Genomic DNA, 72089 nt, shown 5'->3' on the forward strand with positions numbered 1-72089 from the left:
GAGAACATGCTAAGAATAGGTACTAATTTAGAAAACTAGGTAATTTACTTTTTAGATTCCTCAGTATTTTGATAATAGGATTCTTTTCTCTAGTGTATCTGATAACTTCCCAAAGGAAAACTTGTCTTTCCACAATAGGACAGACTTATCTGAAGTTGATTAGATCTGGTTCCCCCAAAATGATACCATATATCAAGAAAATAAAGAGCATAAACCTGAATTTTAAAAAATTTTGTTTTAAAAGTAAAACAAAATCCTTCATTTTTAATTAAAAAATTAGTCATAATTTTAAATTCCTGAGTTAATATATATATATATATATTTTTTGTATTTGAGCAGGTACAGAATATCTGACAATCTTGTGACTCTTTTCTGAATAATTATGTGTATTCACATTTAAGGACCTCCCCCCAAAAAACTGTTTCAATGTATTTTTTATTTTATAGCAGGTAAAATATTGCTTAGTACAGATATTCTAACCTCTCTGCAAGTTTGCATTCAAAACAATTTTCCAGAACTAATAGATGAAGTGTTTTGTAAAAATGTGTATTTGGAAACTAGTGAGTCCCTATCACAAGAATTCAAGCAAATGGTACCAAATGAACTCTCCTAGGTACTGCGATGATGGGAAGGCAATTTGAGTTACTGAGATGGATCCCAATCCTGGCAGCACATTAGAGTTATCTGGCAAGCACTTAAAAATAAAAATAAATGCCTCAATTCAGATCTTATGAACCTTAATATGTAGGGAACACGTTTCAGGCATATGTATTATTAATACTCCCCTAAGTGATTCTGATCTATCTGGTCTATAAAGAATATATGAAAACCACAGGATTCAATTTTTTTTAAACCTTTACTCAGGCAAATAAACTATAGAGAATGAGACATATTTGAGTTGCATCCATTACTTAGTTGTAGAATGCTGAATTGTTTCGATTAACACAAAATTTGGTTTCCCCATTCCAACCTCAGGAGAAACCAGCTCTGTATTTTCATTCTTGCCATTAGATTTTCATCTGTACATTCAGTAAAAGTTTATTGAGCACGTTCTAGGGGCGAGGCATTATTCTCTTGAACTCCATGACATCCTAGATTCATTACTTTTTAAATCCTGATTCACACTCCTAGAATCTCCTACATGCATCTCTTTCCAAGCCTATAAAAGGGTTGATTACTTCAAGTAACCCATCTGACCCTCAAATTCTAGTTTCAATGTTATGACATATGTGGGGAGGAAGATAACCTATACACACCAGGTGCCCTGCTTCTCTGAGGACTTGTGGCCTGGAACCTAACAATCACTGCATATGGAACCACAACAAAAGACAGTAGCTGCTCTCAGCCTTGATTCAGTATTGAATCTACTTCACCTTAATGAATCTGCAAAAATCATTTCCAGATTATCTACAGTTAAGGATACTTATGAGAAAAAATTCAGAAGTATGCCAAACACACAGAGATGCTAAATGGAGGGGAGAGCATTGCCGATGGCTTGGTTCAGCTTCCAGAGAAAACAAAAAAAATCTGAGGATGTGGGTAACGTAACATAAAAGATGCCCCTCTGTAAATGTGGTAAGCAACTTGTCATTTAACTATCTCTGTCCCAACATGCTTCATATTAAACCTGCATTTAAAAAGGGATATATTACATTTACTAAGGACTAGCAACATTCTTTTCACATCTGCCATAAGAATCCCACACTGATGGCAAATAGGCTTCAACTCAGTTGTCAACGTAAAATAATAATTGCTACATGAAACAACCTATTGAGAAATATTGTGAAGCCAAGTCCAGAATCAACAGGAAATCCAGTTTTGCGAGATTGTGTATGTCTGCTGTGTGCCAGTGAATGGGAATGGCGACACTCGGGATGTATTAATGCCAACCATACCTGCATTAGCCCATTGTGTTATAATTATCTTCTCATATCTTATTGCTCTGCCAGTATAGGCTTTTGTTGATCAGCAATTATATTGTATGGATCTTTATGTCACCACTTACTTACACAGTGCTTGACCCACAGCAGATACCAAAAATTGTTTCTGAATGATTGTCCTTTACTACTTGGAGGACAGTAATACATAGAAGTGAGGCACTGAGTGATTGTCGTATTTCTGTTCATTGTCCAGGTAAGGCCAAGCCTCTGTGTGTGCATGTTGACTGAAACACTCCTGATCACTCCAGGGTCTTGTTGAAGCTAGCATTCTGAGTAAAGAAACCAAAATAGACCACAATGGAGATCAGCAAATACTTGGAAGTATATTAAATAACTCTCTTCATCATAGGTGCAAACATTTCAGCTTTGGCCTTACTGAGTGATATTGAGAGGATTACCTAACATCACAGAGTGCACCTGATAACCTTAAGATCTCACTTGCCTCCAAACAACTTTCGTCTTTTTAAGCATTTACTTATAATCAAATATTGACTGGCAATCCTGTTATGAAAGGAGAATTTCGAAAGATGTAAATAAGTCTCTGTCATGTTCTGTGTGACTAAGAAACTTTTGGTCCATCTAGGGGAAATAGAACATCCACAAAGAGACAAGAAATGCTATAGAAACGCAAAACAAGGGTCATCCAATAAGTGACTGAACCATAAACCCGGCAGTCACCCTTGATGCCGCTGTCTCCCTTCTCCAACACACGCTCCCATCTAGTCGACAACCAAGACAACGTTACCAGCCAGATCTCTCCAGTCCTTCCATTTGTCTCTATTTCTACTTCTTTTACCCATTTCTCCACTATTTATAGTAACTTCTTTAAGAATCCCCTCCTTCTCAGCTCTAGTCCTTCCAATTCACATTCTCAGTGAGAGTGATGTTCCCCTAATAGACCAATTTATTCTATTATTTTCTTGATAAAAACCCTTGATAGCCATTTACTTAGAATAGGAATAATTTATCTCAAGAAATAGCTGTTGCCATCCAGCCTCTGCCTCCCGGCCTGCCTTAGCCTCTGCGACTCTCCCCTTTGTCCCCTGAGCTTCAACCACTCTGTCTTTGTGGTGATTACAGACACAAGTTCAGAAACATTGTCACTTTCTTCTTTATACTCATCAAAGAAGATGAGACAATTTCTAGTGTATGGTATGTATTTGGGAAAAGTTTAGTAAAATTTAAAATTATTGAGCCAAATATTGGGAGGACTTAAAAATGAGGCCATGGGAATGTTGGGGAGGAAACATTTACTCTGCTCTCGCTGTATCCCAGGCACTACCTCATTTACCCTTTCTGCTACTTTCATAGGGAGATGCCACGGAGCAGAGAAATAAATTGTCTTTCAAAGAAGTTAAAGAATTTATCCAAAATCGCCATATTGTTAAGTGACAAAGCTGAAATTAAAATCCAGATCTCTAGGACTCTCTCTAACATCTCATGCAACATAGGGTATTTAAACCTTATCCTAAAGGAAAAGGGGAAATTTGTAAGACTTTTAGGCATGGAATAATATGATAGAAATATTATAAATTTTAGTTTGGCAACAGTGTACATGAGTTAATTAAGGAGAGAACAGACTGAGTGTCATGAAAGTAGTAAAAACCTGATGCAGGGGCCGGCCCGGTGGCACAAGCGGTTAAGTGCGTGCGCTCCGCTGCAGCGGCCCGGGGTTCGCTGGTTCGGATCCCGGGCGCGCACCGATGCACTGCTTGGTAAGCCATGCTGTGGCGGCGTCCCATATAAAGTGGAGGAAGATGGGCACCGATGTTAGCCCAGGGCCGTCTTCCTCAGCAAAAAAAAGAGGAGGATTGGCGGATGTTAGCTCAGGGCTGATCTCCTCACAAAAAAAAAAACAAAAAAAAAAAAAACAAAAAAAAAAAAAAGAAACCTGATGCAGTGATCAAGAGGGATATAGGCTAGGATAGAACAAGAGAAAAGAAAAGGATGGGATAAATTCTGCCCTGCATTATACTGCAATGTAGATAACGATATATACATAAAGGAATAACCTGGTGGGGGGGGAGTTCCGAGGCACACTTTAAGGTATTAAAAAGTAAATGTACGGTGCTGTTAGCCTAGGTTAGGAAAAGAGCTGCACGAAGAAGCCATTTTTGACTGTGCTGTGATAACTCATTTAGATGACTGTAGTAAGAGGAAATTAAGATTTGGTGTCTCTAACTTCACTAGTTGAAAACAACCTCCCAGCAAATTAAAAGGAAATGCAAGACTGAAAAGTGAAAAATATGATTCCTTTGTCAAGGTGCCTGAAAAGTAACCTTGATGTGCACTGCTAGAGGATCAAAAATAGTGTCAGGTTAAAGGTTCACAAGCTCTGATCTGAGTGTTGGGTACATCTGAAGATCTAGTTATAAGCCAGCCATCTTCTCTTGAATCAAAGCATCTTTTGAACGGGAAGGTGTTCGTTAATAGGCTGCTGGTATAGTATAGATAGTTTTAATAAGAATAATTAAAAAAAAACAACTAAGGACAGAAAAAATACTTTGTGTGATGTCTTTGGGAGGGTAGACTCTAAGTTACAATTTATTATAACAGTGAATTTTAAGGTAAAAATTGTGACTCAATTTTACAGTAGTGAATTCATTCATACAAAATCTTCAACTCTTTAGAAAAATTGGTGCTAATATCAGATAAATGTTTACATAAACACTAGTTTCCTGGGACAGAAAAGATATACATATTTGTATACAAAAGCAGAAAAAGATATGCAATGAAAATTAATTATGGGATTTGTTCAAAGAGCAGAAAATTAGAGATAACCTAAATGTCTAAAATTAAGAATCTACCTAAGTACATCACATTCCCTGGGTGAAATTTTAGGTAAGCAATAAAAACTCTAAGGAAAAATGATATGTATGCTTTTCGGATGTGTTACCCAATATGGTAGTCACCAGTCACATGTGGCTGTTTAAATTTAAATTTATTGCAAAAAAATTCTATTGGACAATTGACCTAGAAGGAAATAAATGGGAAAATAAAAACATTATTTGCATATAATGGGATTGTGCAGTTACTTTTTCTTATTATTTAACTTGCATAACTCCTTCGTTGCTCTTACAATTTATGATTTAAGTACTCAGTTACATAACAGAATTAAAAAAACCATAAATCACATATAAAATGAGGTTTATTTTGGATAGAAGTCTACTTCTATTTTTAGTTGTTTAATGACATTTTGCCTTGTTCTAGTGTCTAGTAAATTTGTGTATCCCTGGTGGCCACAAGTATTGGCACACAGAGGTTACTAACAAACAGCCTAATCGATAGTTTGGTAGTTAAAGAGTGTGGATTGTAAAGCCAAACTGCCTGCTTTTAAAGCCCAATTTGCCACTTCCTGGCGAGGTAACCTTGGACAGGTTTCTCTTGTACTGAATGTTTTGTTTTCCTCATCTGTAAAATGTGCTAATAAACTAACAATATTTACCTGTGCTGTAAGGATCAAGTATGTTGATAAATGTGAAATACTTAGGAGTGTCCAGAGCAGAATAATTGCTCAGGAAAAGTTAAGTGCTATCAGGAAGAGAATGGAAGTTGATTTGTCACTCGTTCTCCTGCAGGTGAAGCAGGTTCTGCACCTTACTCATTGTCGCGCACCCCACGTCTAGCACAGTGCTTGGCACGTAGTCTGTGATCCAATATTTATTTATTGACTCTTTGAATCAAGGAATCTGTGAAATAAAGATTTTTGTGAGTGTGTTAGAAAAGCTTTATAAATGCATTTACTATTATTTATCTTGCTAACTATACGCAGGCTGTATACTAAACAATGAATCTATAATGACCTATTAGTCCATATCCTAGAGGACTTAAGAGTTTGATGAGAAAGATGGCAATAAACACAAAATGAAAATACATAGCAAGGAGCTCTTTGTTAGACGAAGGAATAAGAGGTTGTGAGAGCTCAAAAGAGGAAACTAACTCAGCCCAGCAGAGGGAAGGTTAGAGAAATCTCCCAGAGAAGGAGACTCTGCCTTAGTGTTTAGAGTCAATGCATGGATGGTCTAGCCGTTCAGACGTTGTAAACACTGGAAGAAAAAAAGTCTGAGATTGTGGGAGCTGATATGTTCATATTGAAGGGGGGTGTCTCTGGAACATCCAGATGGAGTTTCTAGGCAGAAGTTAATGAGTTTCTGACACGGGTGGATCTACATTTTGAGAAGCACTTTTAAAGGAGAAAAAAATACATAAGTATGATTACAAAATTAAGTACAAAAGTGAATACTTATTTGGAATTATAAAACAAATAACAACATATTATTAATTGTAAAGATCTGACAAATATCAAATGATTAATGTGACATATGTAATGGGAGCATTTAATTAGCTGAATGTCTCACTTCTATAATACTATTTTGCTTACATTTTTAGTTATATACTATTAGGCCACCTCATCCATGACAACAATTCTGTGATAACATTTTCTATAGAGAGAACAGGAAGATAATTCAGCCTTCCATCCAAGGTAGTTGATTGAAATGTAATTTTTATTATAACGATTTAGAAAAATTTCTTTCAGTTTCACAAGCCCTCATTGAAAACCTGTTTCTATAATTTTCTCTGTAGTTTCTTACTCAGGTTGTGCTTCTTGCCCAGTGAAATGCTTTATGGAAACTCTAGCCTTCTCATTTCACTTGGTATACTTCCCACTCATGGGAGCCAGGACTCCCCTGCTTTGCTCCCTCTTCCTGAGCTTCTAGATCACAGAGGCGTGGGGGTGGGGTAAGGGTGGGAAAAGTGGCTGTAAAGTCTGGGCCTTAGCGGCTTCCAAACAGGGAGTAGAGCAATGTCTAGTATGAGCTTTTTTGGGAGGGTTCAAATATAGGTCCAGAAAATTGATGAGACAGCAGAGAAGGTCTTTATATGAGGAAGGAGGAGGCCAGGTAGAAAGGGTTATAATGGAGGTAATGCTGGCAGCCCATTAACCTCACCAAAGCAACAGGATAAGCATGGAGAGAGAGAAGCGACTCCAAGCTGGGATAACATTCTATGTCTCTACCCCAGGGGATGGCTAATTTTTTCTGTAAAGGGCCAGATAGTAAATATATTTGGCTTTGTGTACCATATGGTCTCTGTTGCAACTACTCAACTCTACCAGCAAGAAAGCAGCCATTGTCAATACATAAATGAATGGATGTGGCTGTGTTCCAATAAAACTTTATTTACAAAAATAGGCAGTCAACAGCAGTTGGCCCATGAGCCATAATTTGCTGACCCCTGCTTTAGCCTATCATTGGAGTTTGAAGACTTGAAAGTCCTCTAGTGTGCTTTGGAGCTAAGAATAGGGAGGACTACTTCTTATGTAGTCTTTATGTATGATTCTGTTTTAAAAGAGATGAAAAGCTCATTGGCAGAATCCAACAGATTCAGCTGTACATACAGTAGACAAATGCAAATTTACAGAGGCAGGAAGTCATACATTTTAAATGAATGTCATAGACAACAAATGCTGTAGAGAAGGACAGAGGTTATTTTACATCGGGTGGTCAGGGAAGACTCCACGGAGGAGATTCGATTTTAATAATCTCTTAAATCACAAATAGAATTTAGTAATTGTAGAAAATGGAAAGTATTTCAAGTGTGCAAAAAATATGAGAAAAGATGTGAAGGTTGGAATCTAAGGTACCAAATACCATTTCTCCAAGGAGCCATGAAAAATTGGCTATTGGATGTAGCCAGTGTTTATGAGGAAATAGTCTTCTAAACTACCGTTATACATGAAATACAGTGTGTTAAACTTTTATCTTCAGGCCAAGTAGAAATACAGAGAATGATTCCCTTTCCCTGATGATCGATTCCACAGACACTGTAATTTACAAAAGCAGAAGAAAGAAGTACAAAACCAAGCTTCCTTGTAATAAATCCACCCAGACTATGTTGCAATTTATCTTTTTTTTTTTTGGCAGTAAGTGGGATCTGCATCTTCAATCCCTTAAGACATCCTGCAAAATGGAGACAATACAGCACAACCCTTGAGGGACTTGCAGTGATAATAAGATAGAAGAAAACAACAAGTTTTGCCTCCTGGATGCCTAGCTAGATTGCAAAATAAAAATCTAGAGCTGCCTTGCTCTGCTATCTGCATTTTCAAGCTGTTCACAAATAGTGGCTGAATGATATAGATTTGTACATTCGGTGCAATTGTGTTGAAACAGGAATAATAGTTAGCTATTCAAATATGTAGTGGCTATGTTCTCTCAAAACATAATTTTCCACTAGAAAATAAAAAAATTAAGAACAGCTTTTTTTGGACAAAAAATAGCAGAGTAAGTGCCAACATGAGCTTTGTTCTACACACACTCAAATTCTATTACATTGTCCACAACTTCACCAGCAAGTCTTATTTTCTTCCCCCATTTATTTTAAGCCCATGAATGCTTAAGTAGGAAATGCGATCTATGTCAAAAGGAAAGAATCTGTGTGGGTCCTATTAGGAGTCCATCTTCTCCCCAAGGGCTAAAATTTTAAATGTGGAATTACTCTGTAGCCCAAATTAATGTGTGAATCAAACTATAATTTCGCTCTCTCCTCCACTCCTCTAACTCTGCCTGCTTAGTCTTAGAGGAAGGAGGACTGGAAAAGAGAGCATTCTACATTTCCATAAAATAACCCATTTCAAATGTTTACTTTTCAACTACAAATGTAAATTTTAGTACCTAATATTACGTGTTACCTTTTTTGATGGTTACTTTTTATTAAATATACATCTGGAAAGAGTACATGTATATTAAACTTTATTCTTATAAAAATTATAACTAAATATTAGTTACACATACTACGTCAGATATTTTGCTATTGTTTTACTTGTCTTAATTCATTTAATTGACATAACAACCAACTAAACCAGATATTATTATATTATGCATTTTATTAAACTGAAGCAAAAGAGTTTCACTAATTCAAACTCAATCCCTCTGACTCCAGAGACTATGTTCCTAAACACTAATTCATTGCCTCTATAATAGTATATACATAAGAGGATGTTTGCTAAAAGCACAGAAAATGTTAATTAAATTGAATATTTAAATAAATTAAAATTTATACTGGAGACTCAGTTCCTTACAGGAAAATAATTTTTAGAAAGTTAAAAAAAAATTTAACAGCAGTCTCCATCTGCTTCTCCAAAGACAACTAGTATTTATCCAATCAATACTTCCTAAATACCAACCATATGTAGATCATCCTGCCTTAGGGAGCTTTGATCTCATGATTGCTGGAGGACAGAGGCTCAGGACACTTAAGTGACTCTATGAATACGCTCCAAGAGGAGCAGGACCTTCCTGAAATTGCATACAAATTTTTGAGTGGATATGAAACGGGCAAACAGTTAGTCATTGATGATTAAGTAGCTAGTAACTAAAGTTTTTTTCCTTTTGGCAATTACTGATTATAGTTTTTAAGTTGTTCCCCCACCCATTGTTAACTGTGATGTTTAAGCAATATGCTGTCTGACTCCCATTAGGTTCCTATAGATAACAACTCCCTGGAGCCTGGGTCACCATGGTAATGGGTGTTTGAGCTGTTTTTCAGGAATTAGAGCCCTTTGTCCACTTCAGGCCAGTTGAGACCACTAGCCCATCAACTGGGCACGAAATGGTGTCCAATAAGTGACCTTTTGACATCAAGAGGCTAAGGTCATGCTAAGGCCACCATTTTGTGAACATGTGTCCTATGCGGAGGCATGAAGTCTGACTATGCTTGCACACATCATAGATTACCTCACCTCTCTTCACCTCCAATCATCTGTCTCCACATTTCAGACCACCTTGCGCCCTACCCCATAAATATCCCTGAGTCCCTATTTCGAGGAAGTGGATTTGAGACTCAGTCTCCTGTTTCCTCACTTGGCTACCTTCTGATTACAACTCTCTCTCTGCTGAAATCTCACCATCTCAGTGTTTGGCTTTCTGGGTGACATGCAAAAACGAACCTGGTTCAGTAACAGATACATGTGCTTTTCTAAGTTGTGGGTTCACGGCTTTTATCACGTTTTCAAAGGATCAGTGACAACCCAAAGTTAATCACCACTCTCCTGGAAGAAATAGATGAAGGAAATCTACTTTTGGACTAGGCCACTAAGGACTCCCAGCCTAAGTGAGAAGAGTGCTCTGCCACACGTACTCCAAAGAACTCATTAAAATCCGTAGTTCACATAAGGATGGAAGATTCAAACTATATTGTTTTTCCAGAGTCCCTGTTGTGTTAATTAGGGTTCTAGAACTTGGGTACTAGTCTAACTAGTCTAACACATGTCTAACTCTTTCTACCTTGAAGATCCAGCTAACTCAGCAACTACATTAGCAGGAATGATGGAGCAACAGGAAAACCACTGGTATCAACAGAGTTAGCACTGATGATGACGATCCCCCTCACATTTTATATAGTGATGGATGGTACTTTGGGTGGTGAACATGATGTGGTGTACACAGAAATCGAAATATAATGATGTACACCTGAAATTTATATAATGTTATAAATTGAGGTAAACCAATGTTACCTCAATGAAAAAATAATAAGAAAGAAAAAGATTGTTTCATGGTCAAAAAATTTCTCAATGAATGTTTAATGTTAGTGAAAAATGGGAGCTTTGATGTCTCATCTTTTAACTCATTAAATGAGTTTCTTTCCTCTCCTCGCCTTCCTAGGTACACTAGATATAGTAGTTTTAGGACACGACAAAGTCAATGTGTTTGACCTTTATTTTTTAAGATATAAATTATTCCATCATTCACCATCATTCTCATGATTATTTAGTGTATAAGTTACAGTGTGGGTCAACGAGTTTTCAGGAAAAAAAAAGGCTGGAGTTTCAGCCTTCATGCTTAAGGAATGGATGAGGAGCAATTGGATGATGTTATTTAAAAACCAGGCTTCCTAGATTCCCATTCCAGGTCTACGTCCTTTAACCTCTCCTCTCATTTCCTTCCTCTTGCTTTTTTCATGTTAAAGTGGACAGAGGATTTCAGGAGTAGTGGTGCTGTGAGGCTTCTCCTAAAGATATGCAAATCTCTTTTGAGGCAAGTCTATTGCTCCCATTGTTTGGAGGGTCTCATTAGCAGGATTAAATTCCCAGTTTAGCAGAGTAATTTGGAGTACTTGAAAAACGTGGAACATTTCACAAGACAAATAGCTGTGTGCACTTTATTTAGTAGTTTGTCAATTCTAATTATATCTATCTTGCAATACTCTAAGTGAAGCCTTTTGAAGAGGGTTGACAATATTAAGAATTGCTTTTCCTAGTAAGGAAAATTATTCCTATTTATGTCAAACTCTAATTTATAGCTATGTTAAAAGTAAAAATCTATATAAACCAATCACTTCTTAAAAGTCTTTACTACCTCACCTTAGTCTGTAAGAAAATGTCCAAATTATTATAATTAGCATATAAGGCTCTAGGTCCCATGCTTTGAAGAGTATCATTCCAGCTTTCCTCTGGCCACATCATTACCCACGGGGTAAGGAGTCTGTGTGGTCAGGGGATGTGCTCTATGAATGTGTGCAGGGTGCCTCTTTGTGGGGTATGTGGTGGAACTTGCCAGCCAGGGTGGCCACAAGCATGAGCGACAGGCCTTTTATGGTACAGAATGGAGCTAGGTATGGCAAAAGAAGAGAGGCAGACCAAGGGCCAGCTCTCCTCTTACTGGACCATTTTGCTGAAGAAGTTCAAGAAGTTTGAGTTTTGTAAATTAGAGCCTGGCTTGTCGGACCACTATGGAGATACATACGTCATGTGCTTAACAGCTTGATTTATAACTTCTGAAATTTTGACATATGGTGTATGGGCATCCATGTGCAGTCTTTGCTTGGGTGTGATTTAAAGGCAGATCTACTTTCTGATCTAACCTTTGACTTTGTCTCTAGCCCCATCTTCTTTCAACACTGCCACCTCCATTGCAATGTGAATTGGAAACATCACTTATTATACATAGTTTTCTGTTTCATATCTTTCTACTCAGGCATTTACTCCTGTGTGTGGTTTTCTTCATCTACTCTGTGCCCCAAGGTCCACTCCACCTTGTCAAACAAGCAGATTCTTCTTTCAAGAGGCAGATCAAACATCATCCTTTGTTAATGTCACTGTTCTGCTCTCACTATTCCAGGTGATCCTTAGGTGATCCTTCCTCTGTGATCCCACTGGTACTATATCTTTGCCTATGAGATGCTATCCCTATTGCTAGTTATTAAAGACAGCGACCTTTTCTGAGACATCTTTATAACATCTCAATCTAGCTCTTGTTCCACATTCTCAGGTCGATGAGTATTTCAACTTTATGTACTAAATACAATTTATAGGCATCAGTAATTGTTAGGACACAGAGAATTAAAATACCAACACCTAATGAGGAGAAGAAGATAGTAATGAATCAAGGGAAGGTTTACTGATAAAGTCTGTGAACTGAGCCCAACACCTAATAATTTCTTGTTATACCTACTTCAGTTTATATTGATGAAGTTTAAACACTGCATATTCTTCTGTAACATTTATAACAATGCAAGAGATAAGCCACAAGACCAACCACAAAATGGTAGTTAAGGTGGAAATACACAATCTAAATGAAATAAAGTAATGTTTATTTCATGGCTACTAAACACAAAGTTTAAAACTTTATTAATATAGAGAGTGTTGTCTACATTGATTCTCAAAGTTGTATATTCTCTTTAGAAAACCTGCAAGTTTATTCCTTCATACTCAGCCATTATAGCATAAGCATGCTTAGAAAGATCAATACAGAGATAAACTACACATCCAACTATCAATGATATTCCTGGAACAAATAATGCTGCAAGTAAATATACATATATATATATATCTCATATATAAGATATATATGTATGGTATATATATATATGGTATATATATGATATATGTATATATCAAATCTGTTTCCCATATAATCAAAGATACAAGCATCTAACACCCAAGCTTTTAACTGACATAACAATGTATGCATTTTTAATCCTTTCTAAATGGTAAACGTACATTGCATAAAGTTTTCAAGTGCATAGAAATAAGGCAACTCAGTGCCAATCACAGAAACAGACTAAAGATATTGCATTACATTTTTATTTTTCCTTTTTCATTTCACTGCAACAAAAGGAAAGTGAGAAAATAGACAATCATACTTTACACAACTATATTTTAAAATTAGGGAGGGTTAAGAGACCTAAAAGGAAAGTCAGTTTGCTACGCTTCACTCAAAGTGGTAAAATGGTGACACCTGTAGGTTGTGATAATATATATATGCCTACAGCAACCACTAAGAAATCTGTACAAGGCAATATTATATTCATTAATCAAAATGAAATTCTAAAAAATGTTCAAGTAATCCACAGGAAGGCAAGGGAAAAAAGCCAGTGCAATGAGATACAGAGAGTCAAACATAAAACATATAGTAAAATGTCACCTTTAATTTGTAACATATCAATGGCTATATGTAAATGGTCTAAAAACACCAAACACAAGGCAGAGATTCATATAATGTATAGAAAACATGACCTCCTCTATGCTGTCTATAGGAACTAACTTCAAACATAAAGACATAGGCATGTTGAAAGTACAAAGATGGAAAAAAGATATATCATTCAAACATTAATCAAAAAAGAAGGTGTGAGGCCGGCCCCGTGGCTTAGCGGTTAAGTGCGCGCGATCCGCTGTTGGCGGCCCGGGTTCCGGGGCCGGGCGCGCACCGACGCACGGCTTCTCTGGCCATGCTGAGGCCGCGTCCCACATACAGCAACTAGAAGCATGTGCAGCTATGACATACAACTATCTACTGGGGCTTTGGGGGGGAAGTAATTAAATAAATAAAATCTTTACAAAAAAAAAGAAGGTGTGGTTATATTAACATTACATAACATAGACTTCAGGCATAGAAAATTACTAGGGACTAAAAGAGACATTACACAGTCATAAAAGAAGCAATATATGAAAAAATATAGCAATCCTGAATGTGTATGCACCAAACAACAGTTTCAAAATAATGAACCAAAAATTTATAGATATAAAAGGAGAAGTAGACAAATCCATATTTATTGATGGATACTTCAAAATTCCACTTTAAGTACTTAGTAGGACAACTAGGCAGAAAAGTAACAATGTTAAAAAAACTACAAAACACGAGAAGCCAGCTGATATTTACGGGACACTCTAATCAACAACAACAAAATCCATATTCATTTGAAGCATACCTGGGAAATTCATCAAAATTGACTAAAAAATCTTAATAAATTGAAAATAATTAAAATCATACAGAGTGCGTTCTCTGACCATAATAGTTTCTGTATAGGAAAGAGTTAACTCTTTCCTTAATCCTTACAGGATTACTTTACCTTAATCCTACAGGATTAAGTTGTTAAATCTCGCACATTTCACAGGAAGGCTTGTTTTCATCACTGGCCTTTGGGTGGCTCTTGAGAATTAAATTCTGAGAATAGTCACATGGTAGTATTTTGCATACTCAGGATCTTGAACAACACTGTGCCAGTTTGCCTAAATAGTTTGTACATTTTGATTTGTGGTGAATGCCTTTTCTCCTTCTGGGAGTATGGATCTTTAGTAACTGTTTCAGTACTAGGTGCTTACATGATCGAAAACCAATAAAATCCTAGACTCCTAGGCTCAGATGAACTTCGCTAGCAGAAAATACTTGCCAAGTGTTGTCACATTTGTTGCTGGATGAAGTAACCATATCGAGTGTGGCTCTACTGGGAGAAGACTTGGAAACTTGTGCCTCATTTCCTCCAGATTTTGTCCCATACACCTTTTCTCTTTGCTGATTTGGATTTCCATTCTTTTGCTGATAAATTGTAACTATTAATATAATGACTTCTGAGTCCTATGAGTTCTTCTAGCGAATCACCAAATTTTGGGGGTGGTCATGGGGACCTTCAAAACAGTGTTAAACTTGAAATCAGTAACAGAACAATAATAAAATCACCAAACGCTAGGAAATTAAGAAACCTACTGCTAAATAATCCATGGGTCAAAGAGAAAACCTCAAAGGAAACTTTTAAAAACTACATAAAACTGAATGAAAATGGAAGCCAACATATCAAATTGTGTAATGCAGATAAAGCAGTACTTAGAGAGAAATTGATAGAATGAAATTCTTATGTTAGAAAAGAGGTGATATCTCAGATCAATAATCTAATCTCCTATCTTAAGAAGCTAGGAAATAAGAAGAGCAAAATAAACTCAAAGCAAACAGATAGAAGGAAATAATAAAGATAAGGGCAGCAATAAATGAAATTAAAATAGAAAAACAATAGAGAAAATCAATGAAAATTCTGACTTTGATTTTAAAAATCAATAAAACTGATAAACCTCTAGTGAGTCTGACAAACATAAAATATATAAGATATAAAGCATTGATATCAGTAATGAAACAGGGAATTTCACAATAGATCTTGCAGCCATTACAAGGATAATAAGGGCAAACCACAACAACTTTACACTCATAAACCCAAGCAGAAGAAATGGACCAATTCCTCAAAACCCACAAACTACCAGAACTCAGCCAAGATGAAAGAGAGAACCTCAATAATCCTATATCTATGAATGAAATTGAATTCGTAATTAAATACCTCCTGAAAAATAAATCTGGATGTCCAAATAGTCACTGGAGTATTTTGTCAAAGATTCAAAAAAGGATTAATAATAATTTTACACAATCTTTTCCAGGAAATGTAAGAACGGGGGATACTTCCAATGAATGCAGTATTAAGCTGATAACAAAACCAGACAGAGATAGCAGAAAAAACAAAATTACAGACCAATATAGCTAATGAACTTAGATGCAATAATCTTTAACAAAATATTAGCAAATCTAATTCCACAGTATATTTTTTAAAATACACCATGACCAAAGGGATTTTTTCCAGCTATGTAAGGCTGGTTCAATATTCAAAAATTGATCAATGTAATCAACCATATAAAATGGTTAAAAAAGAATTGTATGATCAATTAACACAGAAAAAAAGTATTTACCAAAAGTCGGCACCAATTCAGGATAAAAATTCTCAGTAGAGTAGGAATAGTGAGAAACTTCCTTAACCTTATAAAGAACATCTACAAAAACATACATATAGCTACATACTTAAGAGTGAGAGACTGTAAGTCTTTCTAATATCAGATGCAATGCAAGAATATTGTCTCAACACTATTATTCAATATATTGTCAGATGTTCTAGCCACTGTAACAAAGCAAGAAAAGGAAATAAAAGCCATACATATATCTAGAATATGTATAGAATTTTCAAATACCAACATTAAAAAGTTTTAAAAATTGACAAAATATATGTGCAGACATTTCAACCAAGAGGATGTGGAGAAAATATATTCGAGATCATCAGCCGTTAGAGAATTGCAAATTATTGCACAATGAGGGCTCACTACACACATTTCAGAATGGCTAAAACGAAAAATAGGTGATAACACAAAATGCTGCCAAGAATGTGGATAAACTGGATCATTCATACATTGCATGTGAGGGTGAAAAAAACAATCTCAAAAGGATGCATTCTTTATGATTCGATTTATTAAACATGTATGAAATAACATAATATAGAAGTGGAGAATAGATTAGTGATTGTCAGGGGTTAGGTATGAGGGGCAGAGAATTGCTCTGGGTAACCTTGGAGAGTCTTACGCTGATGAGGCAGCAGAGAAGATTCTGGTGGTGCTTGCACAAAGCTACACATATGGTAAAATTGCATAGAGCCACACACACATGCACACATACAAATGAGCACATGCAATACCTGTGGGATAGTATTCATTCCTTTATGCATGGAAAAATATTAAGTCTTAGATGAAATTACTTAAAATTTTTGAGAAGTGAGAATGCCAGAATTTTACCTCAGAATTTTCAGATTCTAAGCCAATATTCCTAACCGCTACAAAGCATTGTCTTTAGGCAAAATTTATTTTCTTTTATACCTGCTTTACTGATCTCTAGGCTTTTCGTTTGTAACCTTTTGTGGAAACTCGGCTGACACTAGCACAGAGGTTGGGGTCATTGGTGGGCTGAGGAAGGAAATGTAGGCTGTCATGTAGCCTGATGTTTAGAGGCCCGTGGAGCATATCCTCAAGAGATTAAAAACTCTCTGGAAAAAAAGAAAAAACAAACAAAACACTGGTTTACAGTTTTTGCAAATACCTCTAGTGTAAATACAGCAACCATGACCAATTTCAACTACCAATGTGACATGTGTGATGGGCTGGGATGAAAGATGCAGTAGCACATAACTATACGTTATTTTCACTTTACAGAACAAGAGACAGAAACAACCTGAAGAGCACACATAATAGTAATATAGAGTGAGATAATTAGGAAGGAATGACTTTTGGGTATTCATTATCTTTGCTTTTAATATACTTTTTTAAAATTGTAGGTTTGTGAAATAACAGCTGATTTCAAAAATTGGCTCATAAAATGCCTGAAAATTGACTGATTTGCTATCGCGAGCCAATATGAGCTGGTTGCAGCATGCACAACTGTATAATCTCATCTTGTTTCTACAGAGTTGTAATTCTCTGGCACTTTCACTAAAGTAGCCCTCATTAGTACACATGGGGTCTATGACTGAAGCCCCAAGAAGTCTGCTGCAACTGGGAGGATTGGGAAGGGGGTATGTCACAATCACATGAAGTCTATTCTCTCTCTCTCTCAAGCATGTTGATTTGAATACTCATTCCATAATACTGATGTTGATATTTCTTTTAATAAAGAAATGATATTTTAAAAGACAACATTTCACAATGACACTTACCTTCATGGGTGGATTTTTAACCCAGGTTGACAAGCAAATTTCTAGTTGGCCTAGAAGTTTATCAATGGAATACTCAAACCATCTGTGAGCTGTACTCTAAAAATGCAGTATTTGGGCCCATTATAAAATTACCTTAGCTGAACTAGTTGAACTATTCCCTCACAAGAAAAAATTGTAGAAAATTCATTGATGTCTTTATTGTATTAATTAAGGATGAATTCCAGAACAACTCATAATGTCCACTTTATTAAAAAAAACAAAACAAAACAAAAAACTAAGATTTCTAAGACTTCAATAGCAGGAATATTTGCCCTCCTCTTATCTAACACTAAAATTAATGGTAACATTTTCCTTTTGCTCTAGCAAAAATAAGCAAACACACAAAAACAAACAAACAAAAACTCTGCGTTTATTTTGCCCTGGTAAAAAAACAAAACAAAATGAAAACTGCATTTCTTGCTTACCTCAAGAATTATATAAGATCTTATGGCATGTATTTGAAGTATGTATTCTATCTTCAATTCATCTTATTTTTCTACATTAAAAAATATTACTTATTTATTTATTGAATAAAACCAAATAAATTATTTCAAATCATTTTTTAATGGAGGCAAAATTCCACGCAATGCTTTTCCTAGAGTTAAACCATTTAGTATAAGCTCCATAGACAGTTTCAAAATGAGTATATCTGGCCAGAGGGAAAAAAAAATAACAGTCTCAATAATTAAGTTGAAATCTTCGAAAAAAATATCACTTCAATATAAAGCAACACTGATATTTTTAGCAAACAATATTTCTGGTGCCAATAGAAGAATACTGGCCATTTTATTCTTCAGATTGCAGTAGAAGTTTTAGAGAGAACATTTAAAAAATAGTACGGCAATGTAAAATTAATGACACAAGCATTTCTCCAAATTTCATGTTTGCATTTTTAATCAGTTTGTATCTCCCTATATTTTACTTAAATCCTGAAATACACTTAATTTATTTTTTCTCTGTATCTTTTTGGTTTGGAGTTATTAATAATGATTGTGGAATATTGCTTTACTTACTTCAAAAGATTACAGCCTTTAAGAACATTGTGTATCATTTAAGAACCTTGAAAAAGCTATAAAAATCCATCGAGCATCTTTTCTGTTCCCAGGTCATTAAGTGTGGTTAGCTTCTCCACCAGTTCATAAAAGTGATCTGTGAATGATTCCCAGCAATTTGAAAATCCTCTTTCTACTTCATGCCTGATCCCCTCTGTGAGGCTCAAACCTCTCATCTTCCGAAAGCCAGACTCTGGACGACAAATACTGAGTTCCCTTCTGCTCTGGGCATCCATCAAATTATTTGCTCTCAAAATCCCTTTATAAGGTGTCTTTTTTTTTTTTTTCCTGCACTTTGGAAGATGAAGTGGTATTGGTCTTCAATAAATTGGGCTCTGGAATCTTTTTTTATTTTTCAAGTGAGAAATTTCTTGCTCTGATATTTAATTCTGCATACATTGGACCCAGCACATACTCCGATCCTGTTCATGAGGTATGAAACCTCATTAATTTAAAGCATGTAAAAAAACTCAAACTCTACATAGTAAATGCCAAATCAATATCAAATTGATGATCTTTGCTATGCTCTTGTACATATGTGAAAAAATAAATGAATAAATCTGTTCATGAAGAACTTGAGCAAGCAGAAGGCTATGGGAAAATATCGCTAGGAGAAGGTATTCTCATTCCCTCTTTAAGTGTCTGTTCTATTGAATAACAGCAACATGGAGGAAAAGATCATACGACTTGGTTTCATGTGCGTTTGTTATTTTTACACATTTCTGGTAACCTAATAATAACTGATAATATTAAATGTCAAGATCTTTGTGTCACAGGGCAATGTCCAGTTGGGAGCATCCATCACAGAAGGGACACTAAAAAAGCAGGTAAACAAAATTACTTGGCCACTTGAAGTCAATCACTTTCTTTCATCAACTACCCAGAACTGACATAATTGGCACATTAATGGAGTAACTGTGGTCTCAGGTATGGAGGCCCATGGCTCCCTACTTATGAAGATGGCTTTAGCAGCTATTGTTACCATTGCCAGCAACAGAACCAAACCTAAGTTCCTAATACATTATGATTCCTCAAGAAAATCAATTGGCTACTTGATGGTAAATTGACTTCTGTTGACCCTTTCCACCTGGAAGAGGCTACGATTCATTCTGACAGATATAGATGCACAATCCAAGCAGGGGTTTGCCTTTCCTGCCCATATGATATCAACAAGGACCATCATCTGAGGGCTTAGAGAATGTTTGATCCATCAGCATGAGATCGCACATAGCATCATATCAAATCAAAGAACCCACAAAGAATAGCAAAGAATATGCAGAAGTAGGCATATGATCACGGGATTTGCTAGTCATATCACATATCCCACAACCTAGAGTCAGCTAATGTTAAAAATTTATCCAAATACTTGAAGCACCGGTTTGGAGTCAATACTTGGCTAGGGTGCTTTGCTATCCTTAAGGATTCAGTAAACAACTTAAGTCAACAAATTTTATGTAGTACTGTATAGAATAGATAGAATACACAGTATAGAAATCAAGGGTGCAAGCAGGAGTGGCCTGCTTATCTTAAATCCCAGTGACTTATTTGTGGAATTTTTGCTTTCCGTTCCTGCAGCTCTGGATTCTTTAGGTTTCGCAGTCCTATTTCCCAAGAGGGAAATGCTTCTTCCAGAGGAAAAACAAGAGACCCATTGAACCATAGCTATGGCTGTGACTTCAACAATTCAGGGTTTTTATGCCCAGGAACCAACAGGTAAAAAAAAGAGTTGTTCTCCTGGCAGGGAGGTAGGCTCACTGATACACAGTATAAGCTGGGAGGAATATGTGTTGGCACCCAGGTGACCCATTTGGATGCCTACTGGTATTCTCTTGCTCAATATTTATGGTAAATGACAAGAGAGGCAAGGGTGACTTGAAAAAGTCTTGGTGACAAGGAGTTTGGGTCTCCAGTGGATGACTCTGTGACACACAAGCCACAAAACCACTCAGCCCGGCTGAGTGTATAATAGAGGGAGACGAGGCATATCATTTGCATGCCCAATACGAGCCACAGTGAGAGGGCCTGCAGTTTGTTTCTCTCACTTTTATCTCCTAAGTTTCTACCATGAAAGGGGGCCCACTGGAATCTTGGAAGAGCTATTTCCAGAACTTGACCGAAGAAGTAGATTTCAATAGTTCAAAGCGTTTGCTGAGGTAGACACTGGGAAACACTGCCCATATTCCTCTTCAGGAATGAACAGTTTGTAGTTCCAAAAACACAGCTGAGCAAACCTCAGGTCTCAGTCCACTTTAAAAATTGCCTCAACGGAAGAGAGCTGCCTTGTCCAAGGACATCTCCCTCCCTGGGCAGTGTGCATCCAGTGACTGCCTGTTGCGGGAATAGAAAGTTCTGGTCCCCTTGCCCCACCTCAGGAACTCTGAAGGGTCGTCTCAGCTTCAGAGCTCCCTGTAAAATAAACCGGGTCCTCCAATGAAAGAACATTGTGTCCAACTTCTTCTCTGCCCAATTCTGCTCTCCTTCCATTCCGCAAATGTTGATCCCAAGGGTATTCTCTAATAAACTTCCTGTTCACTAATCCAATTTCAGACTCTGCTTCCTCAGACATTCAACCTGAGACATGATTTCATAGATGCTAAGATGTTAGTTTAAGGTAAGTAATGAAAATCAAAAAATGTTATTCATTTCATTTCTTTTTCATGACTATTACAATAAAATATATCATGAATAAAAATGTGCTTTTTTGATGCATATATGTGCCATTTGAATTATAATTTAAAGGCTTAATTAAACAAAGAAGTTAATTCAAACAGACTTTGGAAGACACTCTATTGCAACCATGTAGGCTACACATCTATGGTTCAAACAAAAATCTATTTTTACACTGACTGATTTATTCACTTATTTAATCTCTTTAATGATATAAGCACTTTTATGAAAAAATACATTTTCTTTTTATAATAAAATATATCAAGTAGTTTATAGGACTTAGGTTTATGATTATCTTTTTATTGAAAAACCTGATGGATATTAATAACAAAGGATAAATAATTAAGACATAACTTCATAAAATGTGATATAGTAAATAACAACATTGGATAAGGATTATCGACCTACCTTTGCTACAATTGCTCTACTATTTTACAATGAGTCTGATTAAAATAAAAATTAAATTGCTTTATTTTGGTTAAAGCAAGATCCATGTAAACATTTACAAAGTAGTGGTCTTTCAAGTGCGTTCCATAAAATAAAAGTTGTATAAGATATTCTGTTAAAAAGAAAGACAAAAACATCTGTGGTCAAGTAAGTTTTGAAATAATGGAATATTAAACCTCATCTTGAATAATCACAGTTCACATGAACATATTACATCATTTAAAGAAGAAACCGATGAAATATTCTTAATTGTTACCTGAGATCTTACCAATTTGATTGACACTACTTCAATTATTTGGGATCATTCATTTATAGTTCTATAAATCATGAAATATGTTTTGGGAAATACTAGTTCAAAGATACTCTTCATCTATTCCTATTCAAGTAATGTGTAGTGATCACCTACTAGACACAAGGAAGGTTGGCTACAAAAGAAAATGAGACACATAGTCTTGGCCCATCTGGCACTTGATTCAAGGAGAGAAAACAGAAGGTAAATAATCAAGTAAAATAATTACAGTAGGTGTTAAACACTGTTAAGAAAGTTAACAATAAATGTATTAAAATATAAATAATAAACACAGCAAAATGGTAAAGATGTGTTAAATTGTGGTCCCAGCCTTCATACATTTACTTGGTGTACTTGCTTTCATAACATAAAATAAAATAACCTTTCAGAATTAATGAATTTTTAGTTATTTAATTTTATTTAGACCAAGAGTATTTTTTTAAAGTCTTATTTGTGAATTCTTCATTTTGTAAGCATGAAACAAAAGTAGAACACCAGTTTTATTACCTCAAAATATGACAAGAAGGAAAAATTCCAGAAAGATGTACAATATTCGTGATCAATTATCTTTAGTTGAGAAAAATTTCAAATTTTTTCTTTGCTCCCAGAAGTTCATTCTATGATGATGCCATTTGGCTTCAGTTTTGGCTTGGGTAAAATATGAATTTTAATACTTAGCCATTTGTCCTTCTGTCACTATGTATAGTTGGCATACTTATAGAATTTAGTGTTGGATAAACGCCATTTCCCTTTAGAAACTGGCATGCTTCCTACTTCTGAATAATAAGAACCCTATAATGTATCATGTGTTCTTTTTTTTACACAGGCAGTCAAAAAACTCAATCAGATTTAAAGCCCAATTCCAATAGTGATATTAACTCCTCTGAACAAAAATTCGCACTATCAACTTTTCACTAGTTTTGCTGCATCTCTAGTTTTTTATTATTTTTTTAATTATGAGATATTTTAATCATATAAAATGCAGAGAAAATAATATAACCAACCAATACAATTAAACAGATGTTAAATTTTTTCCTACTTAATTTTGATCTTAATTTCAAAAGAAGAAAGCATTTATAAACAGCCCCACAGCCCCATATCAACCTTCTCACATCCTCCCCAAAGGCAACCAGTGTTTTGAAGTTGGTGTGCATTGTAGAACTCTACAAAATATCATGACAACCTCTCGACAAAGCAACATTTACTTTGTTGAACTCATTGCAGTAAGGGAGAACATAACCTTGACCAAGGATATTTGCAGGCCTTATGGTCAGGTTTCCAGTGGTTTATGGTTTGTCTTTCAAGGTGGAACATTCATTGCAGTTGTGAAAACTTTGTGATCTAAAAGTTTAAGAGATGAACATGGTAAATTGAGGGTCTTGAAATGGGTCTTAAGAAGTGAACTGTTTGATAAGCGAGCTATTTGCCCAGATAAGTAGACTTCTATTGCTGATAAACTGATCTGTAGGAATTTTCCAGAAGCCAACAATGACGTTATTTATGGATTTAGTCTTAACTTTCCCAGGCAAATGATTCCTGGAACAAACAACTAAGTCATTATGACATAGATCTTCTATACTGTAGATTGATGCAGATGTTTTAGTTTTCAGTACTGTGTGTGTATTTTTTATATGTTCACTACTGTGTATATTTCCATAAATAATCTGTATTTGACTGAAACTAAGGTAATGTGAACTGTAAGACATGCTATTTTTTTGTATATCAATGAGGCAGAAAACCTTATGCCAAATTAACTCAACATGCTACCGACTGTGAGGTTCACCCAGGTTTCAGAGATGTTCTTACAAAAAATGTACATTTTAGTATTGTTGAAAACTGAATATTCTATAATTTTGTGAGTTTAAAAATGTTTTGTGAATGATATCATGCTATCCCTACCATTTCTGCATTGCATATATTTCACTTAATTTTATGCTTTGAGATATAGTCATGTATACACATGTAGAAGCAATTTCTTCATTTTAATTAATGTATTTCATTGCATGAATAAAAGGTTTATTGATTCATCCCCATACTTATGGAGAATTTGGTGGTTGTAAGTTTTTTCTCTTTATTATAAACTGTCTTCCAGTGAACACTTTATTCCTGTTTCCTTGAACACATATGAAAGATTTATTATTATATATAGTACCAGATTTAAGTTATACTTTCTAATTGTGTGTTATTTCATAGTATTCAGAGAATATCCGGAGTAGAAACAACTTGGCTTTCCTTTTTTTATGTACTTGTTTGACAAAAGTACTCACACCAATCTACTTTCTCACTAGATATATCTAAGATTTCCATTTTCCCACATTCACATAAACATTTAGTGTTGTCAATCTTATTATTTGCCAATCTGTGTAAAATCATATCTCAATATGACTGCAATTTACATTTCCATTCTTACAAAGGAAGTTGAATATCCTTTTATGTGTTTATTGACCAATTGAGTTTCTTCATCTTCATATCCTTTGTCCATTTCCCCTCTACATTTAAAGATACTATTGTATGTTATCCAGCATTTCTAGAAGTTTGCAGCAAAAGGGATTGAATCAGGCCAATCTGCCATATTTCTAGAACTGGGCCTCTGCTCTCTTTTATTACTCTTTTCCTATAGAGGATTGATAAACATACTAGTTTTTAAAACAAGTAAAATAATACTTCTAGAATATATAAAAGACTATCGGCACATGGGAATTACAAAACATTATTCTGGTTATGCTTTCTGTCAGCCAAGTGTAAATTTTTAATCTCAGAAGGGAGGGAGCATAGTTTTGCAGATCAGTAATTGCCAATAGCAACTTACAAGATGAATAAGATTTTCCACAAGTATATCCACTACATAGTGCTATTATGATTGTGGATTTTGGTTCTAGATAATCTAGTTTGAACCCAAAGTGTGTTGTTGAAATGGTATCTCAAAGCAAAGAAAATTAACCCATTTAGGTCTGACTCCAGAACTCAGCATTAATCTCCTGTATTTTGGCTCACCAGAATTTATCAAAAAGAAATCGTCAAATTTCACATTTAGGTATATGTAAAGAGACAGCTGTAACTAAGAACCCAATTACATTTTAAAATTACAGACATTAAAGAAAAATCCAAATAGTAATTTGAACGGAAGTTTCATTTACAATGAATGAATTGTTGCAAATACCAAAAAGATTCCCTTTTTTTATACAAAGTCATTGATACCTACAGATTGTAGAGGAGAAAAAGAATTTTCCTTCTACCCTTCTAGCCCTTCTTGGCTGAGATCCCTCTGCTCCAGAATAAAAGACAGATTAACAGGAGAAAAACAAACAGGAGCCTGATAACATGTATGCCGGGAAGATACCCAGGAAACTGAGTAACTCCCTGAAATTTCCCAAGCCATCGCCTTAAATACCATGTCCAGCTAAAGACAAAAGAAGTGGAGGGGGAGAGCTAGTTATGGGAGGTTATCAGGCAAAGCACAGTAATTAAGGGTATGGTTGTTATGCAGGCTTAAGTCACTGCCTTCTCTGTTGATAAGTTTCTAGTGATTTAGTCATCCTTCTCTTCCAGCTAGACATCCTTACAAATGAAGATTTCCCTTATAAATGTAAATGTTCTTTACGAAAGGGTAATTTGTACTCTTTCCAGAGCTTCTCTTATGTCTGCTGTTTCTTAAAAATAATCAGCCTGAAATAATCCTATGCCAAGAAGGCATACTTTGGAATGTCAAATTCTGATCCCCTTCAAGATTAAAAACGGAAATCATTTCCAAAAAACATCCTTTCATGTTTATCTTAATTTTACATATTAGAAAATCTTAACAATATACTTTTTAAATTTCAGCTGAAGAAATAGCTATAAAAAAGAAACAAACAAAAACACTTTATACTTTTGATTTGGTTGAATTTCTTTATCCACATTTTGTCTGTAAAGTGCTTTTCTTACCAAAAAACCATTAATACAATGATCATTCACCAGTTTATATGTCCCAAAGTTTGGAGTAACCTAAAAAAATAAAACTACTTCACTATCATAGATTGAAAGTTTCATAGATTAAAATTTTCAGAGGCAATACTCCCATATTTGAATACATTTTCTTAAATTTAGTGAAGCTGGGTACCTGAGGGTTACTGTATATATTCAATAAGAACGTGATTACCAAAACAAGCACAGATGAAAAGAAGTTAATCTACACATCATTATAAGCTTGTTAATTTGCTGTTTTCTTGTTTAACCTGAGGGTTGACTCAAGAGTCACAAGGATTTACAAACTTGTTTTGCAGAAGAAAAAGAATGCCTTTATAGGTATAACCAGTCCCCAGCTGCTGCTGACCCCCAGAATTCTGGTTGCTCAAGGGCTTATCTGGAGTGAAAGAACCATGGACTTCCCTTTTGTTTCTCTGAACTTTCTCCCAAACACCTTAGCTCTGCACCTTAGCTCTACAAAATCCCCCTGTTTTCTTCTTTTGTTAAGGCAGATTTGAGAGAACCTATCCTCCTATCTTCTTGTTTTGGCCAATTCAAATAAACTTTTTTCTACCTCCAAGCACTGGTGTCTCAGTGATTGCCTTATTGTGCATTGGGCACAGAAACTTGAGATAAAGAGGTTCAGTATCAAAGGGATATTGTTATATGTCAACCAGAGCTCAATGTTGGCTGAGAACATAAAGACTACAGCAACTGGCCATTGACAGCTGAAAAATTTGTAATTATTACTGTTGCAAAATTAATTAGCTCAATGACAAAGCATGGCATAAATTGCTTATTTTCCTTCCTGAAAAGTGTAAAATATCCTGGCACAAAAAACACGTTTTGAACAAATCTACCCTGAAGGGGTGCAGAATTTGACGTCTCAACTCTCGAGCTGGTTGTTTTTAAGACAGAGCAGACACAAGAGAAGATCTGCAAAGAGTAGAAGTTACCCTTTTGTAAGGGACATTTCCATTTATAAGGCAATCTCCGTTTTGTCAAGGTGTCTTCCTGTCTGTATCAGGAAGAGGAGGACGACTAAATCACTAGAAACTTACCATTGGAGAAGGCATGGACTGAAATCTGCATGACAACCCTACCCACGTTTGCTGTGCTTTTCCTGATTATGTTCCATAACTGGCTTTCCCCACCCCCAGCATCTTCTTTTGTCTTTAGCTGGAGATGGTGTTTAAGGTGATGGCTTGCGTCATTTCAGGGAGTTACTTGGCTTTCCTGTGTATCTCCCCTGTATTCAGGAGGTATACATGTTATTAAACTTCTGTTTGTTTTTCTCCTGTTAATCTGTCTTTTATTACAGAGGGAGGGATCTCATCCAAGAACCTAGAAGGGTAGAGAGAAAATTATTTTTCCTCTCCTACAACCTTCATAAGCAAAGTAGATAAAAAATACCAAGTCAATGTCAAAACTGACTCTAAAAATTATCTATGTTCAATTTTATACAAATTCACAATTTTAGTTGCTTTATGATTATCTTCCGGCAACTTTGAAAAAATGAGGTTTCATATAAAATATTTTATAGAATTGCTAATTATAAGTTAATTAAATGCTTGGATATACAAATATTTTCTAAAACTGAAAGCTTTCACTCAATTCTTCCCCAGAACACTCTTCTGTTTATTATCACATAACCATATTTTCTATAAAAATTAAAATGAAAATTTTGAAAATATATTGTAAGTAAGATTGGAGTTGGTATCAAAATCAAACAGTTAAAAGATTGATTTGTTTCTGTGGACTCCTAGGATAGGGTAGGAAACCTTAAAATGTTAGAGGAATGTTTTTCATTTTCTGCATGTATCCCTCCTACAATTACTTCCTCTTTCCTGAGCAAAGTACCATATTAGGTCAGACACGCAGATAAAAACGATTTCTGGCTGTGATTTTGCTTTCTTACTATAGACAGAAAAGTGGTGTCTGCGAGACACAGTGTGAACAAGTCCTAGAATCTCTAAAAGATCCAGTCCACACTTAATCAAATAGACCACAGGTGAAGGCCGATTAAAAGGATATTCAAAGCAATCCTATCTACTTAGTTCATAGTAGTAAGATCAAGACCTTAATAAAATACAATTTGAGCAAAACCAAACACATTTAGCAATTTTTACAAGCTAAAATCAATGCATCCATTGGGGCACTCAGAATTGGGTAATTGGATACACAAGTATCTATTCTGTACCAATAAGCATTTGCTTCCAGATGAAAATGTTCTGGTTAATAGAAAAGGAAATTGCAGAGAAATAGCAACATCTGTCATTGAAGACTTAGCTCTTAACACAGAGTAAGCCTTTTTAAAACTTTTCGCCTAAGCATAACTTCTATTCACTAAAAAGTCTCCTACATTAAAATCTAAGTTTTAATAACCAACCACATGTATTATTCAGCACCTAGTATATATACATATATACTCACCTTTTTCTGGCAAGCTTCAATATATACGTTGTTGCCCTAAGAGAGCAAAACTATTAGAAAGATAGAGCTAAATTTGTAAATAAAAAATGAACAGTTTAACACAGAGCTTTTTGGTAAAGGGCTCTAATGGAAAGAAAAGAGGATTTAGAGTTAGACAATCTAGGTTAACCCCCAATATTTTTGGTAATAACAAGATAAACATGGACACATTCCATAATCTCTCTGATTATCTGTTTTCTCGTCTGTATAAAAGGGGTGGTGTTATCGTGTCCAGAAACGTCTACTGAACATCCCTGTTCAGACGTGTATGTGAGTGAAGATCTCTAGGACTCGTGAGAGACACCAATACCCCTTTTGTAGCAATATGGACTTACACCGCATCCTCTGGCTGGAAGGGCAGCTATCGAATAGACAGAAACTCAGGCCTTTGCCAAGGTGAGGGGTGAGCTCAGCCATATTATTGTCTGCTTTCCTCACCTTCCTCAACTCTCCAATACTGTGCAAATTACGTGAAATCAGGAATCTTTATCTGTTTTATTTATTGATGAGAGCCAAGAATTTGACACATAGTATGTGACCAAAATTATTTCTTAAAGGAATGGATGAAGGTGTTAGCAGATGTTCAAGGGGATTCCTAGTTACCACCTTAGACAGATTTTAGAAGTAAGACTACACCATAGAGATATATTCTGAAACTGTAATATGTTTGTAGTTATTCTTGTTTGTTTGTTTTATACAGTGATTATATGTAATTTATAAAACCAGGACCAGGATGTCTATTCAGGGGTCCAGCAAGGAAAAAGATAGGAATTACTGCTAAAGAGAGAGAAACCTTAAGAGACTGAGTGAGAAAACTGGATTCCCAGGGCAAGGAAAGGATTACAAGAGCTCGGAGCCTGTTTACTGGTCAAAGCCTGAGAAAGAGTGCCGGGCATCCTCTATACACCCCATCCAACACAGATTATTGAATAACACATGTTATTGGATAAAGGATTGGAAGTACTTAGATGAACTGAAATGATTATATGTCATTGTTATATGCTAATTTCAGTAGTATAAACTGCAAACTGTCAGAATCCAGAAAAAGCCTAGAACTTTGGTTAGAGTTTGAAGAACGTGAAGGAAAGAAGGTAGAGTGATCATTTCAGAACTGAATAAAAGCTTGAGTGAAGACAAAAGCCAGAATAAGCCTGATAAGTTGTAGGAAACAGAGTAATCAGCAAAAGCAGAATCTGTTCTCATAGCTTCCCTCCTACTCTCTAATGTTACTCATGTGCTGCAGGAAGGTCTGGAAGGAAGTTTTGGGCCAAATCCCACACAAAGGTATGGAAACTGAATGAGGTTGGAGAAAACATTCAAAAAGGCAAGAGAATGATACATGTTGTGGATCAATTGGAAATACCATTGGCCAGATACCACAAAGTCAGAATTGTTAGCAGATAGTATAAGTAAATGTTGAAGAATTAGGACCCAAGGAGTCACTGAAGGTCATTGATCAGAGAAGCAAATGATGAAAGCAACATTTAATCGATGGTGGTACCCAGTGGAAAGACCATAAGATGGAGAAACTAGGACTTTAGGGAAATCATGCATAAAGATAGGGAGGTTTGCTATTGTGAGAGTGAAGAATTTAATCAAAGTGGAAGCAATAGAAAAAGAAAAAAGGACATTGTGAAAACAGACAGATTTAAGAAAAATGTCAATAATTTTGATATGTGACTGAATATATAAGAAGAAAGAAAGAAAAAGTTTAAAGATAACTCCATTATTTTGGCTCTAAATCAAAAGAACATAGGTTTCCACTATAGAGAACAAAAATTGGGAGAGCTAACATCTGTTACATGTTTATCATCTACAAGGAATTAAAAAAAAAAAAAGGTCTAGCATTTATTATTTCATTTAATATCTTCAGCAGGCCTGTGAGGTATCACCATTTCCCTGTTACAGACAAAGGAATAGGCCTCGAGAGTTTGGATAATTGGGTCATTGTCTAACAAGAGAAAATTTAGATAGTCAGGATGCAAGGCTATGTCTGTCTAACTCTAAAGCCCATATTTTTCTCCAATATCTTGCTACAAAGTACCTCTCACTACCAAAAACTAATGTAAAGATATTAGGAGAAATAATAGACAAGTCCTGAGAAAGAATGTTATCAAGGTAATAACAAGACAGAAAAACTTGACTATTTAAAACTTTCAATACATAAACTCATGTTAAGTGGGAGTTAAAACGTACATACATATGAAATATACATGTTAAAAGTGAAACAAAAGGCTGGCTGAAATTAATGGTTCTCCTTGCTATCATAAGAAATATGTAGGCTTTTGATAAATATTTTTTTAGGGTCTTAATTTTGAGGTGATGAGGTCCGTTCTTTAGTCAGAAGTGATTTATTTGGAGTAGAAGGAATGAATGAATTTTTCTCATACCACCACCAACTCAAGTGTAATTTAGCTTGACACCACTGTGTTCTCATAAAACCTTGTGTTTATCCCTCCCATTCACAACACCACAAAGCAATTGTGGATATTTTCATTCTTTTCTACTAGGTGGTTATCTCTATGAGTAAGAACTATAACTTATCGCTATGTATATTCAGCACTTAGTATAACGCCCAACATATAATAAGAACTTATAATGAGAAGATCAAGACCAACTAGTATTAATAGAGTACCATTGGCCTAACATTGGCCTAAGAACTGTATATCATTATCTTATCAATCCTCACAATTCTATGAGGTAGATATTATATTACGTCCATTTTACAGATGTGAAAATTGAAACTTAAAGGAGAAAATTTATTTGCCCATAATCACAGGACTAGTAAACTGCAGATTTGGTAGCCAAGGAATATGACTCCAAAGTCAGTGTACCTAACCACTTGGATATATCATCTTACCATTTAATAGGTGTTCAGTTATTGTTTGCTCAATGAAAGAAGCAACTAAAATAAATAGCTGTGTAATTATAAATGGAAATCACATCCCTGCAATCTATATGAATATTACCTTATTGGAGAAAGGCAGAGTCATAGCCAAACAAGGTATAGATGCGTATCCTTAGCTAAAGAACATGGCATACATTCACATTTCAATTTCAATCTGACTAGTTTTTTCAAGAATCACAGAAACAATGTGTATTAGTCAGAGTTCTCCAGAGAAACAGAACTAATAGGATATTTGTTATACATATATATCATAGGAATTGGCTTACACAATTATGGAGGACGAGAAGTCCCACAATCTCCTGTCTGCAAGCGAGAGAACCCGGAAATCTAGTGGCGTAAGTCAGTCCCAGTCTAAAGGCCTGAGAACCAGGGGAGCTGATGGCATAAATCCCAGTCTGAGTCCAAAGGCCCAAGAAACAAGAAGTGCCATTGTCTGAGGGCAGGAGAATTTAGATGTCTCAGCTTAGGCAGAAAGAACAAATTCATCCTTTCTCTGTCTTTTTGTTCTATCTGGGCCCTGGATGGACTGGATAATGCCCACCCATATTGGGAAGGCAACCTTCTTGCATCCTTTAGCTCAGTCAAGTTGACACATAAAATTAAAAAATAGAACACTGCGGGAGCAAGCACTTTTCCTGTTTAGCCACAGTGGTTACATGAAAAGCTCAGAAAATGCATAAACCCACACACATGCGTAAAACTCAAGACTTCTCTCCTGATAGGAAGTTTACTGGAATTAGGGACCTTGAAACTAGCTTAAAAAGTTGATATGCTATTCTCAAATTTTGTACTTTTTGGGGGTGGGGGTGGGGAGACTATGCACTTTTAAACTAAAGTAGTGGAGGAAAAGACAGTATTTGTAACTTTTCAGAGATATATTCTATGTCTTGCTGTTCTTGGACATATAACTAATGTTCAATTTTTATATTGCATATGTTTTGTGGACTCACATGATCTTACAAAGAATGCTCATCTAGAATGCAAGGTTTCTTTTTTCCTTTAACTCTCTGCTGGAAAAGGAAAATAAAGAAATCATAAATAAAATACTGCATCATTTATTTAATTTGTATGCATAGTTTTCAAATCTTTTATTTTATTATAAATGATTATTTATCCTTTATTTCAAGACAAAAGTTTCATCTGTACAATTCCACAGCTAAAGAGACATTAAATTTCCTTCTATACAACAAACAAAAGTGTTATATAATCTTTGAGGATTTTTAAAACCAACTGTTGAACATCTTGTTGCCTTGGGCCTAGCATTGGTTTTCTCTTCCCTGAGTCATCAGATAAAAATAATTAGATTCATCAGGTAACAAGTCTGAGGAGACTTGACCAGTGGTGACTTGATCAAAACTTAAAAATTTCTTTGTTTGCAGCAGGGTTACCTCATACATTAACACACTATTTTCATTTATCAAATGGCAAAATAAAGTTTTGACTCCTCTTATTAAATTCTGAATTAAGTGATATTAAAGTAAATAACTAAAATTCATCCTGTGACCTTGAAAAGAAATTAAAAGATAAATATATTTATATATCAGAAAAATTAAATTTCCCTCAGACTTGAATCACCAATATTAAAATGTAAGATCCAAGAGTTTGAAAATAAGATTCTATAATTAAACAAATATTTTACCTTTGACTATTAATTTACAGCAGAATCTTGGACTAAATTGTAGGAAGACATGATGGGGTATTTTTTTGGTGGGGAGAGGACTAGCCCTGAGCTAACATCCCATGCCAATCCTCTCCTTTTTTTTTGAGGAAGATTGGCCCTGGGCTAACGGCCGTGCCCATCGTCCTCTACTTTATATGGGACCCCGCCACAGCATGGCTTGAGAAGTGGTATGTCAGTGCGCGCCAGGGGCAAAGCTGCGAACCGAGGGAGGTGGAAACCGAGCATGCTCACTTAACCGCTGCGCCACCAGGCTGGCCCCAGGTATTCGTTTTTTCAGTCATAGATGCTTAGAGCCAAAAAGTGAAAATAAAACTCTAGTCCAACTCTCATTTTACGTGAGAAGAAATCCAAACTCAGAGAGCATAAATATCCAAATCTCTTGTATTCCCTGACCTTCCCCTGGCAAACCGCATCCACTCAGAAACTTTATAGACCCTGCTTTCATCCCTCTTCCCCAATCTAGTCAAGGTGCCCACTAGCCTACATGGGCCTTTCTGCAAATCAGACAGAGATGCCTGCTCCAGGCAGGTAGACTAGAAAAGTTCCCACCACACCCACCCTTGGGGGCGGGGGCTTCAGGAGAGAAGGGGCACTTTTGTGAAGAAAATGCTCCGTCTCCTTCCTCCCAGCTGACTTATTCTTTCCCTGAACCCAGTGTTAACCAGCGTAGACTAGTCAGGATCTCAGACCCCATTTGCCCCTCAACCAGACGTCCTTGTGTGGCGTGCAAGAAGCACAACCATCTGAGGTTGCTCTGCTCTTTTTCATAACCATGTGGTATGTAAACTTTGTTTAAGTCTGTTTTCATAAGAGTATAGTCTAATCAATCCAATTATCTACTTGTGTTCCTAACAATGGTAGTTTTCCCCTTCAGGAGTTCTTGCCCCTTACACTGTTATCTTCTAATTAGCCTTTTCCAGTCACTGTGGTAATCTTCTCATGCTAGCCTCTTTTCCATTTACCAACATATAATTAGTTTTCAAATGGCTGCCTTTAAATCCTTGATATAACTTTTGTTTTTCACTCTTTATTCTTGTATCGATATTCAGTTGAATACAGGAAAACTATTAGGTCATATACAAGTAGCTTACTAAGTAAAGAATCATTGTCATTTAATAACAGTTTGTTACTTAAAAATATCGAGATTTCTAATGTCCTTTTATTGCAAATAAAACTCAGCTTATTTCTTCTTATTCCCCAGCACACAGCTATATTCCATTTCCCAGCCTCCTTTGCAGTTGAGTGTGGCCATGTGACTGAGTTCTAACCAACAGAATATGAGGAAATTGACTGAACCATTTCCAGCCATGTCTGGCCAAAACTTCCCAAATTGCAATTTGTAAAATACAATTTTTACAAATATATTTATAAATTTTTTATTTATTTTATTTATATATTTAAAATTTTCTTAAATATATTTTTATAAAATATAATTTTTACAATTGTAAATTGTAAAATATATATAGCCAAAAAGGGATATGTGTGCATGTATGTATGAACATATATATGTATTCCATATCATATGTCATATATATGATATATAGATTGTATATATATTCTGTATCATATATATTTTTTCTATATCACATATATGTGCAATTATAAAATGTTTCAACAAAAGAACAGAGAGAGAGAAAACAGCATACAAGTATTCAAACATCAAGAAAAGATGATTCTAGTAGAAATAGAGGAGTACAGGACAGAAGGAGTGGAGGGAATTGAGTTTTTTTTTTTATCAGACACTATACTAAGTACGTCTGTTTTAAACTATTATATTTCATTCTTACAAAATTTTTGTGGAAATACTGGACATAAGTTTTGCAAATAAGAAATGTGGTATTTAAGGTTTTTTCTCACTAGAGTGATGTCACATTTTAGTAATTAAATTATATTCAGGAATTCTTATAAAGTCTGAAATTGAAGAGCCGTATAAGTCTCAAGGTGGCTACGAGTTTAAACTGAAAGAATGTTTAAATATGTTTACGCAACTCTAAAAAATGAACATTTTATAAAATACTAGATTGAGAATTTTTAAGTCAGCTCTTAGCTGTCAGAAACAGATCTTTTGTCTCAATTTATCTTTGCCTTTTTAGAGACCTTTATATTTCAAAGTGCTGTCCCGGTGCCCTTTAACTAATGACTTTCGGAGGAAGTTGGCGTTGACTACGCTACCTATATGCAACTTCTAAATTAGAGACAGAGAAGCAGTGGCCTTAAGAAAGCAGTTGGCAGCAAGGCTATTATACCATGAATAGTTAGTGTTAAAGTATGTTCATATCTATGTAAATGTCCAATAAGTATTTAAGACAACTTACTAATAATTCACCCTGTTGAATCGTTTAAATCAGCAGCCTTTGCATATATGAGTAATTTATTTCCATGGTTATGTTTTTCTCAAAAAAATAGCTTTTAAATGGGGCATAGCATCTCTAGCTCTATCCCATGAATTATGAATGATATTTTAATCTAAGATTTTCAATAATATGAGTATAATACTTCCAAAATTACATGCATCTTTATAAATTATCTTCTGAACATTCATTTAAAGTAAATGAGAAACACTGAAACTTTAAGGTAACAAATTGCCATCTTCTGTTGTATTAAATCGGGAATCATTTCTCTTCATGTTGAATATGAGAAATGAATACCAAAGACAAGAAAGTTACTAGTTCTCAAGTTCAAATCTAAAGTAACTTTCAGAAGAATACAGTACACGTGCACTTTCATATATCATTTTAACATGACTTACACCTATTTTGAGAAGATAAAATTGGTTCATTAAGTATTTGTCACTCTGGGTAGAATATTGCTTCAGAGAAAAAAGTCAGGATCTTGTAATTTGACTCATGCTCTCTTCTGCTTCCTTGTAACTCTGCACCAATTTGGACACACAGCAAACACTCATGCACTAAGTAAATGGATTGGTTCCCAATGACAAGAATAATGTGTACTTTCCATTTGCTTATATTAATGGTCATGAAAAACAATGGAAATGAAATATAAGGGAAGTGTATCTTGGAACTTACAAGCAAAACCAGGGCAAAATGCAGTATCATTGGCTATCAAAGTAAAAACCCAATGCATACATATGCTACACAACAGTAAAAATGTTAAGAGCCTATCATTTTTAATCCTACAATGTACATTTTGGGCACAATGTTTTCTTTGTATTTATATTACATCATTAGTTACAATTTGGTGCACTTATTGTGAGCCAAGCACTTCGCTAAGAACTGCATCCATTATCTTCCTTAATCTTTGCAATCATCTCATGAGGGATATAAGAATATCTCAGTTGTAAAACTTTTTATTTTTTAAAACAAATACCTATAATGCTTATCATATGCTGAAAACTATTTAAGCACTTCATAAATATGAACTCAATCCTTATTATAACTCTCTAAATTGATGCCATTATTATTCACACCTTGCAGATGGAAACTGAGGCAAAGAGAGATTAAGTAATTTACCCAAACTTGCACAGCAACTAAGAGGTGGAGCAGAGGTTTAAATCTATTCACTCTGGCTTGAAACTAGAGATTAGAGTGGTTAAGATATTTATCTAAGGACAAACAGCTAATAATGATAAGGAAGTGATGTTAATCTGAGGTCTACTGGTAAAACTGCCCTTAGACCCAGACAAGAGTCCCCTGCCTTGGCTCCTAAACTCCAGGGGACCCTGTTCTAGCCCTCCTCTGCTGTGGCCCTTTCCATGGAGACAGGAGTACACAGGACAGAGAGGGGAGGAGCCGTTCCCGACTCTTTCTGAGCCCCTACATGAGTGCTTGAGCCTACAATGTCTTGCACAGGACTCATGGCTGCTTCCATAGCCTGCTCAAGCCTCTTGCTCAGTCCCATCCTCCCAAAGTTGACCACACTTCCAGTATGTGCAACTTCAGGTCCCAGGAAGTGCCAATAGTGGCTTTTGAGGGAATGTGAATCGAGATTCAATGTGCAGGCTGAGGGGTCTACAAATGTGCTTTTGAAGTCATTCTTGGTACAGGATAGAGCAGAGAATTAGGAAGGAATAGGTGAGCCACGGTCTAGGGGCTTGCAGCCAGCTCTCCTTGTGCCCCGTATCTTCAGGCAGAACTCCAGGTATTCCAAGAACTCTAAATTAAAACCTGGACATCCAGATCATCATCAAGGAATATTTGTCAAGGTAGAAGGAAAGAAAATATTTCATTTATTTTCTACTCTTGTCATGTACTCTAGAAATATTGGGGACTGGCATTTCCAGAAAAACACATTCCTATTCTTTATGATATTCTACTTTAAATCTGGTGTAAAATAATTGGATGAAAATAGCCGAGCACCCGACATTATTATTAACATGGTAAAGGAAAGAAGCGCTTCCCCCTTCCCCTCAACTATATTTTATTAGTATTTTATTAACAGATCTCTTGTAAATTAATGGCACGCAGGGGAGTCCCAAAGCTGAGAATGGGGATGCGAAGTCATGATATAAAGAATAATAAAGCAATCCTTAAATCATTTATCTGGTAGTGCACCTGAAAAGAGCACACTAAAATGTAATCAACTTCAGGTTTCACAGCATTTCATCAGCTACCACAATCTCCTCAAACCCTTTGTCAAATGTGAGGATACACATTAATTTCAAGTTTCTTTTTTAGATTTTAAAGTAGGGATCATGCAAGTTTGCTGCTGAAATACTCTATAGATTGTTTTCACTATATTTTATAAAAGGAAGCAAAAGTTTTTTCCATTAGATTAGCTATTCCCTTCATAAAGTGCCTCACAGTGAAGAAATAGTACATCATTTGACCCAAAAATGCTTCCAACTTCAAACTAAAAACATCTGTAAGGGCCGGCCCCATGGCTTAGCGGTTAAGTGCATGCGCTCCGATGCAGGCTGCCCGGGTTCGGATCCCGGGCGCGCACAGACGCACTGCTTCTCCGGCCGTGCTGGGGCCGCGTCCCACATACAGCGACTGGAGGAATGTGCAACTATGACATACAACTATCGCCTGGGGCTTTAGGGGAAAAATAAAAAAAAAAAAATCTGTAAAAAGTCAAGATTTTATTAGCTTTGACATTAGCAAGAGTATGTGAAGAATTGAAAACAAATATGCTAAGACGAGCCAGAAAGAGTAAGAAGGAGGAGACAATCACAAAAGGTCAAAATTTCTAGCCAAAAGTAGAACTCCCAATTTAAAGAATTATTCTTAATTAAAAGTTAAAATACTTCCATTTTGAAAATTTGGCTCTGAAAATCTTAGTCACGCATGAGTATAAGCAATGAACTATACTGTACAGAGCCAACCAGCAGATGAACATCACCAATTCTACAGGGAGAGGCCAAACTGGAATCCTTAATCAGATTTCAACTTTTTCTGCCCTTAAATTCTGCTTTCGCAGCATGCCATTATCACATGGTTCAGTTCAACTGTCTAGTTAGAGACCACTGCAGTGCCGTGGAAGACCACCTGTCTCCCTAAATCTCAGTCTTTACAACTCATCCTTTTGTGGAAGGTCAGGAGACGTTTAATTCATGGCGTAGTCTCCCAAAACAACTCCCCCCCCCCTTTTATTTTTTTTTAACAATAACAGACAATGAATATTAATTGCCATTTGGCACTGAAAACAAAAAAGAAGAAGATAATCAACAAACTGCCTACATTACAACAATCTGTAGGGGAAAGAAGAAATGCAACTCCTCCTTTCGTGGCTTGGCCATGCAGTGCCCAGAATCGGGGTGTTTTGACAAATGGAAGATTACATAGATTTCTCAGTGTTATATCGTGTAAATATGGGCGGAAGACAAAATAGAACCACACATGTGGTCCACTAGAAAACTGCATTCTGTGACTCAGTGAAACACGTAGGAAAACAGATGGTTGTAGAATTGTAGCAGAGATTTCAGAAAGCATTCTTGTTTGTATTGTGTTATGGCATAAGCTGTGATTACACAATGCCAGAAATGTTTGAAAGGTGAAATATTTCAACGAATGTTCAATTTGTTGGATGAAATGCTTTGACTAACTTCCTCCCTCCACTCCCCACCACACATACACACACACACACACACACACACACACGCACACACACACACTGAATCAAGGAATTTCGGAACTTGTGACTCTCATCACAACAACCTCTACTCTATATGGCTGAATGTTAATCAAAGGACCATTTTAGGAGAGTTTGTGTTCTGTGGTCACAATAGCTTTTCTTGAAGTGTGAGATCTTACACTTTGTAGTAGCGTAAACACACATTGATGGCAACACTTAAAAGACCTGTTTATATCCTTGGGGATAAATAATAGATAACAGTGTCATGATAGTTTTTTCCATCACTTTTATCAAAAAATCATTTAAGGTTTTTAGCTTCCAGCAAAGCTTTGATCCCATGTTGAGATTTGCTAAATCTAATTCTATAGAGGAAATGAAATGAGTGAAATACACACATGCTTGGAAGAACTGTTTGTTAAAAATTGAAATGATAAAAATTGAAAATAGATGTGCAAAGCAACACATTTCAAGAGTTTGCAAATCTTTTGTCTTTGCTGTGGCTATTTAAACCTGTCTTTGGTATTTGGCTAATGCTGATGATAGTACCTTGGTAAATATTAATGTCTTATACATATCTGCAACATTCAACAAATGATGCAAGTAGATATTCTATGGGAACATAAAATGTATGGAAATCTACGGTGCTGGATACTGGAGATAAAGCAATAATAGAACATAACTCTCTCCCTTTGCATAATACTATTTATGCTTTTTGATACATAACACAATTTATAAAGCATAATACAATTTATGCTCTTCTAATGGCCCTATTTTGATAGATAAACAATATGGGACATAGGATATTCGTATTAAATCATGTGGACTATGTCATGTAGGAAAAGTTCAGGTTATAGGTTAGAGAGCCCATCCTTGGCCTGGGCCCACTGATTTTAAGAATTTTGTATAATCACATTAGTAAAGTTGACAATTTATCATGGTTTCCCATATCTGTGTACCAGCTGAGGGGCTCAACAGCTGCTTTGGTGTTAGTTTGATACTGACATCAACATTGCAGAAGTGGAAAGCAGGTTTCATTCATATTACTTATGTTTCTAATTCATCAACTGACATCTTTTGACATCTTCACCTCTACGCCCAGTGTTTCTGAATCTAAATGGTCCTTAATGTCCTGTATCATTAATTTTAATAATAATTGCCAAAATAGGGTTTATACAATGTCTGCACTGTATCATACAATGCTCTCACATTTTACATATATTAACTCATTAAATCCTTATAATAACCATATGAGGTAGGCAGTATAATTATGCTCCATTTTATGGATGAGGTCTTTTGGAGTAACCAGTAACCCCCTTAATTAACTAATTGATTGATTAATTTTTTTATTCAGCAGCTATTTATTGGATACCCACTCTGTTCCAAGCATCAAAATGGGCACAATGGCACAACCTGCCAAAAACCCATTCTCTTTCATCACAGAGCTTATAATTTAGTGGTGGAGCAGTTAAATAAACCGACAGCTATAATATAATAAGTTCTAATAAACGTATGTAGAGAATGCCTTAAGGTCACAAAAGAGGGCCCTCTAAAAAGGTCAGAAGGGATCTTGAATCACTTCCTAGTACAGGGACCCTTAACCAAGTAAGAGTTATGTAGGAAAAAGCTGGTGTGGGGAGTAACAGTCATTTTAGGCAAAGGCAACAATATCCACGAACATACTTTGAATTGTAAGCAGTCACTCGTTGTATGCAGCCATTTGTAGTTTGATGAGTTAGGGATTTTAATCATATGCTCTGTGAGGATGATGGAGGAAGTGGGTCCTTAACCAGTGAGAAAGCCTAGCTAACTGCCCAGCAGCCAAATTCAAGGGATTTTGTGTCCTACTTAATTCACAACAAATCTCATGATATGGTAAAAGCTGAGACTGCTTATTTAAAAAATGTAAAAGTTAAGAATATGATTAAACTTTGATATGGGCATACAATTAGGACATTTGACTTTTGGGGAAGAGGGGGAATGAGATCCTAAACAAAACTGGAAACATTATAAAATTTCTCAATCATAAAGGTCTTACGAAATACCCATCGTGGATGGTCCCCAAACTGTTAACTTTGTAGTTCAATCTAACTCTGTACAAATATGTGTGATTCCAACCCCAACTGCCTCTTGCTACTAAAATTGTTACAAATGCTGCTGCAGTTTAATAGACAGAATATATTATTTTGAATAGCAGTTGACATTACTTATTTTTAAATTTTAATCACTCCATAATCCAAAATGGTCTCACAGTACTCACTTCAAGCAGGCAGGAGAGCATGGCAGTTAGAGCAGTAACTCTCGAATCAGACAGCCTTAGGCTTCCCTAATGCTGGAGGTGCAGTCATCCCATACAGCTTGACTTTGTAGGGACTGTCACCAAAGTCTTGCCATTTAGGCTTCTCAGGACCAGAGGTTGACTCAGTGAGTGACCATTTTTAATAATTTAGATGTGTGTTAATCATCAGTTCTTTATGATTATCACAGCAGGAAACACGTTTCAAATCTACTAGTGGAAACCATGAAGCCTCTCACTCAAGTAGGGGACAGAGGGCAGCCCCTTGATTTCCCTCCTATAGGAACTTACAGCACAGAAACAACTCTCTGCATAAATCTCTCTCCCAGTACATTGTCTACTCTCTTGATCCATTTATTTTCTAGAAGTGGGTGAAAGGGTTCAGGTGTTATGAAACAGAGTCTCCTGCAATCTCTTTATAAATTATCTATGGGGTCAGGGGATGCATTCTGTTTTACTCTCATTTTTATGTTATCAAAACATTCAAAATGGTGGCAAGAAGAGTGCCATTTTAGTATCTCATTATATGAGAGCTTGAAATTAAATCCAACCCTATAAATTTTAATATTTCCTTCAGTAGTTCTCTCATAATATAAGTTTTACACATAAACAAAAAACTAGAGAAATAAAAATTTTGAGCCCATGTTAGGATTTTCTAAATCTAACTCTAAAGAGGGAAATGAAATAAGAGTGAAATTTGAATAAACCTTTTTGTGGCTTCCTTGTACACTGAGAGTGAGCTAGACTCTCAGGTTACATTTGTTTACTTTTAATTTTGTATACTTTTGGTATCTCTGGCATCACATAGGTTCTTTGAGGCATTGTTTAAATTGATCTAATCTCTTTAGAAAAAACATAAAACACCTAGCAAGAGCCATATAGATATGCATTATTATTGGTCCTGTAATATGTGTTCAAAATTTATTGTAAGATTACCTCCAATACAAAACAACTGTAAAGAGATAAATAGATAAACAGACGTATAAACAGGAAACAACACAAAGACCTAATACAAAGGAATGGCAGAGTGAATTGTGAAATAGCCACAGAAAGAGTAATACAGTATAATCTTTCACAATCACAAAGTCCCTTAGATACAGGAGAAAGTGTAATTGATTTTAAAAGGAGAAGTGCCATGTACATGATGATTGCAACTATGCGAACTGCTTATGTATGTATGTATCTGCTTTCTATTACTGCTACAACACATTACCACAGCTGTAGCCATTTAAAACAACACAGCCTTGTTACTTCAAGTTCTGAAACCAGAATTTCCACTCGAGTCTCATCATCTAAAAGCAAGGTAATTGCAAGACTGCACTCCTTACAGAGTCTCTGTGGAGAATCTACTTTTATGCTCACTGGGCTTGTTGGCAGAATTCAGTACCATGTGGTTGTAGGACGAAGGTTCCCAATTCCTTGCTGGCTGTCATCTTGGGTTGTTCTCAGTTTCTAGAAGCCATCCACATCCTTTGGTTCACGGCCCCATTCGTTCATCTTCAAAGCCAACAGCCATGAGTAGAGTCTTCACACTTGGAATCTTCCCTTCAGCCTTCACCTCTCTTCTGCTTTCATCCTCTTGTCTAATTCTAAAGGGAAGAGGTTCTCTGCTTTTAAGAGCTCATGGTTGATTAGATTGGGCATACCCGGATAATCCAGGCTAATTGACCTGTTTTAAAGTCAACAATCTTATTTACATCTACAATGTCCCTTTTGCCATGTAAAATAAAATATGCACATGCGAGTATAGAATGTGGGCGTGTTTTATCGTTGTTAGTGCCGTTGAGTCAATTCGACTCTAACTCCTAGTGCCCCTGTGTACAGCAGAGTGGAACCCTGCTCAATCTTTATGCACCATCCTCTCACCTTCCGGGGCTCTATCAGACAATGCTCCGCTGCTATTTACAGGGTTTTCATGGCCAATGTTTTCGGAAGTGGGTGGTCACGTCCCTCTTCCTCGTCTGTCTTAGTCTGGAAGCTCCACTGAAATCTGTCCCCATGAGTGACACTGCTGGTATTTGAAATACTGGTGGCATAGCTTTCAATATCACAGCAACACACAGCCACCACAATGTGACAACCGACAGATGGGTGGTGTGGTTCTTTGACTGGGAAATGAACCCGGGTTGCGGCAGTAACAGTGCTGAATCTTAAGCACTAGACCACCAGGGCTAGTGTGTGGACATGTGTAGAGGGCCATTATTCTGCTTTTAAAAATGTGGATAGTGGACAAAATTTCATATATGAAATAAGAACAATTATGTTAGGATAACAAAAGAGCTTTTCACTTCTTAAAATATTCTTTAATTTGCTCTACTATTTTCTCAATAATGAAAGGAAATTCACCATTTAACACATACTAAGTCTTGACACTTCAGTTCAAAGCATATAAATATATATATATATTATGTGTATGTGTATATATATGACTAATTTATAAACTTACACACACAAGACTATTTCTGCTTTGGAGTAGCTATTATCATGGTAGCAGTTTATTATACAATACACTTTCAATATAAAGCTTTAATAGGAAGCCAGAATTGAAAATCTAGTCATTTTTAATAAAATAAAATTAATCAGAATTATAATATTTGTAATAAGCTCATATTAATATGCAGTTAAGAGTATATTTTACAACAAAACGAAATAGTACATGAAGTCTTATGTGGCCAAAGAAATAAAGAGTGAGGTACTGTTTAGCTACTTGCATTTAAACTCTGTTCCAGCATTCTACAAACTGAGTGAGAGATTAATAACAATCCTGTCACAAAACTTTTTGAAACAACAATTAAGTATGCAGAAGTAGAAAATGATGCTTAGAAATTAGTCAAGATTTGTGAGGGAAAAAAATGAGTCCCTAGATGGCAAAATGTATTTAAATACTGGTGCAAACTCATGAAGTAATACTCGAAGAACTCATTGAAAGCTACAAATCCCATCTGGATGTCTAGTCATCCTGAATGTTTTCTCCTTCTATTGTTACTGCAGTCACAGAAAAAAAGAGTTTGTTATTACGGCTCTAGTCATAATGTTATAATAATTTGTAGTCCCAGAGGTTGTACCAGTCACACAAACTGAACAGTTACAGGGTTACAAAAGAAATGAGACCACAGATACAAGCAAATGAGAATTTCAAAGTTGATTATACTGCCAGGTGAGACATCCTTGCCCCAGATCAGTTTAGATAACCAGGCCTGGAGTCACCTTTCGATGAGGATGCTAAAGTCAAAGGGAATTAAGCACTGTTTTCTAGCTGTTCCATTTCTATTAGATTTAGTCCCCTCACAAGAAAGACTGGGGAAAAAAATGAGCACTCACTGTGAACACTGAGTTTAATATAGGAAATCACATTTATTCCACAGAACTGCCTTGTAAGATAGGTGTTATTCTGACCATTTCATGGATGAGGCAGTTGGGACTCAGTTGCTTAGTTTATCCAAGGCTGGTTATTACTGAGACAATAAACTGGATCTCTTGTCCCTAATTATTTCTTTTCTCTCTCTCTCTCTTTCTCTATCTTTCCTTCCCTCTCTCTTTGTCCTCTTTCCCTGCTTTAAAAACAAAGAATGGAGGATAGGAATGCATAAGACCATTCAAATTAATACCTTACAATTACCAATTAAACATTCAGTTATTATAAGATAGTTGTGAGCAGACAGGCATAAATAGGTTATCTGCTAGATCTAAGATTCTATTGGGGAAAGCCAAAATGCAACATCTCCTTAATAATTAAGTAGAGAACTATAGGATTCAAATGATGTGAGCCCCAGGAAATATGTTGTAACATGCTCTTTTTGTTGAAAGGTATCTTCCAACTGTGAAACATGTTCATATTTCAGGTATAAAGCCAAATAAAAAGCACATAGGGTTTTGGTTTCTGCTTCGGATGTAGAGAGAGAGAGTATTGCACCCGACCTTACAACAACAAAATGTGCCAAACGAACTGCAAGCTCATGACTTTTCTTGAGTCTATCAGAGCCGAGGTCACAGGGCAACCCTCTGGCCCAGAATGTAAGGAGAGAAAGGTGTTTACCTGGGGCAGTTGCGGCCAGAACCAGTGGAAGAATTCAGCTAGAATGGTTAAAGAATTAGTGAAAGATGAGATGTGTGTTGGTGAGTGTGGAGCCCCTGGGGGCTGCAGATGTAGGGAGGATTTGTACCTTCTTGAAGCCTTTTCTCTTCCCCACCACATGCCCACAATAAAAGAGTGGCAAGAATCCTGAGAAAGCATCTTTCCTGAGAGAGGATAACAGCATCCACCACATGAGGGAGACAAAATTCTGCCTGGACATTTTTTTTCTGTGTTCACCATGAAACAAAAGCTTCATTATGGAATGTGTAGGGGCCATGAGGGAAGCCATAGTTAGCTTCTGTTGCTGACAAGTTGAACGTTCAACAGTGGTGTTATGTAGATCAGCCTTGATGAGAGAGATTCTGTGCTATTTGGGCCCATGCATAGCCTCCATCTTTGCTACCACAGATATTTAATTCATTAGCCCATTGCACAGATAGAGTGTCCAAGGACCAATACTTGCTAATGTCAACTAGATAAGTGATCATATCCACTTGGTTATACAGTACATTTTCCACAGTAAATGTTCTCTGTTAGGCCTATAGCTATGACTCAAAGACACAAAATCATTGTGCCCAGTCTCACAGATCCACCCACGTGCTTCTTTCTCAAGCCACTTTGTCCTTCATCCTCTAACTTTGCTCCTCACTGGCTCATAATCAACCATCAAAACTATTCTTCACCATCCATGGGTCTGTATGGACCATTAACTTGGGCTATGTTTTTCTCTACATGAGGTATATAACTAAGTACACTAACCTGGTTATATCTATTGGATATTTTCCCTTACCATGTTTCTTCAGCACCATCCATAGCAGGGCTTTAGTGATGCAGCAGTTCATTTGTGGTTTGCACCCACATATGGTAGATAATCCATCTCTGAACCAAGCTTGGGGTTGGCTGTTTCTGAAAGGTTGTTATAAGAATGCCTCACCTTAGAGTATGTGTGAGCTGAGGGAGAAGCACTGACATGGAGTGATAAGGGCATAAGGAACAGGGCAGTTTGTTCATGCAACTTCCTTTTGTCTTCTGGATCTGTTCAAGTCAATTCCGCATGTCCCACTTTTATCTTACAGTCTATTGCAGGTGGGCTCACTAGACTTTGTGACTTGGGAGTCTGACACAACCTAGCTCATAATGACCCATTCAGGCTACATAGTCACTTGATGTTCTAGGCCAGGCACTTCTCTTCTGGAGCACAGCATCACAGAGAAGCAATAGGGTCTTTTTGATTGTCCACCTATCCTGCCCTTGGGACCATCATGATCTCTATGTCCTATTGATGATCTCCCATGGCTGAGGATCCCTGACTGCAATTCTCATCTTCCTGAAAATTGCATTAATTACACCCATGTAGCCCGAAGTGTTTAGGAGTATCTAAGTGTTCGAGATCCTCAAGTTCATCTACCCACATTCCCCATCCCAAGTTTCAAGGACCCACAATTTCCCTATTAATTTCCTGATTTTGGCATATTGGATTTACTTCAACTGGGAATCTATCTTTCTTTAACACTTTGTCAATCTTACAATTGGGTGTGTGCCTGATTTTCAGGTAATTGCAAGAGATGAGTGTCTCTTCAAATTATGCAGAGGAGGCTCTCCAGTTGTCACTTTTTGCTTTAAATCATGGATTAATTGATACGAGACTCTCATTTTTCTCTTCAGTAAATCACTGGCACTTAGCAACAGGCACTAAATTCCAGACTACATGATAGTTACTCATCCGCCCATGATTCTCAGATTCCAAAGGTGTTGGCCAGCTGGGCATCTCCTTCATCTTGTATCTTTCCAAACTCACTACAGGTAAACATCTTGGCAAATGGCCTTCCAGGGACTATCAGAACTCCATTTATTACTAGAGATGGTGTTCTGATTGCCACTTGTTGGTGCCTTTGTCTCCAGCACCCCATCTTTAGGTTGTCTTCCTAGAGTCATGTCTGGCACCAACTCTCTTCAATTAGACTCCCTAGAAACAGAGGTGAACATAGGATTTCTTTTGAAAGTTATTTATTGATAGTTTCCTCTCCAGGAAAATTTTTCAAAACAGTAAGTAAAAGAGCAATACAGGACAGTAAAGAGGAAAAAGCTGAGAAACACTAGAGTCTCAGGCAATGCTTGGCTCTGCGCTAATTCACAGGGCCAGATGTCTGGGAATAAACTAATCAGCAGTGTTGTCCTCTTTGGAGGCACAAGACTCCCCTGTATTCTCCCGCATCGATCAATCACTGTCTCTGGGTCATCCAGGGAAAGGGGTCAGTATAACTTCCAGGGTTAGAAAGAGCTCTAGTCAGTGGAGGACAATTTTCTGGAAAAGGTAGGCAATTGTGGGCCATTAGAAGCTGACAGCAATGGGGTAATGTGTATGCCAGCCAGTAAGGGGGATGGAAATTTCAGCACAGAGTATACGGGTGAGGCAAGACAATGTCTCCTACAAGGATAAAGGTCTTTTGATCCCTCTCTCTCTCTTTCTTTCTCTCTCTCTCTTCTTTTCTCTCCTCTACCCTTATTCAAACACCACACACACATACATACACCTACACATACACACAGCTTTGCTTTTTGCTTTCAATGTAGGCCATTATGCGTGGAGCTGTGGCAAATAAAGTGGGACAATAAGTAAAACACCAAAATAATCACTGAGACACCAACTTAGTGCTTTAAACTTGGGAGTTGGTAGAGAATGAGTGCAAAAGTGGTAGAGAGACACCAAACACAAGGGTCTTGGGAGTTGGACCACCACAGATGTGACCTCGTCCTGCCCTGACAGCGACTGACTGTCAAGAACATGGTTTCAGACAGCTTATTCGATCATTTGAAACTTCATTAGTTCTTCCTGAGGATTCTATGCCAGATCTTCAGTGAATACACAAAGAGAAAAACCCACATAGACGATTACCCAGTGCATCTCTGAGGGATTCTCCCAAGAAACAACCATTTCATGATGAACCCATGGCGAGTCAGACACTGAGTGTAAAATGAGAGATGAAATAGAATTGTCCACATAGATCACATGCCCATGGTCACCAAGAAATGGTGTTTAACTCCATGACAGGAGTGAGCAGACTACAGCCTTGGGTTAAATTCAGTCCATGCCTGGTTGTTTGTTTTTTTTGGGGGGGAGTGAGGAAGGTTAACCCTGGGCTAACATCTGTTGCCAATCCTCTTCTCTTTCCTGAAGAAGATTGGCCCTGAGCTAACATCTGTGCCCACTTTCCTCTATTTTATATGGGATGCTGCCACAGCATGGCTTGATGAGCAGTACATAGGTCGGTGCCAGGGATCTGAACCTGTGAACCTCAGGCTGCTGAAGCGGAGTGCGCGAACTTAACTGCTACTCCACGGGGCCAGCCCCATGGTTTGTTTTTTTCAATGGCCCATGTGATAAGAATGATTTTTTACATTTTTTAAAAGGTCTTAAAAGAAGAAAATTAAAGTAGAATATGGAAAAGGACTGCATGTGGCCCTCAAAGCCTAAAATATTTACTCTCTGGTCCTCCACAGAAAAAGTTTGCTGCTATCTGTCCTATGATTCAGGTCTCTGTGAAAATCACTTCCACCAAAAGAAGGAAGAGAGAAAATATCCTCCACTAGCAGAACAGAATCTCTATCTCCAACTTCTGATGGTATTTAACTTGGACCATGAGTATTGAGGAAATAAACGGTTTTATATATTACTCTCCTTAGGAAAACTACACTTGATATGGCCCTAAATGCTCAATAAAATACTACAAAAATGTGTTTCCCATAATTTCTGCATGCTCTATGGTTTTTCACACCTCTGAATGCATAGGAATCACCTGGAATTCTTATTAAAATGTGAATTCCTAAATTTTATCCCAAGAAACTTCAGATTCATTATATATTGGGTAGGGCACAGGTATCTGCATTACAAACACCCTCAGGTGACTCTGATGCAGGCAGATCATAAACTGCACATTGAAGAATGCATGCAGAGTGGAAAGGGAATAAATTTAAAAGTCAGGCAGATTTGGATTTCAAGACTGGTTTACAGATCAGATCCACAAATACTTTGTGCACATTGAGTACCTACTGTGTTTCAGCCACTCTCGTGAATGTTGGGGGATGCAGCAGTTAACAAAACAGACAGAACCATTTGTACCCTCATGGGACTTATATGTGAGCTGGTATAAACAGCAAAAACAAATAAGTAAAATATATGAAATGTTATGTGATGAGTGTCTGGAGAAAAGCAAAGCAGAAATGCAACAGGGAACTGGAGTGAGGTTGGGGGGAAGGTCTCCCTGAGATGGCATTATAGCAAAGACTTGAAGAAGGTGAGGGGGAAAAAGTCATGGAAATTTCATGGACAAATGAGTTCCAAGGAGGAAAAAGAGCTAATGCCAAGCTCGAAGTTTGGCACCTTCAAAAAATAAAAGAGTAAAGAGGCAGTGTGGAGGCAGAGGAGCCCTCTGGCTGCTGTGTGGAGTCAGTAGGGGACTGTGGCAGGCAGAATAATGGCCCTCCAAGTCACCTTATATGGCAAAAAGGGACTTTGAAGACGTGATTAAGTTAAGGATTTTGAGATGGGAGATTAGCCCGTATTATCAAGGTGACCCCAATGTCATTACAAGGGTCCTTATAAGAGAAAGATGGAGGCAGAAGAGTCAGAGTCAGAGAGACCTGAAGACACTCTGCTGCTGAATTTAAAGATGGAGGAGAGAGTGACAACCAAGAAATGCAGGAAATAGCACTTTCCTAGAAGTTGGGGAAGGAAAAAGAAAAGATTCTCACCCAGAGATCAGGACGGAGTGTGGATCTGCAGACACAATGACTACAGGCCAGTGAGACCCATTTTGACGTCTGAGCTCCAGAAATGTAAGATAATAAATTTGTATTGGTTTTAAGTCACCACATGCGTGGTGATTTGTTACAGCAGCCAAAGGAAAATAATATAAGAAGTAAATATATAAACATGGAGGTAATTTGGGAGGTCATTGCATTAATTCAAGAAATAATGGTGGCTTGGACTAAGGTGATAATAGAAGAGATGGTATAACAATGATTGAACTATAGATACTTCCTGGCATTTTGAAGGAGAATTACAATGATTTACAAATGGATTGGGTGTTAGATGTAAGAGAAAGATCAAAGTCAAGGATAAAGCCCAGTCTTTTGGCCTGAGGTACCGGAAGGACGTTGTTGCCATTTATTGAGAGGAGGAAAAATGTGGGAGGAGCAGGAGGAGGAAGTGCCTACTGACATCCGAGTTTGTCAAACAGCCCATTGGACATTCAAGTCTAACTTCAGGGTCAAGTCTAGGCTTGAAAGATAAATTTGTGAGTAAGCAATTTTGTTTTATTTATTTTATTTTTATTTGTTTATTTTTTTATGAGGAAGACCTGTCCTGAGCTAACATCTGTTGTCAAGCCTCCTCTTCTTGCTGAGGAAGACTGGCCCTGGGCTAACATCCGTGCCCATCTTCCTCTACTTTATATGGGACGCCCCACAGCATGGCTGGACAAGCCGTGCGTTGGTGCCCGCCTGGGATCTGAATCAGCAAACCCCAGGCTTAACGGCTATGCCACCGGGTGAGCCCCAGTGAGTAACCACTTTTAAATAACATTTAAAGCCAAGACAGGGAGGAAGATCTTCAAATAGAGTGAGTAAAGACGGAAAAGAGGTCCAAAACCTGAGCCCTGGGTCATTCCAGCTTCCGGAGATTGTAAAACTAGCAAGGATCTAGCAAAGGAAACCAAGAAGACTAGGAAGTAGCAACAGATAAATAAGGAAAATGAAAGAGGTGAATGTGATGAGAAGCCTGGTGAAGGACGTAATTCTGGGAGAGAAAGTGAGGAAAGGGAGCAAATGCGGATGAGATGTCACCCTGAGGACTGAGAAATGACTGTTATCTTAGCAACGCGTGGGTGATTGGGGGCCTTGGCAACAGCACTTGCAGTGAAGTGTTGGGGGAAAAGCCTGACTAAAGGGATTTGAGTGGTTTTACTTGTTAATTTGGAAATCAGGAACAGATTTCTTAACCTCTAGGAAAGTCAGTTTCCTCCTCCAACATGTGAGATAATTACTCAGATGTTATAAAGTTCTTGTGAAGATGAAACGATGAAGTGCTTATAAAATGTCTCAAAATTTCTGGCACATAGAAAAATCTTAGCTATTTTCCTTCCTTTTCTGTTCCTCTACTATATTCCAAATAAATAAATATATTTGTATTGTATATATTGCATACAATGCATATGGAATAGACAAAAATGTGTGCAATCCAGGTAGAATGTGGACTCACTCTACATCTCAAGACATTGATGTGGTTAAGCTATCGTCCATTTCTCGACTTATGGAAAGTCCAGTGAGTGTCCTCTGAAGAATTTCTGCAAATTTCCGCGAATTCACATTCTCTGAATTACCACTGATCTGAACATTTAGCTGCTTCTCAATTAATTTATTATAAGGATAATCTTATTCTCTTTATCAACTAAGAATTTGTTCACATGCAAGTAACACAGAACCCAACAAATAATGTCTTAACATAAGAAAAAAACATGTATGCTTTACTCACCATGTAAGACCAAGGGTAGTGATTCCTGGCTAGTAAAGAAGCACAGTGAGGCCGCAGGGAACCCAAGGAAAGCAAACCAGGCTTCTGCTTTCTCAAGCAGGTATTTGTCCTCAAGATTTTTATCTCATGATCACAAAATGGCTGCTCTACCTCCAGAGCCATAGTTTACCCAGACAGGAGAAAGCAGAGAGAAAAAGATGAAAGGGGTATGTCAACTCAATTTAATCCTTTTAAAACAGCCTTCTTGTAAGCCCCATCCAGCAACTTTTAATGCTGTACATCTAATTGTCCAGATGTAAGTCCAACATCATCTCTAGAAGAGGTTGAAGGATGAGTGTTTTTCTCTCCAGCTTCTGTAACAGGCTGGAAAAGAGAGTGGTGAGTGGTGAGGAGTACCAAATCCAGAGTTTATGTCTCTCTGATTCAGATATCAACCCAGATACACATCGACACACATACCCCTCACACATAAGCACAGACACACAACATTTGAAGAGAGTAAAGATTTTACTGGTGAGTTGAGAGAGATGGAGTGAGTGTTATGTTACAGAAATGCACACTATGTGCAAATTGATTATCAGAAATATCTGTTTATTTCTACATACAGAAGTTCTCTCTTCTATTCCGTTTGCCCTAATTCCAAAGCAAATTATCACAATTGAAACCAAGAAGGCAGTTCACTTGCACACTACTTCTAGGAAAAAAATAATTGATTCACAATGTCAGTGCAAAATATTAATTTGTAAATGATAAATAACAATGAACTTTTATAAAAAAAAAAGGAGGTCTGGTGATTTTGACAACCGATTTCCAGCTCTCTAAGTCATTAAAGTGGTGGCGTAAGTTTCCTCCTCCTTTTCTATCGTAACAGCTTTCCTTAAAGCTGTTAACTAAGGCAGACAACTACTATATGAGGGCATAGATTGAACGAGCATTTCCTAATGTGTGGTTGAAGTATAACTTAGAGTAAAGAGGTGGTTTTAGGTGGTACATAGATGGGTATATATATTTTTTTTGGTGAGGAAGATCAACCCTGAGCTAACATCTGATGGCGATCCTCCTCTTTTTTTGCCGAGGAAGAATGGCCCTGAGCTAACATCCATGCCCATCCTCCTCCACTTTATATGGGACGCCGCCACAGCATGGCGTGACATGCGGTGCGTGGTGTGCGCCCGGGGTCCGAACCCCACGAACCCTGGGCCGCCAAAGCGGAGCACGCGTGCTTAACCCCTATGCCACCGGGCAGGCGCTGTAGTTGGATATTTTTAATAACAATATATTTCTGATATATTTTAGAAAAAAACAACTTGCACATCAAAATAATGATTTTATGACTATGAATGCTTAAGCCTAAACTACATAAAACCATCAACCTAAAAAGTAAGATTAAGTAAATAATAATTCTGGTGGTAGTTTGATAAAGTGAAAATTGTAAAGATAACAAAGAATCTGGCTAAAATCTAGGCAACGTTAGATCAGGCCATCCTGGATTCTCCCTGTGAGGTACCCAGAGGCTCCCAGTGAAAACACAGAGCCACCTAGGCCACCACCAAGTCAGAAAGACTGGGTCCTTCAGGTCCACAGCACGGTCCACAGAAGGATGTCATAGAGACACGGACTTGAAGGAAGTAGCCTGAGAAGCCGTAGGATAAACTCAACAAAGAGGACATAAGCTGCTAACCTGCTTACGGGAACCAGGAGGGAGTTTAAGCAGTATTTGTTCCTAAACCCCTCTGCTTCCTCCCGTTTGCATTTCCTTGACAGATCAGGCCCTCTGTGGTAAAGTGATTCCTTCCCTGTCTCTGATCAGACATGGTGCTGCTGGTTTTAACAAGCAGTGTTACGTTCTCCTGGGAACGCAGTCAGGAGACACGTCCTTTACCTGAGAGCTGGGAGTCTGGGCTGGAAGGCAGAGATGAAAAGTCCTTTCTCTCCTTGGTTCAGTCTCCTTCCAAGAGCTGCCCAGGACATCGTTTCTCAGATGCTGAGATCCTATGTTACAGCCACCTCACCAAGCTGCCAAATTGTCACTGACACCCTCAAATATAGGTGCAGAACCAGCATTTCAGTTTTCTCATAATCCACTTGAAAACGTCAAAAACTTCAATGATAGTGAAGTGGAACTGATTGTTAATGATATGGCTTCTGATACAGTGGTTCCTTTTACTAAAACTTTGAATGTTCAACTCCAATGCAATTGTGCATATACATACACATTTATATGTATATAAATGCACACAAATATACATTTATACATGTATATATATTTTATGTTGTATAGATATAATGTATAATAATACATTTATATATTTGTATACATGTATAAATATATATATTTATAGATACCTCTGTGACTTCCAAAATAAAATATATATTTTTTTCTACACACAGGGATTATGTAGTTGAATACACTTGGAAGCATGTTTAAATTAATCAGACTAACCCTCTTGAATAAGATTTAATATAATCGCTACACAGATAGATTCATCTTAGATTACCCAAGTTAATATGTTGAAGAGGAATGCACTTTTTTTCCCCTAAAAAAAGCCGAGTCTCCACTGGAAGCCTAGACTGAAGGTTTAGTGCAGTGGTTCTCAATGAGGGATGATCCAATGTGTCTTCTCCCCCAGACCCACACCGGGGATATTTGACAACGTCTGGAGACATTTTTGGTTGTCACAGCTGGGCAGGAGGGAGGTGCCAGAGGCATCTAGTGGGTAGAGGCCAGGGCTGCTGCTAAACATCCTACAATGTACAGGACAGCCTCCACAACAATATCTTGCCCAGATTGTCAACAGCATGGAGGATGAGAAACCCTGCTCTAGAAAAATATTGTGTTTCTGATCATTTGATTCGGAATCTTTGTCCCTGTGGCTCCAAGCATGTTGTTATAGAAAGTGACTAAGAGTTTTTGTTCTGCCATCTCATCTTATGATATCTTTTGTGAAGCCAAAAATTGTAGAAGTAAATTAACCAAGCATTCTAGAAGTAAATCTGCTTGCACAATTAGCTTTGTCTCCACCCCTTTCTACCTTGCTCTCTGCACTGGGTTGATGGTCTACATCAAGAGGATTCAGGTCCTCTGGGAATTTGGCCCATAGGATCCCAAATGAAGACTGAAAAGAGAGAGAGAGGAGTAAAGTTAGTATATTTCTTCCCCTAACTCCTTCCGGGTCAAGTAATCTGTGTCCTTTGTCCAAAAGTCACCCATCTTCTCTACACGACTTCCTCTTTCTCGGGTGCCATAATCCCTCCCTCTTTTCCCATTTTAGAGTTAGGTGTGGTAACACCGCTGCTGTATAAGCTCAGGGTCACTGACTAATCCCTTAGAATTTTCCTACCCTGTCTCCAAACTTCTGGTATAATTCTTGTGTAAATAAAATACTTGAATTATATTAATTTGAATGTATCATCTGCTTCCTGATAGAGGTCTCACTAATTCAGTTCTTGAGTGTCTGTGTGTCTCCGTGCGTATCTAGTGCATTGCTGACCCTTTATATCAGGTGCACCTAAATGTTCAACCTATCACTCAAGAAATAGCACCAAGGAGGAAAAAATAAAACTACGAACAACAATTCAAACACAATAGAACATGAAAGATGGTAGGGCGTGAAATCAGTTAGATAAATTGTGAAAGCTAAGTCTGAATTATCTCTGTTCTATTAACATGTAAGAATTGACAATTTTTCTCAAGTTAGAAACTAAAATCAAACACAAATTATGAACATCCCCTTGTGGCAAAACCTAGTACTACCTTGTCAGATTGTGTCTTCACCCTACCGTATGCTCGCCACATGTCTCCTTCAGACACTTGCCATCCTGCACCCGGACAACAGTCGCCTTCTAGTTCATGACCCAGCCTCCAATACTTGTGCACTATCACATTCAGCAAACTCTTGCTATTCTAAGATGTCAAGTTGACCGTCCCTGCTTAAAAATTTGTGTTTTTTTTCACATTTTCCTACTGAATACTTCCTAATCTCCTTAATCTGACAAGCAAGGCCTGTTGCAATCTGACCTCAAACTTCCTTTCTAATTTTATCTTACATTCCTTTAGGAATCTGGTCTACCCAAGTTAGAAGTGATAGATTCACTTCCTATCAATTTGAAAAAATGTCAAACATCCAATTCTAAAAAACCACAGTTATCTGTTAATGATTCTTTTCATGCAAAAAAGGTGTTTTGTTTAAAAAAAAGAAGTGGCTGGTCCAGCTCAAACTCAAACAAGCAAATATCTATTTTTCCTTGCCACAACTATCATACTCTGGTTTGCAATAGAAGTGTTTTATGCATACTTCCTTTTTTATTGCCCAAAATATTAAAAAAAAGTTAATAGTTAACAAAACTAATACTTTTAGTTCTTCTTAAGAGCAATTTAAGTGAAGAATACCATGGCTACTGACTTGATTCAGGCTGAAACACCAACAGTTTATCCATCGTTGTTTTTGTATCATCAGCACAGAGAAAAAGACAAATAACATACCAGTATTACTAATAAAGTGGTTTTTACTGACAGACCCCTTAAAAGATTTTCAGGGACCTGTGGGGGTGCATGGACTACATTTTTATAACTGCTGCTATAAACAGTGAATTACGTTCTTCAAGCTGCTTCTCTCTTTCTCAGAAATCCTGGGTTGTTGCTAACAAAGGATGAGAAATCACTAGTGGAAGAGAAGAAAAATGGAACCATGGACCTGATGTTCTGATTTCCATGTTGTGTGCTCAGGGCTTCAATCATACATCTTCCAGCCCTTGTGTGCACCTAGAAGTGGGCCAAGATTCTGCTGCTCTCTGAAGCTTTCCTTCAAGCTTTCTGTCTGTGTTTCCATAGTATTTTTGCACAGCATATGGGCGTTTCCATCATATTGGTTATAGCTATTAATTTTCATGTCTTTCTCCTTTGGTAGAAAGCGAGCTTCTGAAAGGTAGGAAGCATGTTTTATTCATCCTGCCACGCCAGCACCTAGGGTTGGCAGATAGTGGATGTTCAAAAACAGAATGAAGAAGCTCAGCGACAGTGGCGTTTGGGGCTGTGGTTAAGTTCTCACTGCAATGACTGTTGATTAAAATAAAAACGGTAGCCATCTTTCATGGAGGGCTTACTGGATTTCAAACATGATCCCAAGTGCTTTGCATATATCTCATTTAATCCCTACACAAATTCTTCACATTCATAATTATTATTCCCAGCTCCTCCCCATCTCCATTTTGTTGAAACAGAAATTGAGGGTTAAAAGGACAAGCGAATTTTTTCCCTGCTGTCACCCAATTAGCAAATACTGGAGTCAGTATTCAATAATACGATACTTACCTGAATGTTAGAGACGTCACACATAAGAAACAGAGCACGCTGCTGAGGCTTTGTTATTGACCTTGTTTGTTTGTTTGATGACAACATCATCCATGCATGTTGATCTGAGGACATCTGTCAGGATCAGGTGATTTTATCCCACCCTGGTAGGGGCTGCTAAATGTTAGATGGCTGCACGTTGGTTTCCATGATATTTCTATGGCTCTGACTTGTTTCCTGTGATTTTTGTTGAAATCTATGTCTGTATGAAAACACTTTTCTCTTGATCCTACTAGCATCTTCCTGAAAAGCACGTCTAGACCTGTGTCAGGGAGCCTGTCTTGCTATATTTAGCTCAGGGACCTCACAGCCCAACGGCCAATGACCATGGCCAAGGAAGAAGAAAAACCTGCCTTCAGAGCAGAATCTCTGCTGCTCACTGGGAAATAAGGTCTGAGTGAGCTTCTCCTCCCTAAAATGAGGCTATAATGTTCTTATTCTCTAGATGCAATTGTCTCCCAGTAGCAGACTTAACCAAAACAAACTCAGCTTACAGAGACAAAGAAGCCAGGATTCCACTTGTTGCTACTTGTAATGAGAACTATTCCTTCTTGAGGACGGGAACATCTGAAGCTCCGATGCAGGAAACACCTTTCCAGCAGGAAGATATTTAGGTAGGCAGATTTTCCATCAGAGGTATATTTAGTAATCCCGAATTATAGTAGTTTGGGAATAGTAGTTCCCCTAAGGTCAAAGTTAACTAGTGATCTCTTACTAGACTGCACAGGGAATTTCTCTCTAGGCTACAGAATGCTCAGAGATTTTTGTTTGTATGTCACCTTGTTTTGTTTTGTTTTGTTACCTCCTCACTTTGGCACTGGATTCCATGACAAAGTTCTCTGTACTCCACCTTCCTGAGACGAGCTTACCTCTGACGGTCACCTCACCCTCTCTGCTCAGGTGATGTCATGGTGATACTGTATCTTATTGAGAGTGTATCTCATTGTAGCTTTCAAACCACTCAGTGGCTCTTTGACTATGGCCCACAGTAAGATATACACTTTACATCAGGATCCATCTAAAAACAGAATTTCACAAAGGAACTCTTTTCTTACCAAGTATAATGTATTCTGGTATTCTCTTCTATATATCTCTGTAGGTCCACTAAATTGATTTTGGGATTCACTAATAGGCCATAATCCTCAGTTTGAAAAAGATAATCTATTCTAAATATATCTAGATGATCTATCATAGATCTAGTGGCTCTCAGAGTGTAGGAAAGTTAAAGAAAAACCATCTAATATTCATGAATTTAAAATGCATTTTTACTATAGGAAAACCAATAGGGCACTGGTTCTAACACTTTCCCACGCATCAGAGTGACCCAGAAGGCTTGTTAATACACACACGACTGGGCTCCACGCCTGGAGATTTGAGACAGCAGATATGGTGAGCAACCTGAGAATTTGCATTTTAAATAAGTTCCCAGGTGATTCTAATGCTGCTGGTTTGGGGGATAGACGTTGAGAACCACTGGGCTAAGGGGGAAAATCAAGGATTTCCTCTCTGCGAGTGTTCGTTTTCTTAGATCCTTCCTCTGAGTTCTATGCACTCCCCCTTGTGGCGATCCAGGGTAAAAGTTTGGAAGACAAAGCTTCCAAAATACCACTGAGTGATGCAGGCAGTAGAAATAACGCTCAGATTTAAGATGTCCTCTCCGTCTCCCTTAGGAAGGAGAATGATAATTGCTGTAAAATATAGTGCTTAAAAGGCCAGAACTTACAGTCAGATGAACCTGGGTTCAAAACTACCACTTTAGTACATAATATAGAGCTAATTAGCTTCTCTAATTCAAACCTTCTTCGTCTATAAAGTGGTACAATAATAGTATTTTATACCTCTCTTACATTGTTGTGAGAATTAAGTGCATTAATGTATAAAGATTGGAGCATCTGATTTATAATTTAGGGTGTGAATAGCCATCCTCTAGTTGATGTTCTGAAGGGCAACACGTGAGCCACTCATATTCACATCCACATTGTTAAGCCTTCCAGCTAATGCATCCTTCCCCAGATATATCCAGGAATAAGTGCTTATTCATGCCAAAGGACCAGTGTGAATTCAGAACTCAGATATACCCCTCATCTCTGCAGGATTCTAAAACTGTGCCTTCTCCTGGAGTGGGGCGCTCGAGGACAAGCCATTGTGCCCCCCAGATCCTGGCTGTTGTCAAAGGCTGATTGACACGGCTGATACCAGGACATTCCAAGGGATCATCTGCTTACTGCTGCAGACAAGTCTCAAGTATGGGGTCAGAACTGAGTCCCATGCTGGGACCTACCAGTGCCACCAATGCCGGTGTCCAACCCAGACTCCAGTGGTTACGTGAGGAGCAAGATTAGAACGATTTTCCTCTCAGTGCTGTGCTCAGCCACAGACGTGCAGCAGCAAGATGGTCCCGAGTTCCCCGTGCACAGCTCTCTAGATGTACTCACTCAGTAATTTTCAGGCGCCACAATCACACGAACCAAAAATATTCATTCTTTAAAAACAAAACTAAAAGCCATCAAAAAACAAAGCAAAACTAACTGCTTTTTTAAAAATTTAGGGCATACCTCTTCCATTAGTAATGATTTGCCTATTGTCTCACTTTCTGAAAATAATGAAAGGAAATTAAAATGATCAATTCCTGCCCTAAAGGAGCTCACTGTATGATTTGGGAGATACGCACATATTGAATTTCTTTGATCTCTAGATAATTATTTTTCCCCCATTTGAATATTTCTAAAATCTAGATGACATTTTCAATGTTCATTTTTCTCTATAAGTAACACTTGTTAATTAATCAATGCCGAATTTATAATCTGTGGCGTTTTAGAATCAAAACCAGGAAAGTTAGAAATTAACTATAATACAATATGAGGGCTTGTGTAAAGGCCTTGTTGGATACTTTTAGGTTGTACATCTAATGGGAGACAATTCTGAATAATAGAAATCTTGGGAATGGAAAATGTAGACACTGACTTCTACACAAACACACACACACTCACTATACTTCCCAGTACCACCAACAACACCATTATCACCACCATCACCATCACAATTCATAATTATAAGCTCTTAAAGTGTTTTGGTGTGAAAGGTGTCTGTTTCTCATCTCTAGGAACCAACAAACCTCAACGCAATATTAATAAGCATATAATAGTCCTCAAGTATTTATAAAGGGTAATATAACAATAAATCCCAGCTAAACATCCATTAATTCCAACCTAAAATATTGAGACGTTAATAAAATACAAAACCTGACTCTGTATTCTTTAAAAAGAATGTCTTTTTCTTGATGCAAATAAATAAATGTGATGTGTGGAGTTTCAAAATTGAACTTTGGAATTTTGATTGCAGGACTGAGGATGAAAAAATATCTGTATATTTGGTTAGATTGGAAAGGAGAGAAACCCACACAGCTTTACAAAGAAGCTTACACTTGCCTAGGAAATGATAGCAAAAAATGAACTATGCTGTCTGAGAAACACTGTCATTCATGAGCAAACGTTGGCATCTGGACCTGCTTTTAATCAGGCAGCTCTAAGCTCTGCAGTCAAACTGAAGCAGTCTATGTGGTTTCAAATACACACCTTTAAATGTATGCACAGTTTTAAAAATGCACAATGATTCTCTGAAATAGATATGCAGAATTTATCTGTGACATCAACCACAAAAAAATAAAATTTGTCAGTAGAAGCATTTTCCTTTACAATGTACCTTTGATTTCTGTCTCATTTAGTGCTATCACAATCACTCTGTGTGATGTTGTGAAAGTCTTATGAATGGTGCTCAGTTCTCTATCAGGATAACTCATTCAATATACATAAGCAGATGCAAAATACATTAAACCTATTTAGAGAACTACAATAATAAATCAATATAGTACAATACGAGACTTTAGACTTGGCATTAAAATTTGCCAAAGTTTTGGCAAATCACTTAAACCATGTAGGCCTCAGTTTTTTTCTTGTCTAAAATGAGATAACATCCAGCACACGGGCTGTTGAAAGTATTTAATAGGTAATCTATGCAAAATCTTGTGTCTGGTACCTGTTAAAAGCTCAGCAAATTGTACCTGCATAGGTTTACTACAGATACTAGAAGCAGAGTAAAAGATATACATGGTATGAATTAAATGATTTGCTTATCTAAAGATATATATGCAGGAAAATCTCTATAAGTGAAAATTATAAACGCCCACAGAAAACACATTAGAGGATGATTATTATTCCTTTACATATGAATTCACTAGAGGATTTATTTAAATATAATATTCCTTGAATTCGCTTAAAACCTGATTTATAAAATTTGGATTTGTACAGAACTTGGCAGGAGCATGCATCACAGAAGAACCGTGCACCTATATGTCTTTGCAAAACACCAAAGTTCATGTGCTTTATAGATCTATAAATTAAACATTATCTTCTAGTCTGAATATTTCTGTGTTTCAGAAGAAATTTTCACTTACAGCAATGGAAATTGTACAGTAAGTGTCTGTGTGCTAAGTGAAATCCTGGCCTGGAGATTTACAGACAGACAACATGCAACCATGTAAACCATATACATGCAGCACAATCCTGACTGTGGCCATGGGCCCGGGAGAGGGAAGAGAGGAGGTAGAACCAGAGGGAGTAGAACTCCTTGTCTTTTACAGATTTGTGACATGTCAGAGCACATATAGAATTCTGGCTGGTTGAGTCCTCTGAGGGCTTCTTATTAAGGGACGCTAAAGAGATATTCAAAAATAAGAAATGATTTTAGTTGTATATGTCATATAAGCTTTGGCCAAAACTGGAGTTGATGTGAGGGAAGAGTGTGACGTTAGAGTACTCAAGACTATAGTGTTTCATCTTCTGGATCTGCCTGCTTTCACTGCCTCCACTCTCTCCACCCAAGAACTTAGGCCAGTGTGGTGCTGAACCAGGAAAAGAGAGAAAGGGTGAGGAGAGGGAGAGGGAGGGAGTTGGGGAGGGAGATAGAGGGAGAGAAATGACTAATATTTCAACACAACAACATAAACGCAAACAATGCTGCCTTGGGAGTCTCCTACAGAGAAATCAAGGCCAGATTCATGGGCCATCTTGAGTTCTTAACACATTTATCTTTGAACTTGTGTTTTTCTGCCTGAAGTCTGATGGATTCATGGAACATGCATGAGGACAATATGTGTGACCCCTGCCTCCCTTCCTTGCTGCTGGCTTCTGTGTGTATCATTCACACCTTGCTCTGTGAGCACAGAATTATGGGAGAACCGTGAGTTTAGTGATACTCAAAGTCACTACAAGTAAGTGTGTTATGTCTACTACTTAAGTCAGGGGTGGGGAGACTTGCTTCTAATCCAGAAGGGAAGCAGTGGTGTTCTAAGAAATAAGAATGGCCAAGTGACCCTATCATATTCTTTCTTACTCATCTTTGTTTCCTGTATTAGCCAATCAGTGATCTGGAAAAGGTGATATAGAAAGAAAAGGGAAAGACAGGGCGACCCGTAGTTCATTTTCTGGTCACTCCTTTACTCATCAATAAGCTGAAACTAGAGAGGATGGGTAGGCTGTGCATGCATCGAGAGGCAAAGTAAGAAAAGCTGTCAAGTTTGTGCATTTCTGCTGTTCTGACAAGAACACAATACATATGCAGGCAGGAGCTATGAAATATGAGTTGTGTAATTTCAGTGATTCTGCACACGAGTTAAATGTTCTTATTTAAAACCAGCCCTTAAAATTCTCTTAACATTAAAACATGTAAAATTATATTTAAACCATTTAAAAATTTAAACCAAAATTTAAACAAATACAAACATTTAAAGCTAACATTGCAGTATAAAAGCTAATGGTAAAATTCATGCAAATAATCTAAAATTTTGGTTTTTCTTTACTTAGAATACTTTTAAATAGTAATCTAAAAAGCACTATGACAAGTAGAGAAAGAGTACGTGGATGGAAGAGAAGAAAATATCTCATATTTTGGTACCATTAACAGCACATTTTCCTGCTTTGTGCACAAGGAGCTTCACTTTTTCATTTTCCGCTGGGCCTTGCAACTTATGTAGCCAACTCTGTACAGAGTTAACATAAAATATAAAGGGAAGAGAAGAGAGACATTGTATTTCTTACATCAGCAGAGAGAGGAGTGCTGATCCATAACCAGAAAGCCCTGGGAGAAAGGCTTTCCTGTTACTCGGCTGGTTTAGGTAATCTCCGGCTGCTCTAACATGTGGACTCTCAAATACGGTCTCCTGTCTGCCACACGACCTCCTCCACCTCTCCCTGACATTAATTAGCCTCACAGAATTCCATAACTTGCTGCAGGGATGTGCTTTATGAGTGTCATTGCTGCTTTAGTCCCAGGTCTGGGGAGACACACATTGCTTTACAATAACAGGCTATCATTGGGCTCAAACCATTGCTGTCAGTTTCATGTGAAGCTCTGGTTAGTTCTGCTGGGAGGGCGCTGTGAAATCATCTGGAGGACTGGAATATGGGTTCAGTACTCCCCTAGTTCATCCATTACAAGGATGAGGTCAACAAAGTCAGGACATAGATCCACTGCCTGTTTGTTGTCTAGTCTATCTAGACTTTATTCACAATCACAACCAAAATCTTGGGTGTGTCCTGGGTCCAGAAGGCCTTCATGGAAATAGCATGAGTTTTGGGGTCTTCTGTGGTTTGAAATCAAGATTCTACCACTTATAGGACAAGTTAATCACCCTCTGAATATGTTTCCTCATTAAGTGTGAGTCAGTTGTATCATGTTGATATGTTATTTTTCTCACAAAAGACAGAAAATTATAACTGAAGAGAATGATCAGTAGTGAAGGGAAAAGATAATTGGCTGCTGTGTGGATATTTGTCATTCTTTTGGCAATTCAGAATCGGAATCCCTTTGCTACATTTAGAAAATCTCCTCCTTATGAAACAAGGCCCTTTATCAAAATATAAAAGGTTAGATATTCACTCTCCTGATCTCTCTAGCAAGAAGGATAATTGACATAACCCAGCGTCCTCCAATAACACACATTCAGCAAAAATTTAAGTAATATGCTCTTGAGGCAAAGAACTGGCAAGTGTCCAGAATCCTTTCTGCCGAGGCTGGCATCAGCAGCGCCAGCTAGACCAGGTTGCAGAAGCATCAGGGGTGACCATTCCAAAGGCAGTGCTATTGTCCAATGTTGATGGGCAAGCTGTGGTGTCCATTCCTAGTGGCAACAACAGCAGCGTCTGTGCCAGGGCAGCACTGCACCATAATTTACAGCATTGTTCCTCTGCTGCATATATCCCTGCCTTGGTTCTGTGTCTCTCCCAGGGATTCTGAGAGCTGCCTGATAACCTTTGGATACATTTTCTGCTTATATGAGCTAGAGTTGTTTTCTGTTGCTTGAACTAATAATCCCGACTGATGCAGCAGTTGATGCATACGTTCAGATATTCAAGAGGCCTTGACAAATGATGTAAAGATGAATAATAATTCATTTCTAAGCAAAGACTTCTAAACTGTACTTTAGAAAGGCCAGCCAAATCTTATTGATGACTACACTCTGGAGGAAAAACAATGGATGTTTATTCATATTGTGTTAGAGAAATAACTACTGAGTCTGAATGTGCTAGATCACCTTTAAAGAAATAAGCTAGTTTAAGGGAAAGAGTATCCTTTGCTTTATGTTTGTGTAGATTGTATAAAAATCTCTATACAATGTGGCATTGTCATTCCTGAAAGAGGATAATAGATCCAGGGCCAAATTCATCGCAGACTCTCAGGAAAGGCTTTTTGACTTGACTCCATAAAGAACAGTATAAGGAAATGTCCTACGTGTGCTCTTGGCATCTCACTTGCTGAACAACAAGGCTGATATTTCTGAAGACCTTAAAAAAGATACCAGGAAATCATATACTTGGAGCTCTGTGATTTCTATGAGCCTTCTCCCTTACACAAGAGGATATGTATAGAGACAAAAAGCCACACATCTCTCTTAATTTGTGCTTTCTAGGTAGATTCACTAACTCCTTTGGTGTAGAAGGGAATCCAATGACTATCGGCCTTGGGAACCCCAGCATTTTCTTGGGATTTCTTTCACTTCCTTACTTGACCCTTGGTCCGGCACCTGCTCCTCTTTCTGGAGGTTCTCTGAGATTGTTTCATTTGCCTCTTATCCCAAGATTCAAATGTACCCCTTGGACTTTAAGTAAAACATTGGTTTCCCTTTGCTTAAAGCTGTGAGATCCCTGTGGTTTAAAACGACATTTACCCTCAGGCATTGCTTTTTCCCTTTGGACTTCAGATTTCCTCCTCTTAACTCAGCTCTGTCTCCCTGGGCTATGTCCTGGCATCAATCCATCAGCCAAAATCCCATCCCTCTCCAAGGTGCAAGGAGGGAACTAGATGACATATTTATCAGTGAAAAGCTTTCAGCTGCAAGAATCTCCAACTACAACAGGTCTAAAAAATAGACACTACATCACTCAATAAGAAATCTATATTAGAAAGTTTCAGTCTTGGTACAGTCACTTAGAATAACATGAATAACCCAGAGACATCACCTTTCCACAATGTAGAAAGAAGATTGGCAATATCTCTCTTCATGGTCCCAATGTTTCAGCCATATTTCCAGGCATTACAATCTCACACGACAGCGTCCCAAATAGGAAGGAGGGGGACAGGGGTCAAACGGGTTTTTGTTTGTACAGCTCTCCACTTTTACCAGGAGGGGACATCTTTCTCAGAATCTCCTAAGAAGATCCCCCTTTATCTCAGTGTGTGCCCCTTCCCCTCCATAAAAATGAATAGTAAATGCCCTGGGACAGATGCCTTAGCAGCCAAACAAAACCCTTATTCACTTAGCAAGAAAAAAAGTGTTAATTATCTTTTGGATGGTAGACAACAGTGGGTGTGATACCCTGGCTTCCAGCAAGGTAAAGAGAAGCAACTTCTTCCCACAAAAGTCTTGGCTTTAAAATCCGGACCACAATTCAGATTTCAGTAAACAGGCTATATTTACTGTGACTAATGCATAAATTGTAGCATTCAGTCCTGAAGGTGGAACCCTCTAGTATCTGTGATAAATGACTTTGCTTCTGTTTCCTTTCATCATATTTGAGGTGTAATATCAGGCAGGGATGACCGCAGCAGCAGAGGGGCTGAGGCATCCACATGAGGGAGATGAATCACACCAGTGCGTCTTTCTGCGAGACTTTGGATCAGGGCAGGTGAAGGAGTGAGAACTGCAGGTGGAGACAGCTGAGCAAAAGGCAGACGTAAACCTGGCTGTATGAGCCACTCTGCCCGGAAGAGCCTGTGGAGACGTGACCTATGCAGATAAATGTTAAAGAGGGATTCAGCGGAAGACTACCCTGACTGCACCACAGAAGTTGCGGCTGACTTGCTGAGACACCTGCTAAAATAGAAGGCTCTAGGATAGACATCTAAAACAGAACTTATCACAGCGCAGAAAGTCCTCAGTCAACCTCCATGCCGTATAACATAATCTGTAATTAATAATCTGTGCTAATGGAATAGGTTGGACCAAAAAAGTCCCCATACACTAGAATCTTCTTTGTGATCTTTTACTCTGTCTTCATACTATCTGCTCCAGAAAACAATCTTGAGCTTGAGTCATCAACCTTAATTTAATAAGTACATTTGAAAAATGTTCATGTAAAATGACGCAGCATCGTGAGTAGCAATCGACTTTAGGGACTATAACTGTAGCAGTAGTAATAAAACATAAGGAAATCTTTTATGGACTTTTTATTTTCCTGATTGGATGAAATAGCTAATAATAATACTGATCATTTCTTCTTAACCTTGTGCTAAGGTCCTTACCTCTCATGCATTATCTTTAATGGTTATAAAAACCCTGTCTCAAAAATAACTATAACCAGGGGCCTGCCCGGTGGCATAGTGGTTTAGTGTGCACGCTCTGCTTCAGTGGCCCGGGGTTTGCAGGTTCGGATCCTCGGCGTGGACCTACGCACCGCTTGTCAAGCCATGCTGTGGCGGCGTCCCATATAAAGTAGAGGAAGATGGGCACAGATGTTAGCCCAAGGCCAATCTTCCTCAGCAAAAAGAGGAGGATTGGCATCGGATGTTAGCTCAGGGCTGACCTTCCTCACACACACACACACAAAATCCTGAAAAAAAATAAAATAAAATAACTAAACCAGCTTAATTTACTCAGGGCTATGCTGCTAGTGGAAGACGGAGCTGGTCTTCAAATCTTGGGCCTGTCTTATTTCTAACAGGTTGCTTTAGAGAAACCAGTGTGTTCCACAATATCTGTTATACTTTGGGACAATAACAGGTAGACGTTTTCTTCTCAGGATGCCAGTTATAAGAAAGAAGGAGGGGAGATGACTACAAAGAAAGAGTTACTGTTTCTGTCCTAAATGAAGAGCAAAAAAGGGACTGGGCATAAGGCTGATAAAATATTGCCTCCATAGCAGGTGTATACTTATAAGTCAGGGTTCTCCAGAGGAAAAACAGAAGCAGTAGGATGGGCGTGTGTATATGTGTATAAATATACATATATATGTGTCTCATATATATATATATATATATATATATGATGGAGAGGTATTTATTTTAAGGAATTGCCCCACCCAATCATAGGGGCTGGAGAATCTGAAATCTGCAGGACAGGCTGGCAGGCTGGAGACCCAAGGAAGAGTTGATGTTGCAGCTGAAGTCTAAAGGCAGTCTGGAGGCAGGATTTCTTCTTCCTCAGGGACCTCAGTCTTTTTTTCTAAACGCCTTCCACTGATTGGATGAGGCCCATGTTATGGAGAGTAATCTACTCAAAGTCTACTGATTTAAAGGTTAATCGTATCTAAAAAACAAATCCTCATAGCAACATCTAGACTGGTATTTCACCCAAAATTGGGTACCTTGGGTACCATGGCCTATCCAAGTTGACACATAAAATTACCCATCAAAGCAGGGAAGTGGCAGTTGAAAAATGCTACACAGAACATTGGGAAAATATAAGCTGAGAGAAATTAAATTATCACCTAATGCTTTCTTTTGCTTCTAAATCTTAATATTGACAACTTTTGTAACACCGATCTCTATCATTATATACAGTAATATCACTTTCCCTCAGTCAAGTTAATGCACAGAAACATCTTAAGGAGTATTAATTGAATCATTTAAGTATTTATTAAACATCTAATACGTGCCATGCAACATGCCAAGCACTGGGGCCAAAAAGAGAAGAAGATATAATCTCTGTCCTCAAGGGGATCTCAGTCTGATGAGACGAAACAGAATATCTGTATAAAACCATTAGATCTTCTTTTCACTACTAGCTTCAGTGTCAATGCCAGGGTTATTATATTTATTAAAGCTTATTTAAGTCACCCTTGTCTGATAGGTTGATGAAGGTGGGCTCTGTACCTCCAAGAATGAGTCTTATTGTCATAATTTCCCAGCACAAATAGGAATACTAACAAAAGTTTTCAAATAAGTAATAACAACTTGTTGGAAATGCAATGCATGCACATTAAGGAAATGAAAGAAATATAAATTGCAATGATTCAAGCAAACAGTTTCAATGGAAGTTATTCTACTAATTATGCATTTACATTAAAGTTTTAAACATCCAAGTGCCACATGGGTACTAAACAATAATGCAGAAAGGACCTTGCTCAGAGAATTAAAGTCACTGGTTGTTTCCAGAATCAGTGGGAAAGCAGGTGCTTTTGTCTTAGACCTAAGTTCAAGAATCTGCTTTGTCACTACCAGTTGTGACCCTGAGAAAGTTACTTAAGCTGCAGAGCCCTAATGTATTTTTCCTGGTAATAATATCAATTGATTTTTAGAGTTGTTGCAAAGATTAAATGTGATCACACATGCGAACGTGCCAAACAGCAGCGCAGAGGAGTGTTCTCTGAGTAAGGACTGTTGCCTTATTCGTATTAGATTTGAAACTAGCAGAACAGAGGAGAACAGCTCATCATTCTATGGTTTTAAGAGATTTTTTATCATTTATATCCTTTACTTTGGTATACAAAGAGCTAATGTGATGTGAAATAAAATTGTGTCTATTGCCCACCCACATCATTGCTGCAGACACACACACACACACACACACCCCTCTTGGTGAAATACAGCATTCAAGTCTACATCATGAAATTATCAGTGTTAGAAATTACTGCAATGATTTCTTGCTCTCACTTAAAGATGTCTCACAGTATCCGAAAGGCAAAATACGCCTAAAATATGCAACTTTGTGCACGAATAACTTATAGGCTTATAAGAAAGGCTGTTGAAAATACCAGACTAACAAAGTACAGCGAGCAAATACAGACATGAATTGTGAGCCTGACCTTTGTTCTAATCGTTCTCCAGCTATTCCATTTCTCCAGCCAACAGACTTAAGAAGACATTTGTGTTGATATGAGATGTGATTGGAGAACACTGTGTCCTCTGAAGCTATAGAATGATGGATGTGCTTTTTATACCTTTTGGTTCATGCTGGAAAGCAAGACAAATTTTGATAAATGTTTCTTACAATACCATATAAGAATGAAGAGAGAGGGAGAGATTGACTATCAAACTTGAGGCTTTTCAGCTTAGATCACAAAACTTTAGAGATGGATGAGCTCCATTAGACCAAGTTTATCTTTTTAAAGAGGTAGTGACTGAAATTCAGAGAACTTGAGGTCAAACTGTTGTCAGAGAGAGGGCTTGCTTTCTTTTCTTTTCATTAATTATTAATCATTAAATCCTAGTATAGCATTTATAAAAATTGTGAAAATAACGTGTGTTGAGGAGTGGAAAGTGTTAGAAGAGTGTGAAAATGAAGCACGTGTTTTATTAAATAAGGTGCATTATCGTGCTTTCCTATACGGTCTTTTGTCATTACACAGACAAAAATCCTTAGGAATTGAACTTCTCTTTAATCTAATGGCACAGAAATATTGGCAATATTGCTAAAGAAAAGGTTAAATTAGATTTATATTGTTGAGTCCCAGGATTAGAAACTTCTTGAGCAAGAGTATATATCATTAAAGTATCTTTTAACTATTGCAATGTGCAAAGATGCATAAACATCTTTTAAATCATCTTAATTTTGTATATTTGCTTGTTATATTTAATTATGAACTATCTGAATTATATGAAATAATATATTTAATATATATAAAGTAAATTATATATATATATCACTTAGTAAAGTAACTTAGTAAAGTTACTTAGTAAAGTAACAAATATATGAAGGCACACATAATTGGTATGTGTAATAATAATACAAACACTTGTGAGTGCAATATCGACCTTTAAGTTTTTTCCTGAGGTTTTAACTTGTGCGTTTGTCTGAAATATTAACATATTTCTTTGTTTCATTTTGCTTGACTCTCTGTTGGTTTCTATGCATTAGATGAAACAGCCGCCTTTCCCTGTCTTCAAGGGTTGGCCTGCTATAGGAGACGAACCTTATCGTTCAACCCTGCCCTAGGTCTTGGTTGTCTCTCAAACCTTTATGATTATCCAAGCAGCCTATTTTATTTTATTTTTAATAGCTCCCAGTAGTTGTGGTTGTCCCAAGACCTGTTAGTGTCCTGAAGAGAAGGAGCTCAGTCAGCACCTAGATTCAGGCTGATTGGAAGCCAGACCTTCAGGCATCAGCTTTTAAAGTATGCAAATAGGAGAGTTTGGAATAAAAAAGAATTCAGAGGAATGAGAACAGTTCAAGGGATCTCTTTTAGTTAGACTCACTAATAAAAAAAGAGAGAAGGCTCAAATAAAATCAAAAACAATAAAGGAGAAATTACAATAGATACCACAAAAATACAAAGGATTGTAAGAGAATACTATGAAAAGCTATACACCAACAAACTGGATAACCTAGAAGAAATGGATACACTCTTATAATTATACAACCTTCCAAAACTGAATGAATAAGAAATACGGAATCTGAATAGATTGATCACTGGAAAGGAGATCAACATAGTAATCAAAAATCTCCCAAGAAACAAAAGTCCAGGGCCAGACAGCCACCCTGGTGATTCTACCAAACATTCAAGAAGACATAGTACCTATCCTTCTCAAACTCTTCCAAAATATTGAAGAGTACGACATACTTCCTAACTCATTTTACAAAGCCAACATTACCTTGATAATAAAGCCAGACAACAACAACACAAAAAAGGAAAATTACAGGCCAATGTAGCTGATAAACATAGATGCAAAAATCCTCAAGAAAATATCAGCAAATCAAATACAATACATTAAAAGGATCATACACCACGATCAAGTGGAATTATCCCAGGGATGTAAGGATGGTTCATCATCCACAAATCAATCAATGTGATACACCACATTAACAAAATGAATGAAAATCTCATGATCATCTTAATAGATGCAGAGAAAACATTCAAAAAGATTCAGCATCCATTTATGATGAAACTCTCACCAAAATGGGTATAGAAAGTACTTCAACATAATAAAGGCCATACATGACAAACCCACAGCTAATATCATCCTCAACAGAGAAAAACTGAAAGTTATCCTTCTAAGAACAGGAATAAGACAAGGATGCCCACTTTGTCCATTCTTATTCAACACAGTATTGAAAGTCTTAGCCAGAGAACTTAGGCAAGAAAA

This window comes from Diceros bicornis, chromosome 7 (assembly GCF_020826845.1).
Source record: "Diceros bicornis minor isolate mBicDic1 chromosome 7, mDicBic1.mat.cur, whole genome shotgun sequence".
Classification (NCBI taxonomy): domain Eukaryota; kingdom Metazoa; phylum Chordata; class Mammalia; order Perissodactyla; family Rhinocerotidae; genus Diceros; species Diceros bicornis.